Source organism: Nicotiana sylvestris, chromosome 12 (genome assembly GCF_000393655.2).
Source record: "Nicotiana sylvestris chromosome 12, ASM39365v2, whole genome shotgun sequence".
NCBI lineage: Eukaryota > Viridiplantae > Streptophyta > Magnoliopsida > Solanales > Solanaceae > Nicotiana > Nicotiana sylvestris.
Window position 1 is genome coordinate 143,326,057 of NC_091068.1, and position 72,089 is coordinate 143,398,145.

At 38.9% G+C, this 72,089-nt stretch overlaps 3 protein-coding genes and 1 long non-coding RNA gene across 4 annotated transcripts in view; 2 read left to right on the plus strand and 2 right to left on the minus strand.

Annotated features, from left to right (window-relative positions):
• Positions 1–14,545: 14,545 nt before the first annotated feature.
• Positions 14,546–18,914, plus strand: LOC104242625 (uncharacterized). Its single transcript, XM_009797724.2, has 4 exons — positions 14,546–15,075; positions 15,149–15,259; positions 17,765–17,833; positions 18,499–18,914. Exons 1-4 carry the CDS (start codon positions 14,917–14,919, stop codon positions 18,547–18,549), a joined length of 390 nt encoding a protein of 129 aa, XP_009796026.1. The 5' UTR covers positions 14,546–14,916; the 3' UTR covers positions 18,550–18,914.
• Positions 18,915–19,005: 91 nt separating this feature from the next.
• LOC138884271 (uncharacterized) lies at positions 19,006–23,438 on the plus strand. The gene is made up of 2 exons (XR_011404436.1): positions 19,006–19,068; positions 22,914–23,438. It is a non-coding gene; the product is annotated as an uncharacterized lncRNA (long non-coding RNA).
• A 28,354-nt stretch (positions 23,439–51,792) lies between these two features.
• LOC104245644 (ras-related protein RABC2a-like) lies at positions 51,793–59,475 on the minus strand. The gene is made up of 6 exons (XM_009801278.2): positions 58,751–59,475; positions 55,893–55,961; positions 54,703–54,768; positions 53,920–54,041; positions 53,323–53,451; positions 51,793–52,098 (listed from the first exon to the last, which is right to left on the minus strand). Exons 1-6 carry the CDS (start codon positions 58,893–58,895, stop codon positions 51,991–51,993), a joined length of 639 nt encoding a protein of 212 aa, XP_009799580.1. The 5' UTR covers positions 58,896–59,475; the 3' UTR covers positions 51,793–51,990.
• A 4,503-nt stretch (positions 59,476–63,978) lies between these two features.
• LOC138883870 (uncharacterized) overlaps positions 63,979–72,089 on the minus strand; it is a 13,882-nt gene continuing 5,771 nt past the window's right edge. The window contains exons 4-5 of the mRNA XM_070164588.1: positions 64,531–64,962; positions 63,979–64,062 (exon numbers count right to left, since the gene is read on the minus strand). Of these exons, the coding sequence (XP_070020689.1) occupies positions 63,979–64,062; positions 64,531–64,962 (516 nt within the window). The remainder of the gene's footprint in view (positions 64,063–64,530; positions 64,963–72,089) is intronic.

Here is a 72,089-nt window from a genome sequence, read left to right on the forward strand (position 1 = left end):
TCTCAGTCGTCCTAAGTATCTTGACCCAACAGCCCACGTCTTTTCCCCCAAATAAACATAAGCCATATTTTCCCCCAAGTTCCCTAACCCTAACAAATCAGATGTGGCGCTCCTTTCTACTGTTCATCTTCTTCTTCGAACAATTCAGCCATCAACTCGCCTTCAACTCGCCCGAGTTCACTCAAATGGGACCCCTCCCCTCCACGTCATTTTATTCCAACGGTTTTTGTTAGAGAGGAACGAATATTCTCTCCGAATTTTGCACGATTTCTGTACTGTTCAGCGATTTGCTGGATGAATGGGAGCCGTGGATGGATGGAAATCAATCCATGCCTTCCATTTGTCCCTGAAATCGTTCACAAACAAGGGAATTTTTCGGATCCGAGGCAGAAGCTTCGAGAATTTTTGAGGTTATATATAAGGTAAGTTTCTTTTCTTGGAAGGAGGGAGAGAAAAAAGTGAAGAGAAAAATCGATAAAAAAAAAATCTTCAATAGCTTAACCAAGATTTCGGTTTCTTTTGAGTCGTCATTTTTCCTTCGAGCTTTATCTTTTCCGTCTTTTGTTTTCTTTTTGGATAAAAAAACAAAAAAAAGAAGAGGTGTTCTGGTTTTGCTCAAAAAAAAAACTTGATTTAAAATCCAAAGATTGTGGTTGAGTTTGCGTTTTAGAATTCAAGTCTCGATACTGGCTCAATTCAAACTAGTTGATTTCTCGTGTTTCTTGCTGTTGCTCATTTCAAGTTGGAAGCTGTGGTTCGTTTGATTCAGTTTGGTCTGTTGTAATCACTGAAGCTTTGTTAATTAAAAAATTCTAATCCAGGTGCACTCTATTCTCTTTCTTTTATTGTTAGTAGATGATTCTGTGTAGTAGTTCTTTTAGCCTATGACTGATGAACTTCAAAAAAAAAAAAATGTGAAGTTTGTGCTTCGACGAAACGAGCAAGTCTGTTTATCCCTTTTTTTTTCTTGAGATTTTTTTTGTAAGCTGAACTTGTGACTTCTTGTAGATAGCTCTTTACTCTCCTAAACTCCTCATTCAAGGAATGTCATTCCCTTGTCAGTATACCCCTGAAGCAAGATTTTAAAACTTCATGCGCTAATCTGCATTCTGCCATCTGTTTAAGTGTAACATGTTAATTCCGAGTCAGCTGTGTCTGCTTGAAACGATGTCGGGTCATGTTCCTTTAACCAAAATTATGGCCCTAACGTTTGAATGTCATTAGAAGTCGTTTCTGTGTGGATTCTGTTTATTTTTGTGTGACTCGCGTATGGGTCTGTCGCTGCATATCCTAGGTTGCATTGCTGCCTTTGAGGAGTTGATTTCGCTCTGTTGTGGTGCTGCTGTTGAGGAGCTTTATTTGGTCGTTTGTTAGTTAGTGTACTGATATTAGGGATTCCATGGCTGCTTTAGAGGTATTTTAATGGAGATTTTGTGGTAGTATCATGGCAAAAAAGCTGTTACATTTTGGTTTATTCACTGCTGAAAATCTTTGCAAGGTCTGTTTGTGGTCAACTTTTTCGCAATTTCAATTCAAGTTGCATATTAATCAACGTGAGTGACTGGAGTTGTTCAGGTCCTAGTCTTTTGTGTTATCCCTTTACTTGTTATTTCTTTATTTTGATTCTTCTTTCCTATGTATAAACAAAACTTCAACTTCATGAATATACTTATACTTTGGACCAAAAAGAAGCAACCTGGGTTGAGATGAACAAGTTTATTAATACATAAAGCATACAAGTGGGATATCAAATTAGCTTTAAGAGTGGAATAGAAAATATGTTAGATTCAGTGATGTATTAACGTAAAAGCTAACCAACGATTCGTTCCTTAGACTGTCATGGAAATGTTTTAACCTAATGATGCCTAGTATTGTAGCTAGTTCCCCAGATGGATTATTCTGCTTTAGTTGTTCCTTCGTACATGCTGCTAGCTAATGTTTTGTGGCTACGCTCTGTTTCTTTCAGGATCTAATCTCTGTATATGCATTATTTATCCGTTGGTGTTACATGTTGAAAATATGTATTAGCTATTAAAGGAAAGAGATTTTTTTTAGCAATTAAAATTATTACAACTACGGGTACGGTTCCCGTGGCGTGATTGTGATAACTAGTTCAAAAATAGAAATACCTCTAGTTTGCCTTAAAATATATATAACCTTTTGTTTAAAAAGAATAACTTGAGGTGCGCTACGCTTTAAATCTATAACACTTGGCCCTCACAAATTTAGACCAAATAAATTGAGGCGTGCCATATAATTTTTAAATTTATGGCCCTCATATAAATAAAATCAAATGCCTTGAACTATCGTAGTTTGCTCTAGGCTCGATTTAGACTAGCATTGTGATTATGTATACGTTCGCGTAACATAATTGCAAATTTAATTCTAAAAATGACTTGAGGGATGCGTTCGCGCAACTTCAACCAAACTTTTCTTAATAAAATAAACAAAAGGTTATTAATTGTGGTCACGTTCGCGTGACATGATTTTTGACACGCTAAAGGAAAAGAGTATACGTACGCGTAACTCAATTCTTTAATTATGAATAATCAAGTGATTTGATTTAAAAGTGGTAAAAAGATAATTGCACAATAGGTCTTAAAAATGAGTAGTTAAACAATTAAGCCAAAGATGAGTTGCTAATCGATCGTGCTAGAACCACGGAATCCGGGGGTGCCTAACACCTTCCCTCGGGTTAACAGAATTCCTTATTCAGAATTTCTGGTTCGCAGACTTCAAAAGAAAAATCGAAATTTCCTCGATTTGGGATTTAAAATAAATCGGTGACTTGGGACACCAAATAAATTATCCCAAGTGGCGACTCTGAAAACGAATAAATAATCTCATTTCGAATAATGTCACTTAAATTGGAAAAACTCTCGTATACTCCTCTCGGGGTGTAAAAAAGGAGGTGTGACATCTGCGATACCGCTTTTGCGGTTGGGGAACCGCATCTGCGGTTCTCACTTAAAATCTCAATCTCGCACCTGCGACCTCTAATTCCGTATTTGCGGTCACGCAGATGCGGTTCTTTATGCCGCTTCTGCGGTTCCTGGCCCCCTTCCTCATTTCCGCTTCTGCGACCACTGAGCCGCTTCTGTGGCGCAACTTCTGCGGCGCCGCACCTACGGGACCCAAACTGCAGGTACGGTTATGACAGATAACAGCTGAAGCTGCAAACATCAAACTCCAAAAATCTTTTCGTCAACCATCCGAAATCACCCCGAGGCCCCCGGGACCTCAACCAAACATGCCAACCAATCCTAAAACATCTTTCAAACTTGTTCAACCCTTTGGAACGCGCAAAACAACATCAAAACACTTATTTTTCATTGGATTCAAGCCTAAGAATTCCAAAAACTCTAAAAATACGCTTTCGATCAAAAAGTCTATCAAACCTCATCTGAATGACCTGAAATTTTGTACACACGTCACATTCAACACTACGGAGCTACTTCAACTTCCGTAATTCCATTCCGACCCTCAGATCAAAATGTCACTATCGAACCGGAAACTTCAAAATTCGACCTTTCGGTATTTCAAGCCTAAATTAGATATGGACCTCCAAAATACAATCTGAACATGCCCCTAAGCCAGAAATCTTCCAATGGAGCTAACGGAACCATCAGATTTCCATTCCGAGGCCGTCTTCAAAATATTCCGACTACGACCAACTTTCCAACACTTAAGCTTTCATTTAGGGACTAAGTGTCCCAAAACTTTCCGAAACTCAAAACTGAACATCCCGGCAAATCAAAATAGCAGAAATAAACTTGGAAAAAGCAGTTAGTGGGGGATCGGGACGTAAATTCTTAAGACGACCGGTCGGGTCGTCACAAGGAATGACACCATTATATATTTTTAAATAATTTAACTTTAAACTTTTTATTTACCAACTTTACCCTTAATGAAAAGTTTTTGACCCCATAAAACTTTTGTCCTTTAAGCTTATAGGATCACATGTTTCAAAAGTCATTCTTTTTTTTAAATATTTTTTATGTCAAGTCAAACTATATCATAGAGGGAGTAGCTTTTATAATCGTCACTCTAGGCACATTTGTTGGCTGTGTAATTTCCTTAATTTTTGTTTGGAGAACTGTAACTTTCTATCAATGATATATACATGAAGTTCAGAGAGAAAGATCAGGCAGCAGTGACAAATGTGCAGCCAGAGTCTATTTTACCTGACTGAAATGTGATCAGCATCAAAACTTTGAGTATCCTCAAGCCTGTATTCCTTGTATTATATATAGTAAAAAAGTTTCAAAAGTATATGTTAATATTAAGTTTGAATGATCATTCTCACAAGATGTAGCGAGTGCACTACTATTTCTCATTTATTGATTTAAAATTCTGGATTTACTTCTACTAAAAAAACGCCTTGATCACTTATTTACTTGTTTAGGTTGGGTAATTAACTAAACATATATATTTTTGATAATAAAGTTTCTAATAGTTTATAAATATCTAAAAATCCCTATATAAAACCATTGTGCTTGTTAGAAAGTTTATCATAGTACAAGAAATTAGAGAGAATTTACCCTCGAGTAATGAGTTAGAAGATGAGACTGAAGGGACAATTATATTTACCTTATAATCCAAAATATGGGTATTTTGTAAGTTAATGTGTGTATTTTGGTAGCAAATCGATATTTCATTATTTTTTTTCTAAACAAGAAATACCATATCAAATTTTTTAAACACTTAGACCAAATACCAAAGACTAAGGACATGTGTGTCCATAGATTCTTTTTCCTTTTTTGGGGAATTCTTTTTTTTTTTAAAATGTGTTTGTCCATGAAATTTTGTAAATTTTTGGAGATTTTTTGAAAATAAATTTTTCAAAAATCAAAAAGTGGGTTTAACTAATTTTTCAATATTTTTGGAATTTTTTTTCCTCCCGCTTACAAAACTGCAACATTTTTCAAGTAAATTTCATGTCTAAATATAATTTCAAATTCCAAATACGAATTTTCAACTTAACACCAAATGGTTCTTGTTTTCAAAAATCATAATTTTTATGTCCAAACTCCTACTATATATTGAATACCCACTACAATATTTTCGGCCTTTAGTCACCCTTGAGAAGTGTGGCCTAAACTATCATAAAGTGTTGCATTTGAGCAAAGGCTACACTTTTCGACTTTAGGCAACGCTTTTAGGGGTGGCCTAAAGTAGCGTAATCTTTTCTCTAAGGCCACACTTTTCAAGTGTTGCTTTAGAAACCACGCTTCAAAAGCGTGGCCTATAAGGTACAACAACCACGCTTCTAGTACTCACGTGGCAATGTTTTTCATTTTCTGAAACTATACTTTAGAAATGTGGTCTTTATTACCTTATAAGCCACATTTGTGAAGCATAGCCATTGTTCTTGTACATGCCAAATAGGCCATCCATTTGTCAGCCCTATGGCAGCACTTCTAAAGTGTAATAATTTTTTTATAATATTTACGAGCTACAAATTTTTTTATGTAATTACATTTATTTCTAGCAACTATATTTTAATGATCTCAAGCACTAAATTAAATAATAAATAATAAAAAATAATAATTTTAATGCATATACTTGCAATAAACTTCAAAAAGAAACATATTTTGTATTCTACACATACTGATAAACAATATTTCAATATGTGCAGTAATAACAAACTCTAAAAACCGAATGTATTCATAAAGTATCATAACAATAAATATTACAGTTTCAAAAACTCTTTATCATTCACTTCAATAGATCAATTAACTTTTGGCCGCCATTTCCAATTGCATCAACCGTATTTTCCTACACATCAAAAATAAAATTTAAAATTAAAAAGAAACCGATAGATAGCATGCAATATCATACTTGATTGAGGTATTTGAGGTGGAAGCTGAAATTTAGAACAATTGATTTTAGAGAACAAACAAACATTCACATTAAAGCTTCAAAAAATTTCTATTGAACTTGAACTTTTTTGAGAAGATACATGAAAAATTCAAGTTCATATGGCATATAAGACATGTTCTTTCTTGACTTTTCTTCTTACTATCAGAGCATTATAAAAATGGGTAAGTAACTAAACATAGAAACACATATAAACAGATTAAAATGATGAAAGCTTTACTGGAATGCTAACACTTAATATCAAAATGGATGGTGGTGCAACTTCAATGATAACATTGAGGCAATCATTTTGACAGTATTCTTAGAGCTCCACCTGCACAGCTAAACTTCGCTAGTAGGCCTATCCCCCCAATAGCACAAATGCAAGAAAATATACTTATTTTAGCTCTCTAATTTGATATAACTGGTGAAATGAAACTCACCTGAATTTGACATGTTTGAGTTCTCTTTCGCCATCTGGGGAGTACTCTTATAGTGATGAAAACTCTAGGTTGAAAGTTTATCTACAATTGAATGCTCACTATCTATCATATGTAAAATAGAATGACGTTTCTTCAAATTAAATATTTAGTGCAACATCTTAAATAATAAAAATACTGAGAGAAAATAAATGGCTACAAATTCTTAATCTTCTCTCTAACACTTACAAGTAGGATTTATATATTTCAATTAGTTTTATTCAAGCTAAGCTACTAATAGAGCTCTACTAATATCAAATCTGTAAAAGGCAAAATAAAACAGCTCCATAAAATTCCAATCTCTATGAAGTCAAGATTAATAAGAACGCTTCTGCTGTAAGTTAAGATCTTTGCACGCTCTTAAATATTACATATAATTTGAGTATCAAATCCAAATAACGTTGCCTATGTCGTCTTTCTTACAGTCATAGAAAAAATGAACCACACGAACACATCCGACGCATAAATTTTTTAAAATGAAATAGAACGAAAGCAAACGTTTCATAAAAAAAAAAAAACTTATGAAAAAATAAAAGAAAGAAGAGGTATAAAGTACCTGTACTTTTAACATATGTATCTGGATTCTAGCTACTTCCCGGACACATGCTTCACTTTTCTGAGCACAATTAGATAAAGTTCAATAACTAGTCTTAGACAGTCCAGGAACCTTTCTGCCTTGGCTTCATATGAAGTCAATGAGATAACATTACAAATAATTTTGCAAAATACACAGATCTCCCTTTTTACTCTTTCCTTGTGAATGGGTTGGAAAGATTAATAGAATATGTTATTATCAAACTGAAACATCAGTAATGTCATCATCAGTAGCCTGATATCTTAGCATAAACATCACCATGTGAAGATAGATGCACCTTATAATTGCATTGCAAACATTAATGTTCAAGGCGAGAAACTATGGCAAAACACAAAGTGCATAAATACAAGAAAATATTTTATATTCAGCATGAATACCTATACGCTATGCATTTATTGTTCTTTGACAGTCCTTTGAGTTTTTAAAAGAATGAATCGTCTAGAATTAAGTTATTGTAAGTGTTTTTTAGCCTATGTCTGAAGTAAAGAGAAGCGTGAGAGTATAACAATTCAGGACGTAACCACAATTGCTATGTTTTCCAAGTTTCAGGGGTTGCAAGACAAGTTGAGAGGTTTATGCAAGAAAGAAACAAATCTCACATTACCCTATCCTCCCCAAATAACCCACAAAAATCAAGCCTACCACTAAGTCCGCACTCACAACAACAATCCTATCAAATTGTTATAAAACATTATCTAAACTTGTGATGAGACCAAAAGGTCATCACTTGTTTTAAAAGTGAATTCTGTGTTACGAAGCCTCAAAAACCACTTTCGGCATTACCTCGATTTGTGTGCGCAGTCTGGGCGCGTAGCAGGAAAGCCATTATGTGAAAATCTGCGAAAAATGATGAATTTTGACTTTAAAATAAATTAAGTTGACTTCGGTCAATATTTTGAGTAAACGGACCCAGACCCATGATTGGACGGTCCTGGAGGGTTCGTAGGAAAATATGGGACTTGGACGTATGCCCGGAATCAAATTGCGAGGTCCTAATCCTAAGAAATGAATTTTTTAAAGAAAATTATTTTCTGGAATTATTTGAGTTTTGAAAATGAAATGTGTTTAAAATTTGATGGTATCAGGCCCGTATTATGGTTTCGGAGCTCGGTACAGGTCTTATATGTGGTTTAAGTCGAGTATGTGAAATTTGGTAAGAAACGGACTTGAAATGATATGAATCGGACCTTATTTGAGGAAATTGGGAAAATTTGAAGTTCTTAAGAAATTTCATGATTTTGATGCTAAATTCATAGTTGTTAATGTTATTTTAGTGATTTGAATGCATGAGCGAGTTCGTATGATGTTTTTTAGATTGGTGTGCATATTTGGTTTGGAGCCCCGAGGGCTCGGGTGAGTTTTGGATAGGCCACGGGGTGGATTTTGAACTTGAAAAAATTGCAGATTTTCAGTTGGTGTGATCAGGTCTGCTTGCGAAGCCTGGCTCGCAAATGCGAAGAATGGACCTAGCAGCTTGAGTCGCAAATGCGACTATTTTCTCGCAAATGCGAACGGTCACTCGCAAATGCGATGATGACTGGAAAGCTGAGTGGATCGCAAATGTGAAAGTCCAATTTTTTGAGGGGTTCGCAATTGCGAACCCTGGTCACAATTGCGAAACCAGAGACTTGTAAGTTCATAACTTAGACGCATTTCTACCATTTTTCATACTCTTTCAAAACCAAAACACCCTAGGATGATTTTTCAAAGGCAACTTCTTCTCCAAATCAATTGTAAGCGATTTCTAACTAGTTTTCTTCAATCTTTAACATCTTTTCACATGATTTCAACTCAAAATCAATGATTTTTATGGGGGAAATTGGGTGTTTTGGATAGAACATAGGTTTTTCAAAAATTGGGGATTTGGACCTCAATTTGATGTCCGATTTCAAAACAAATTATATATTTGAGTTCGTGGGGGAATGGGTAATCGGATTTTGGTTCGAACCTCGGGTTTTGACCATATGGGTCCAAGGGCGATTTTTGACTTTTTGGGTAAAACTTTAAAAAACTTATTTTCATGCATTAGAATTGATTCATTTAGCGTTTATTGATGTAATTAAGTAACTTGTGGCTAGATACGAGCGAATTGGTGGTAGAATCAAGAAGTAAAGCGATAGTAGAGACTTGAATTGTCTTCGTGGCATCGAGGTAAGTGTTTGGTCTAACCTTAGCTGAGGGATTAAGAGTCGAGTCCTATTTACTCTGTGGTATTTGTCGAGTACGACGTATAGGCATGGTGACGAGTATGTATACGTTGGTGTCAAGCATGCTCGTGAGTCTTCTATTGTGATTATTATAACTTTGTTGTATTATTCATGCTTTGATGATGATTTCTATTGTTGGGCAAAGTTTGTGGAAGTAATTGTGACATTTGAACATTGAGGAGCGTTGGCTCAAGTTGTACAATGAAATGTGAAAGTACAAGCGATAATCGAATCTTTTAGAGCATTGGCTCAAGTTGTGAAGTAAAAGTGAAAAAAGGAAGAGAATCAGTATATTATCACCCTTGCCAGGATATTGTTGTTTTTGATGTTATCTCCCTTGCCGGGATGTTGATGTTTCTTTTGATGTTGTTCCCTTGCCGGGACTTGATTATTGAACTATTGTTCCCTTGCCGGGATTTTTATTGTAATTTCATTTATTCCCTTGCCCTATTGTTTGTGATTGTTGTTTGGGTGAGGAAGAGTGTTAAAGCACGAAGGGTGAAGCCGTGTATTGTTTTTGGTGAGAAAGTGTTAAAGTACGAAGGGTGATACCGTGTATGATTTGTGAGGGAAGAGTGTAAAGCACGAAGGGTGATGATGTGCCGCACGATGTACCATTCCGTGCCGATTATATTGATTATATGGTGAGGACGAGAGTAAAATCACGAAGGGTGATACCGTGAACATTTTCATTACTTGATTGCTTTGGTGAGGACGAGAGTAAAAACACGAAGGGTGATGTCGTGCACTTATTGATTCCTAATTCTTTGTTGATATTTGAGATATGTTGTTTCTTTTAATTACCCGTTGTCTTTCTATTCCAAATTGATAATTCCCCGCAACATGATACTCCTCCCGTACTTGACTGTATATTACTGTTCTTCTTTTCCACTATATTTAGTTAAATTGCACAGGTTTATTTGGTAGTCTGGTCCTAGCCTCGTCACTACTTCGCCGAGGTTAGGCTAGGCACTTACCAGCACATGAGGTCGGTTGTGCTGATACTACCCTCTGCACCATGTGCAGATCCCGGAGCAGTAGCTTTTGGATCGTAGATTGGGTGGCTGCCTTCAGTCCACGCGAAGATCCAAGGTAGTCCTGCAGGCATCCGCAGGCCCTGGCGTCTCCCTCTATCCCTTTACTCCTGTTTCATTTCTTTAGTTCAGAAATAATGTATTTTTTATCTTTCAGACTTTGTATGTATTCTTAGATCGTCTGTGAAACTGTGACACTAGTTCTGGGTGGTTAAGGCTCAAACAGTTGTATTAGATACATATTTCAGATAGTTTAGTGTATTTCTTTCGCTTATTGTAATTTCCGTTGTCTACACGTTATTGCTTTATAATTGTTAAGGAAAATTAAAATTGGTAAAAGGTTAATTTGTTCAAACAGTAGGCTTACCTAGCTCACATTAGTAGGCGCCGTCATGACTCCCGAGGGTAGAAAATCCGGGTCATGACAAAACTCCACGGAACAATTATGAATTGGAGGCTTCGCAAGAATTACATGTACCTAACAGTCGGGAACAAATTATAAAAAGTCTTAATTTGAAAAACCTTCAAATTTCACACCAATTCCTGAAAAGCTCCTTCAAATTGAATTAAGCAATGATTTTAAGCTACCTCTGCAACTCAAAACTCCAAAATTCCAGATCTAAATATCGAAATATATAGAGACTACTTCAACACCCGAGAGATCTACGAATGAACACTAAATGAATACATAAAACAATTATTGAAATATAGATCTGAGAACAAAATGAAAATTGGAAACAAAAACAAGCAAAGGTTTAGGGATTGAATTTTTGTGAGGTTAAGGATCCAAATCAGGAAAGGAGTAAGGAGATACGAAGTATCATAATCAAAATCGAAGACGGTAATGTGTCTTACGGTGAAAGAGGTCCAATTACTCAAGGTAAAGCCACTGCAAATCTGACATGAACTCCACCGAATACATTGAAACATGCCATAGCCGCAACAATAGTCAACGCCGATGACAACATGTCGTCGTGATAGTCCACATCTGAGTCATCGTCGGAATACATTCCACTCTCGTGTCTGAGAGAAAAGGGGGTAGTGGCATTAGTGAGAGCGAGTGGTGAGTCTTTTCTTAAGGTTTTAATTTTTAGTAGGAAAGTTGTGAAAATTTAGCGGGCAATTTTTAGTGGATAAATTATGAAAATTTTAGCGAAAATTTTTGGTGTAAATTTTTTGGGTACCCTTATAACGTGTTGCCTTAGAGTTATAAAAAGAGCACCATTCAAAAGCGTTCCATTACAGGTGTGTAAATGTTGCCAAATATCTTATAATATGGCAACAGTTAAAAAGTGTAGTATTTGTATCTAAAAAGAACGCTTTACAAGCGTTGCCTAAAATTGGTGGCCAAAAGCTCTTAGCAATGACCACTCTTTAAAAAGCGTTGCCGTAAATATTTTTGGCAACATTTTTCGAGCGTTGTCTAATAACTAGCCTTAGGCCACATTTGTTGCAGTGACCAAAATTTTCAATTTTGCAATTCAATATATAACAAATTATGCACACATCAAAAACTGTTTGAATTTGGAAGTTATTTTTGGAAACCCTACCAAATTGCCTCCAAATTCAACCCCTTTTCATCAATTATGCATTTTAACTTAAAATCTTCTTAACTTTTCCATTCAACCCCTTTGTCTCTCTAATTATTTTCAACTAGTACAATTATCCGCGCTTCGCGCGGTAAGTCAGTGAATTTAGAAAAGAAAATTTTAATAACACAAATTTAGATAGAAGAGATAAAATATTTATTTGCTTGGAGACAACTTTTTTCCTCTACTAACAAAAAGTATAAAGAAAGAAAAAAAACGAACTATCCAGTAAGTTGATCCATACAAATCGATCAAAAGGAAAAGAAAATTATTTTTCTTTTGGATTGAATGCTGCTCCCATCAAGGAATATATGTCAGATCCTATTTTGATATTATTTGCTTTCACTGAGTCATGTTATATATTTACTATTATTTAGCCAAGGTTTTAGGTAAGATGAACTGTGGCCTTCTTGATGCACTATGATATATGGTATAATCTCAAATATCTCGCTTCAAAGGTTACTAAGGTTATTTTAATCCTATTATCAAGAGAGAAAAGGAAATCATTTTGTTTAAAACAAGTGAAACAACAACAACAATAACAATTAAAAAGAAAAACAACACTTATAACTATGATATTATAAGTATTTAAATCAGAAAATCACCGGAGAATTGCTTATCATGAATACCATAATTAGAGGACTGACATAAATTAATACAATACTTCTAGTTCAATCACTTTAGTCGTCAAATTTTACGATAAGTTAGGAAATGTAATCAAGATTTTCTTTTAAATCTTGGATCAATGCTCCCATATTCATACGGATGAGTAAACATGAAGCATACCAAACAAACAAACAAACAACAATAACAACAAACCCAGTTTGATCCCAACATGTGGGGTCTGGGGAGGATAATATGTACGCAGACCTTACCCCTACCTAATGCAGGTAGAGAGGATGTTTCCAATAGACCCTCGGCAAGAAGGGCAAGAAGAGGAAGAGGGAAGCAAGGAAGGAAAAAGATGGAAGAGAAAAAGGGGAGATAAAGGATAAGTAGTATCAAATAATAGCAAGGGAATACAATACCTTAGGCGAACAAAATCACATATCGTAACAAAAATCTAAGAATATGAAGGGACATGCACGCTACTAAGCCTATCGGTAAACACTATAAACTACCTACTAACCTTCTACCTTAATCCTCGACCTCCACACCCTCCTATCAAGGGTCATGTCCTCAGTGAGCTGAAGCAGCGCCATGTCCTATCTAATCACTTCTCCCCAGTACTTCTTAGGCCTACCTCGACCCCTTCTCAAACTCTCCATGGCCAACCTCTCACACCTCCAGACAGGGGAATCAATACTTCTTCTCCTAACATGTCCGAACCTTCTCAGTCGCAACTCCGGCATCTTGTCCTCCACGGAGGCTACTCCCACTCTGTCCCGGATAGCTTCATTCTTAATCCTATCTCGCATGGTACACCCACATATCCATCTCAACATCCTCATTTCTACTACTATCATCTTCTGCACGTGGGAGTTCTTGACTGGCCAACACTCAGCCCCATACAGCATAGCAGGTCGAACCACCACTCGATAAAACTTACCCTTAAGTCTTAACGGCACAGTCCTATCACATAGGACACCAGAAGCGAGCCTCTACTTCATCCATTCCGCTCCGATGTGATGTGTGACATCTTCGTCACCCTGTATAATAGACCCGAGATACCAAACAAATACAAAAATAATATATTTCAATAAAAATTGTGACATGAACTAATGTTATTGGCATTACTACCAAAATGATAAGTTCTATAAAGATTTTTTTATAATGAAGTATGAGAATTGGTCTTTGAGAAGCACATCTAACATTCGTTTAAGTTGACCTCTTCCTGAATGCTCAACAATTGAAGTGCATAATTAACATACCATATGTTGTGCCGGGTAAGAGAAAAAGCATCACATTGAGTCCGAAACCTGAATAATGGTATTTTGGACTCAAAATTCCTTTATACAGTTAAAAAAAGTTACATTTCTAACTAAAATGCAGTATTATACTGTGTTTTAGTTTATCCAAAAGTTAGCCGTTAAAGGAAAACGTAGTATAATATCACATTTTAATTAATAATTCATTTTTTAATGTAAAACGCTGTATAATACTATGTTTTATTAAAACGTTGTACATAACGAAAAATTATTGCCAGGCGACTAAAAAAATAACTATCATATATTATTAAGAAAATTCTCCCATAAAAATATGTTAATAGATGATATGTTTGTCAATTTTTTTTAATTTTTACTAACTATATATATTTACTTATAAAAAATATAACAAAGTAAGAGTGAAATAATATCCATGTAAGAAAAAAATCTGACAAAACCGAATCAATCCAAACCGATATAATTGATTTAGTTTGGTTTTGATAAAAATCGAACTAACCCGGTCCATGTACACCGTACCCCTAGTTATTGTCACAAAACATTTTATGCCTACATTTTATGTCATTGTTCTGGTATCTATTGAATTCCCCTTATGTACACAGTGGAAGCTTTAGCATATTTGGAGAATGAAAGTTTTGTATTACAGACTTTACAGGGAATATTTCCAATGAAAAACACATTTTGCTCGCACCAAACCCTCTACAATTTATATTGATAAAAAGAGAAAAAAAAAGTAAAATACAGAAAGAGAGATGAAGCGTGAGTGCCATGAGAAAGAGAGCGTACTTAACTATGCCACGGTATGTAGTGAGTCTTCGATTTTAATTAATCTTTCAGACATAAATGAGAAGGTGGCTAGAAGACTTTATAGCCAATGAACATACACCTTCGTTCATTTTGTCAAAAGAAGATTAAAAAATGAACAGTCACTTTTCTTCATCAGTAGAGAAAATGAAACGGTGGATAACACGTTAAGCCCCTGTATTATATAAATATATAGATTTATTATCTCCAAATCCCAAATCTTTAGCCATAAAAAGAAAAACACAAACTCTATCCTTCTAAGAATTTGGCACCATATTTCGTACTAGAAAACAAGATAAACAAAAATACCTAACTTGCGCCTTCTCCTGTTGATAAACCCTTCCTCTGTTTATCCATTCACAGCAATTCCTCTGCTAATCTCCATAACCTCTGCATTTACAGCGCAATTCAAAGGCTTAAGTTTAATTACTTGCTAAGTAGCTCTATCTTTTTCTTTCTTTTTTCAATGTCGAGAAAAATGGGTGGAGGAGCTGCAGCTGCACTACCGAATGATGTACCATGGAGAGCTGCTTCTGGTTCAAAGCCAATCCCTAAAATTCACTACTCCCCTATTCTTCGTATCCCTCAAAACCCTTATTCCAATTATGCCCTCTCCGTTATGAAGGTTTGTGAGTTTTACACTTGTCTCTCTTGCAAATACTTATAAAGTCTTGACCTTTTAAATGTTTTTTGTGCAGGAGCCAGATCCAATTGGAAGTGGATTGGGGACGGAGGCTATTGTAGAAGCTGCAGGTCCAGATTGCATTGTGCCAGGACAGATTGCACCTATTAAATTACTGGGACTTAAGGTGCTTGTCTTTGTTTCCAAATTTAGTTAAATCATTATTTTTTTGTTATTAATTAGCTCCTATAAAAGGGCAGCCCGGTGCACAAAGCATCCTACGTTCACGCAGGATCCGGGGAAGAGCCGCACTACCCGGATGCAAGCATCAGTGGCTGATTTCACGGCTCGAACCCGTGACATATAGGTCACGCGGAGATAACTAGCTCCTAATAGATCGAAATGAAAAGTAGTGTAAGTTTGAATTTTGTTATTTTCAAAGACCTAAAAAAATTATGTTTCTTTCTGGAATTATGAGTTTGTTGGAGTATGTAGTAGAATTGATAGTTTAAAGAAGGTTTATGCCAATTGGCACTTATGTATTTGAGTTTTTTAATGGGAGTTTATGATTTTGTTTTTATTTTATTTGTAACTTGATTTCGTTGATTAAACAGGATTGTTCCACTATCGTTGAGTTTGATTTTGCATAGCATAGTTTGTAGAGTTGAAACAATAGAAGATTCGAATGAGAAACATAACATGTACATGAGGCGATGCTATTGAAAGGAATTGGACAACTATGTAGTTGTTGCTATTTTCAGCTTGTAGGAGTTTACTATGCTTATCGGAGAGCTTATAAGTATCTCTTTGATTTCGTCTATAAGTATAATGGAAAAGAATCTGCCGTTCAGCTTATTTAATCTAACTGTACCTCTGATCAAATGCTTTCTAGGATTAACTTATGGTGGTCCGTCTAACTACAAATAATTCTGTAGTAAATGATTGAGCTAAATGCAGAGGCGGACCCATGTGTATGGGTGAGGGGTCACCGGACCGCGTAAACTTCGGATGATATCCTGTATATATATACATGTATATACCTTGAAAATGGTTAATTTAAAGTAGTTGGCACCCTGAACACTAAAAGCCTTTAGGGGCCACTGGTTGAGCAGAATAATGTGCCCCGTCGCGTAAAAATTCTGGGTCCGCCTCTGGCTGTATGTATTAGACAATTTCTCTATTACGAATTAAGAGTAGAGGATACCTAACCTTCTTCGACTTATTAAATTCTACCAATAGGCATTGTCAGATAACAAAGATTGGATTGATGCTCTGCCCAGAATTATTGTACTTATAGGAAGGGAATGACGATGTTGCGTATCGGTGCATATGAAGAAGTTCTTTTTTTATACGTATTTATTTTCTTTCTCTTTCTATTAGTTGTTGGGAGGAGGGTTGGAGGAAGGGAAGTTCCCATGGCTAGGTACTTATCAAAAGTAGCTAATCTAATTGATTTCTATAAAGAATTTGCTATATGTGCTAGTTTTTTAGTAGAATAGGTTCTCTTGTAAAAATATGGAAACAGATGATTTAGTAGACATGCTACTTCAAAGAAGTGCAACAACTCCAGAAAGCTCATTGCTTTTGTAGCATACATACAAGATGCTATGAACCAATTACAGATGTTAAGAAACTTTGGCTTCCGTACTGTTGATTAATCACTCTTTTCTTCCAATTTGAATATGCCAGGTCCTCAAATCCCAAAACATGATAAAGGAGGATACATGTATGTACAGACGATTGGGATAACTTGATTGATAATTGTGGTTGAGTCACTCAGTGTGTGAACACTCTTGATACCATCTTGTGTATTATCATGAAATATTTTTTGAGAGAAATATTTGTACCTTTTTAAAATAACAGAAAATCATGCACTACCTCCAATAAACCTCCTCTAGAATTGCCATCTTAAAAGATCAATGCAAAGACAAATGATTAGGGATCTAACTACCTTATCTATAGAATATTTAAACTGGTTTTGTCTTATGCTTGTTCAATAAACCTTATTAAAAATGCTTTTTTTATTTAGTCATTTGTACAAAATATTGTTAAGGATCAAAGACCCTGTGAAAATCATAAGCTTGGATGGAATTTTTGCTATCAAGGGGGAGCTGAGAAGGAAATACAAAATATAATTTTACATGTGACATGTGAAAGGTCCAGAGATACTTAATTCCTATATCCTGAAGTGAAAAATGAAAGTTTGATGGATCAGTTAGTAACACTACCAATTTATTTGTCTCTGCTCCATTTAATCTGTGAACTACAAGGCCTAACCTCCTGGCATGGTAGGAATTAAAAATTAGGGCATATGAACAGTAGAGAATCTGTGCGTGATTATATCTTTTTCTTCCTCCGTTCCCTTTCAGTTGAAGCTAAAAGACATTTGATGCTTCTCACGATAGTTGCCACCTCATTGAAGGCTTTGTGAGTTTGGTTTGAGTGTTCATCGATTGGGTGGATCTATATGCTTCGGGGTGGTGAGACGATGTGTATATGTTTTTGGACTTTCAGTTTCAGGTGAAAGCGGCTATGCTATTTAATTTCTTAAATCTTATTCCCCCAAGCTATAACTGTCACTACCTTGTCAAACTATATTGTCTCAATTATTTCTGGTTTTGTCTTCAGCCTCTTCATTATGTTTTAGCTTTCAGTATTTTGCATTTCCAATCAACTTCCTTTATGCATGTAGGTGTGGCCCATTGAAGTCGACTTGAAGTTTATGGAACCTATTGGACGAGAACTTAAGTCGGTTGGGAAGGTAATACTGCTTTGTCTAGTTTAGTTCAATTGACTAAAGTTGACATGCTCTTTAAGGAGATAAATCTATTGATTGAGTTAGATTCTGTGGGAGCATACTAGTTTGGTTAGTAACTATATTACTTCCAGTAAAATAGTTTGTATATTCTACTTATGCAAAATGTGTTAACTGCACGATAAAGTTATTTTACATTTTTTAAACTGTGCTGTGTTAGCTTACAAATTGCAAATGAGTAGCTCCTAAAAACCGATAGGTCACCAACGTACCTGTGCACTTGTAACTCAATGAATTGTATTACTCAAACAAGAGGGAACATAGGCAGAATGGCTAGAACGCAAAGTGGTGCTTAGCTATATACACATTTTGCATACAAAAAACTGCAACTGCATCTGTACATACCTAAGCTTGATTATTACTTTTACTATAAGTTTGGCCAACTTATCTATGAAAGACATAAAACACTGCTCTTCCCTTTCTGTCTGATTGGTGAATACTACATAAAAAGTTGATTCAACATTTTACAGTAGGTTCAAGTATGCGCATACAGATGTTTAATTCTTTAAATACGCACATATGATGCTGGTTTCGTGCATACAACTGCTAGTGTTTGTACCAAAGTTCTGTTTTACCTTTTATCACATGGTTCTTGTTTTCATATTTTGCAGTTTATGGATTCAGCAGTTAATCTTATGAACAAATCTTTCATTGATCGCTAGTGTTTCCATTGGACTGGCTGGAGTTCACCACAGTCTACTATCTACACGAGGCATGTAAAAAAACTGGTGAAGTGGGTTATAGAGATCAATTTTTCCAATTAGTCCTGTTGATGTCCCTCCTTTGAGGCCCTCCAGTTGTATTTTAACTGGTAATTGGTTGTATATTACATAAAGTTGTGGCATTTGAGAAAAAAGTGAACTATATTTATAGTCATATGATATGGAAGTTTAGTGCCAAATTCATGACCTGAACAATGGATAATGGAACTGAAAGATGGAAATATGGTGAAAGTTTTGAAAATAGAATGTGTGTGAACTCCCTATATTAAGAGTCGTTTAATATATAAAATAGCTTTTTCGTGAGATATACTAAGAGGATTTGTGAGCTTGTATTGATGATTATTTGTCACGAGACACACCATTTGTGCAGAATTGACCAACAAATTATAATACATGACCAGGTAATGCTTCCTCCTTGAGCTGAGGTTCTATCGGAAACACCATCTCTACCTTCACAAGGTAAGTTAAGGTCTGCGTACACACTACCCTTTTCAGATCCCACATGTAACATTTCTCTTAAGCTGATTTTACTTGTGTTTCGTGAAAATGGCATTTGTGCATAAATTGAAATTTCCTTCCTACTTAATTAACAGAAAAGCTGAAGAAATAACTCGATCAGCAAAAATACGTGCTCTTTTCATTTCCCTTTAATTTATGCATTTTCAAAGGTAACTACCCAATTCTCTGGATTAGACAACACCATTTGTGCTAATATAAATACTATTGCTTTTGGCCGACGGCCTCTTGTGCTCGTCTCTAATATTCACATCCGTCCTTTATCACTCTCCGTTCCCTAAATAAAAACAGATGGCTAGCTCTACGAAGTTATTTGACACCGTTTTTTATCACGCCCAACTATACCTTATAAAAAAGATTAAGCGGTCGTTGCAAATATAATCAGGTTTACAAGTCCGAAGTCGAATCCCACAGAGAACTAAGACTTAGCTACAATTGTTCAATATTGCTAAGAAGACAAGTTCGAACAATTCCTAAGTTATAAATATTAAGATTCTTATATCTAATTAACTAACTAATTAAATTAGTAGATTAACAACTAAAGATACTACGGGTTAGAGACAAGATTAAGGAGGCCTAGAGTTATGATTTCCCCAGTTGTCGGAATCCTTCCTGCTATGTCTTCTATAATTTCGCCTAAGTATTCTCTACCGATCATGAGCGCTCTGCGTGTTGTAATTCTCTCCCGAGTAATTACGACAATTTACTAGACATACTCTCCCGAGTTACGCTAGCTGGCTATAATTACAGCTCACTTAGATCGCACCCAAGGTTTTGTTATCCCTAATCCCACCTTTAAACCCTTGGTTATTGATTCCTCACATACATCGGGAGTGATGTTGTTCAACAACTACCTAAATATACACTCTCTTCCGAGTAATACATATTAAATAGGCACAGCTAATTGAGAGCTCTTCAACCAACCACAATATAAACGTAGTTGAACAAATAGAGAAAAGCTACGGCTCAATTATATAAAAACATAACAAGATTATCCTACAAAAGGTTCTATCAAAATTCTAGATAACAAATTAGCTATTCATAATAGTATGTAAAATTACAATACTAAAAGTCATAATCAACAATGAAAAATAGGAAGAGGAAGGAAAAACTCGTAGAAGAATTCTCCGCCTTGCTCGTATTGTATCTCTGCCTCCTTAGGTCGAATCTGTGTCAAAAATTGGTCTATCCCCTCAAAATACCGTTTTTCCATGTATATATACCAAGTAGGGTTGGGCCCAAACAATTATACCTTCTCCAATGTGAAAAAGGACACTTTTCCCGGGTTTGACTAGCGCGGCCGCGCATATTGCCCAGTATTCTGCCTGATGAGCGCGGCCGCGCTCTTGACGCGCACTTTTCACCCTGTTCCGTTTGGAATTTGGAAAAACGTAAAACATTAAAGTTGTAGCCCTTATAGTTATCTTTCCATCCATATATTGTGGAGCCCAAATGGAGTTTTGAGCAAAACGTTATGTGCATTTTACTAGACAGTGCGCAATATGCCTACTCAAGTCTTCGTTTGTTCTTAACTATCAAAGTTGACCCCTGACACGATCCCGGCTTAATTCCTTGGACTTTTACTCAGACTTCAAAGCTCCAAATCACTTGAATTCATTCCATAACATCTATATAGCTCGGAATCACTCCTACAAGGCATAAAACACACAGTTAGCGCAAGACACTAGCGATTAAAGCTCAAACTCAATTAAAGTGCAGTAAATTAGAGTGTAATAAGCGACTAAAATACTTAATTACAGCCTATCATCAACACCCCACACTTAAATCATTGCTCGTCCTCGAGCAATCAAACTACACTTTTTATAGACACGACCTTTTTAAACAATTCTCCTAACTCATCACACCAAGAGTATTTAAAATAGACTAAGCACAAAAGTGTAACATCTTCACCTCAAGATTTGACTCACAAGTACCACGCATTATTCACAACTCACCCACTTACTCTAACATAAAGGTCACTGACATTACCTTCCTTCATGAATCAAGTGCCCTCATACAACTAAAGAGACTAGTTCCACACAATAAAATTTGAGAACGCTCATGAACTCAAGATAGAAAGAATTCACTCACTCTCAGAAATAACATTCATATGCCACAAAAGATGCACCATAAGCTTGCCCATAGTGTACTACTCCACTAATCGAACTCATTCAATCTAGGATCAATTAGGACTTTATTTGATTGTAATGTAGGCTATGGGACAGGTATGATACATTTAGATATAAGAGTGACTACACCTCCCTAAGCACTTTAATACATATACTTTAACATTCAAACCTCATACTTATGTCAAACCAAACTCTACCTTCACATCAATGTATATTACCTCATACTTCTTTAAGCACAATTGCAGCAAAAGTCACCCCTTATTAAAGAAATACTTTTTTTTTCACAGCAATACTGTCACACCTCCTTTTTGCGCGCCCGGCCCCGAAGGGTAAAAATGCGCGAGAGAGTTTTTCCAATTTAAGTGACAATATTCGAAATGAGATTATTTATTAATTCAGAGTCGCCACTTGGGAAAGGTTTGGCTTTTGGTGTCCCAAGTCACCGGTTTATCTTGAATCCCGAATCGAGGAAAATATTCGACTTTTCCAAATGAAGTCTGCGAACCAGAAATTCTAAGTAAGGAATTCTGTTGACCCGAGGGAAGGTGTTAGGCACCCTCGAATCCCGTGGTTCTAGCACGGTCGCTTAAATTGTTATAATGGCTAAATATCTGATTTAAATACATGTTGTGACTTATGTGCTTTTATTAAGTTTAAACCGCTTTTATTATTATCATTTATTTTATAGAATTGCAACGTCGTGAAAACGCATCTCGAACCACGTCACAATCAATGCACCCGTAATTGTTAACACATTTCGACTCCGTTGAGATTTGGATTTGGGTCACATAAATGCGCACCCGAATTTAAGAATGTAATTTAATTAATTCGCGCCTAAAGAGTCTAACGCGTTATTATCTTTGGGGGAAGACTGTGAAAGTTCACTAAACAGTCCCTCCCAAATTCTAAGTACTTATTGTGATCAATTATTGAGGGCCCCGCAATGTGCATCTTTATTTGACGAGGCTCGTCTCATTATTTTTAAAAGGGATATCCTAAAGTGACTACATTTCTATTATGTTTGTCTCTAAAAAATAAAAAAAATACGTGCTAATTCAATTGCATGCTTTTGGCCAACTCCGGATTCCTGTTAATCATCTGATTAGTTGTTTATGAGATGAAGAATGCTATACCTCGTGGAACATGCTTTTAATTTGATAAAAATTGCATACAAGCTGAGGAAACGCTACACTTAAACTCCAAACATTTCTTGAGTTGAATTTAACTAAACTTGTTTAGGCTAGATTAAGGGAATTAACTACTAGAAATTGTTACTAATGGGATTCGAACGTGATCCTACATACTGCCTAACGGGACCCGATAAAAGACCTAAAATATAAAACAGAATTGTGTTGTATTTAATAAAGTCGAAGCATTCTACCCTATGCATACCATTATAGCTGAAAAGGAATCTGGCTAGTCACTATGTCAACTATCCATGCATTCTGTGAATTGTACAATTACATCCCTCGTACCAACAAACGACTATAAACCATAACAAAAAAAGACTAAAACTCAGTTAAGTATCAATTAACTGTCCTTTCATGCTATTGAATTACAAACTAGTCAGTTATACGAGCCCATCAATATACCATGAGTATTACAACAAGTATTTAAACTTCTTCAACATCTTTCATTTCATGCTTTCAAATGTTACAGTTACACCAATATGAGACTCGAAATGTGTACCTGGGATGCTGAAAATGCAAAGGAGAAGAGGAAGAAGATAGGGAAAATCAGCAGCAGCAGGAACAAAATAGCAGCAACAACAAAGCGACACAGCAGCAATGACAAACAAGTAACAACAGAACAAGTTCCAGTGCAGAATGCAGTTATGGCCGATGGAAAAAGTAGCAAATGACAGCAATAACCAGTAACGTAGGATCAGAACTCAGACAGACCAAATCCAGGAATAAACTAAGGAAACACACAACCAGTAACCTCAATTAGGACTTGGAAGAATCAGTATTGATTAAACAGGTTGAAACAAGTGAAATCAGAACAACAATAGGAAGAACAGTTTCTGATTTTTATCTGTATGTTTTCTATCTCTTGCTTTCTATCTCTCTCCTGTATATATCCTCTCTCAATGTGTATCTGTATATGCCTGTCTCTCTTTTTTCTCTCTCTGTATATGTCTGTCCCCCCTAACTAATGGAAGTTCTCCTCTTTTATAGCCTAGCATCAGCCCTTTACAGCCTGTTGGACAAATCAGAACCCTCTCCTTTCCTGCTGTCTTTCCACTCAAAAAAATTAAAAAGTAGAAACCCTCCCATGAGATTCCCTGACAGCCTTTACTTAGATATGGTTTATTATTTCTTAAACAAATCAGGGTGTGGGCAGCCTGAATATGCCCTGACAGCACATGCTGTCAAATTATTTTTAATCTCTAAAAGGGCCTTAATGCACATGTTGTGCACAAGTGCACATGCCACCAATTCAGGCTGCAACTAACAAACCAAATCCTTAAATTTCTGATTCAAATACAACAACTATAAGTAGCTATACTCGATTCTTAATTTGATTCAAACAAAGTTCAGCAGGAAAACAAATCAAATTGTTATCGTTCAAACAGCTGAAAATAATCGACGACACGTATCGAATCGACTATACTAGTTATAACCTATACAACCAATAGCCAATGATCGGAATCGAACAGTATTTAACAAGGGATTCAGATTTGCACTGTCAAAACAGGAATGAACCTGAGAATTAATTAGTCGACCAATTTCAAATTCAGTCGATTATACAGTTTACATACACACACATTATCAGTGAATGAAAAAGGACTTGACCAAATGCAGAGGTCCGGGCAAGGTGGACAAGACAGTCGACCAAAATTCAAAAACAAAATCAACCAAACATTTGGGGCAATGAACAAACATTTAACTACAACAAACACACGAACTGATAAAGAAAAAAAAGGGAAAGCAAAAATACCTTAAAGTCTTGGAAAAATCAACAAACCCTGACTCGGATTTGAATCGACCTTTCTTGGGGTTGAACGGACTTTAATCGAAGTGTCTCTACTTAGAACACTTCGATTAAGGTCCATTAGACCCTAATCATTTAGTTCAAACGGACACAGATTGGGCTCAGGGTTTCTAGGGTTCCTAAGGGGCAGATTTGGGATTTGTGTTTTCTCTGGTTAGATTCGGACCAAACCAAGCCTGGTTTGGTCACGAGGGAGGTCAGGGGAGTGTCTGGTATGAATCTGGGGTAGATCGGTGTGGATCGAGTTTTGCTCGAATCTTCAAATGAAGATTCGAGAACCTAGGTTTTGATTCGAGGCAAAAGGACAACAGATCTATGTTCAGGGTGGTGAAGCGGTCCTATGGTGTTAAGGTGGGGGTCACCGGCGTCCATGCCGCCGGGATTAATGGTGAGGGGAAAGGGGCGGCTAGGGTTCTAAAGGGTTTGGGTCTGTGGTGAGGACGATGAAGGGGGGGTGTTTGGATGGGGCGTGGGGTAAGGTTTTAGGTTTATATAGTTAATGAGTGAATAGATCCTGGCCGTCGGATGAGGCGAGACGAAAGGCCAGGATCTTTCAACTGGTGGGGAATGGTGTCGTTTCAAACGCCAGGGGTTGGGTTGGTTTGGGGGTTGAATGAGTCGGGTTCATGGGCGTGACCTGAGGCCGTTAGATGGGATTGGATTTTAACGGTTGAGATGAGACGGCCTCATACGGCGTCGTTTGAGTAAAGGATTGGCCAAATCTGGGTCGTTCCTTTGAATCAATCAACGACTCAAAGAGATGATGCCTATACGGCGTCGTTTGGGCGTCTTGCAGAGGGCCTGGTTGGACTGGGTCGTTTTGGTTTGGGCTTGTTCTTATTTAAATTGGATTGGCCCAATCCGAAAACCCTTTTCTTCTTAAATCTCTTAATTAATTTGTCAAATAATACTATAAAAACAAAAATTAACACATAATTAACATTTAATTAAAATAGCATCACTTAATGACAAAAATGAAAGATGCATTTTTTGCGATTTTTCCTTTTAATAACCGGATTACGGTTCAACTACACACGACACATTTTTTTGTATTTTGTTTTAATAAAAATAAAAATGGGCAAAATCACAAATAATTAACAAAATGCCACGTAAAAATCCAAAAATTGTACAGCAAGACCATTTGCTATTATTTTTTATTTCTTTTGGAGTGATTGTCGCGTAAACAAAAATCACGTGCTCACAGCTGCCCCTCTTTATTCGGAAACACGAAGAGTTTTCGTGCAAAGATAAAGTGAGCGGATATGAGCGATTTTTGCCTATTGGAATACCCCGTGTGAAGCACATTTTTGAAAGATTTGACCGAATCTTCGCTTCAAAGATTTCCTACATATCCTGGGCTAAACAGGAATCAGGTCAATGTAGTTCGGGAAGCTTTGGTAGCTGGAACTACCATGGGATTGCAATGCTTGCCATTACTGCTGTTGCCGTTGCTGCTTACCGACTCCCTTATTACAACCAAAGGAAAATTGAAACTGAACTAACTACGTATGCGTGTCAACCGCTAGTTACAAGATTCCTATCTATGATTCTTTTGCAACTTGATCTTGGGTCTTAGCTGATTCTGCTTGTAGACTTCGATCCGAATCTTGATGCTTGCAAGTTGTAGGTGCCTGTTTATTTCTGGGATACTGAGTGAGACAGGATTGGCAGAGCTTGGGACTTTGATCAAATCTTGGAGCGATCCGCCTTTCATTTTCTCCAGTATCTCGGGACATCTTTTTTTTTTTTATTCTGGGTTGAGACTCATCTCGTGGGTCGTCTCGATCCATGCGCTTCGAAGTTAGACCTGCGGGGAAAAACAAACGAACGAAATTTTCTGCCCCAGTTTTACTAGAAAAATTTCGTGAGTTAAATGCCGGGAAGTTCATAGAATTGATGAATGGATTGGAAAATTTCAGTCTACCAAATGCGACTCCGGGATTGGATTCCTAATATTTCCATAAGGTAAAAATGCTCTGTTTAGGGTTGGAGCCCTAATGCTGGCTAAACGGAAAAGTGCTCAGTTCAGGGTTGGAGCCCTAATGCTGGCTAAATGGAAAGAGTTCAGTTCAGGGTTGGAGCCCTGATGTTGACTAAATGGAAAAGTTCAGTTCATGGTCGGAGCCCTAATGCTTACTAACTGGAAAAAGTTCAGTTCAGGGTTGGAGCCCTAATGCTGACTAAATGGAAAATGCTCAGTTCAGGGTTGGAGCCTTAATGCTGGCCAAATGGAAAAAGTTCAGTTCAGGGTTGGAGCCCTAATGTTGACTAAAGAAAAAAGTTCAGTTTAGGGTTGGAGCCCTAATGCTGACTAACACAGACAATGCTCAGTTCAGGGTTGGAGCCCTAATGCTGGCGGAATGGAAAAAGTTCAGTTCAGGGTTGGAGCCCTAATGCTGACTAACTGGGAAAGTTCAGTTTAGGGTTGGAGCCCTAATGCTGACTAAAGGGAAAAGTTCAGTTTAGGGTTGGAGCCCTAATGCTGACTAACAGACAATGCTCAGTTCAGGGTTGGAGCCCTAATGCTGGCGGAATGGAAAAAGTTCAGTTCAGGGTTGGAGCCCTAATGCTAACTAAATGGAAAAAGTTCAGTTTAGGGTTGGAGCCCTAATGCTGACTAACAGAACAATGCTCAGTTCAGGGTTGGAGCCCTAATGCTGGCGGGAATGAAAAAGTTCAGTTCAGGGTTGGAGCCCTAAAGCTGACTAAACGGAAAGTTCAGTTTAGGGTTGGAGCCCTAATGTTGACTAACTGGGAAAGTTCAGTTTAGGGTTGGAGCCCTAATTCTGACTAAAGGGAAAAGTTCAGTTTAGGGTTGGAGCCCTAATGCTGACTAACAGACAATGCTCAGTTCAGGGTTGGAGCCCTAATGCTGGCGGAATGGAAAAAGTTCAGTTCAGGGTTGGAGCCCTAATGCTGACTAAATGGAAAAAGTTCAGTTTAGGGTTGGAGCCCTAATGCTGACTAACAGAAGAATGCTCAGTTCAGGGTTGGAGCCCTAATGTTGGCGGGAATGAAAAAGTTCAGTTCAGGGTTGGAGCCCTAATGCTGACTAAACGGAAAGTTCAGTTTAGGGTTGGAGCCCTAATGCTGACTAACTGGGAAAGTTCAGTTTAGGATTGGAGCCCTAATGCTGACTAAAGGGAAAAGTTCAGTTTAGGGTTGGAGCCCTAATGCTGACTAACAGACAATGCTCAGTTCAGGGTTGGAGCCTTAATGCTGGCGGAATGGAAAAAGTTCAGTTCAGGGTTGGAGCCCTAATGCTGACTAAATGGAAAAAGTTCAGTTTAGGGTTGGAGCCCTAATGCTGACTAACAGAACAATGCTCAGTTCAGGGTTGGAGCCCTAATGCTGGCGGGAATGAAAAAGTTCAGTTTAGGGTTGGAGCCCTAATGCTGACTAAACGGAAAATTCAGTTTAGGGTTGGAGCCCTAATGTTGACTAACTGGGAAAGTTCAGTTTAGGGTTGGAGCCCTAATGCTGACTAAAGGGAAAAGTTCAGTTTAGGGTTGGAGCCCTAATGCTGACTAACAGACAATGCTCAGTTCAGGGTTGGAGCCCTAATGCTGGCGGAATGGAAAAAGTTCAGTTCAGGGTTGGAGCCCTAATGCTGACTAAATGGAAAAAGTTCAGTTTAGGGTTGGAGCCCTAATGCTGGCGGGAATGAAAAAGTTCAGTTCAGGGTTGGAGCCCTAATGTTGACTAAACGGAAAGTTCAGTTTAGGGTTGGAGCCCTAATGCTGACTAACTGGGAAAGTTCAGTTTAGGGTTGGAGCCCTAATGCTGACTAAAGGGAAAAGTTCAGTTTAGGGTTGGAGCCCTAATGCTGACTAACAGACAATGCTCAGTTCAGGGTTGGAGCCCTAATGCTGGCGGAATGGAAAAAGTTCAGTTCAGGGTTGGAGCCCTAATGCTGACTAAATGGAAAAAGTTCAGTTTAGGGTTGGAGCCCTAATGCTGACTAACAGAACAATGCTCAGTTCAGGGTTGGAGCCCTAATGTTGGCGGGAATGAAAAAGTTCAGTTCAGGGTTGGAGCCCTAATGTTGGCGGGAATGAAAAAGTTCAGTTCAGGGTTGGAGCCCTAATGCTGACTAAACGGAAAGTTCAGTTTAGGGTTGGAGCCCTAATGCTGACTAACTGGGAAAGTTCAGTTTAGGATTGGAGCCCTAATGCTGACTAAAGGGAAAAGTTCAGTTTAGGGTTGGAGCCCTAATGCTGACTAACAGACAATGCTCAGTTCAGGGTTGGAGCCTTAATGCTGGCGGAATGGAAAAAGTTCAGTTCAGGGTTGGAGCCCTAATGCTGACTAAATGGAAAAAGTTCAGTTTAGGGTTGGAGCCCTAATGCTGACTAACAGAACAATGCTCAGTTCAGGGTTGGAGCCCTAATGCTGGCGGGAATGAAAAAGTTCAGTTTAGGGTTGGAGCCCTAATGCTGACTAAACGGAAAATTCAGTTTAGGGTTGGAGCCCTAATGTTGACTAACTGGGAAAGTTCAGTTTAGGGTTGGAGCCCTAATGCTGACTAAAGGGAAAAGTTCAGTTTAGGGTTGGAGCCCTAATGCTGACTAACAGACAATGCTCAGTTCAGGGTTGGAGCCCTAATGCTGGCGGAATGGAAAAAGTTCAGTTCAGGGTTGGAGCCCTAATGCTGACTAAATGGAAAAAGTTCAGTTTAGGGTTGAATCCCTAATGCTGACTAACAGAACAATGCTCAGTTCAGGATTGGAGCCCTAATGCTGGCGGGAATGAAAAAGTTCAGTTCAGGGTTGGAGCCCTAATGTTGACTAAACGGAAAGTTCAGTTTAGGGTTGGAGCCCTAATGCTGACTAACTGGGAAAGTTCAGTTTAGGGTTGGAGCCCTAATGCTGACTAAAGGGAAAAGTTCAGTTTAGGGTTGGAGCCCTAATGCTGACTAACAGACAATGCTCAGTTCAGGGTTGGAGCCCTAATGCTGGCGGAATGGAAAAAGTTCAGTTCAGGGTTGGAGCCCTAATGCTGACTAAATGGAAAAAGTTCAGTTTAGGGTTGGAGCCCTAATGCTGACTAACAGAACAATGCTCAGTTCAGGGTTGGAGCCCTAATGTTGGCGGGAATGAAAAAGTTCAGTTCAGGGTTGGAGCCCTAATGTTGGCGGGAATGAAAAAGTTCAGTTCAGGGTTGGAGCCCTAATGCTGACTAAACGGAAAGTTCAGTTTAGGGTTGGAGCCCTAATGCTGACTAACTGGGAAAGTTCAGTTTAGGATTGGAGCCCTAATGCTGACTAAAGGGAAAAGTTCAGTTTAGGGTTGGAGCCCTAATGCTGACTAACAGACAATGCTCAGTTCAGGGTTGGAGCCTTAATGCTGGCGGAATGGAAAAAGTTCAGTTCAGGGTTAGAGCCCTAATGCTGACTAAATGGAAAAAGTTCAGTTTAGGGTTGGAGCCCTGATGCTGACTAACAGAACAATGCTCAGTTCAGGGTTGGAGCCCTAATGCTGGCGGGAATGAAAGAGTTCAGTTTAAGGTTGGAGCCCTAATGCTGACTAAATGGAAAGTTTAGTTTAGGGTTAGAGCCCTAATGCTGACTAACTGGGAAAGTTCAGTTTAGGGTCGGAGCCCTAATGCTTACTAAATGGAAAAAGTTCAGTTCAGGGTTGGAGCCCTAATGCTGACTAAATGAAAAAGTTCAGTTTAGGGTTGGAGCCCTAATGCTGACTAACAGAACAATGCTCAGTTCAGGGTTGGAGCCCTAATGCTGACTAAATGAAAAAAGTTCCGGGGATACTAACTGAACCGTTTTTTTTTTTTGAGTTTTCCTTGTTTTAGTAAAAATGTAAAAGAGAATTTTGTGGAAACTTCCCTTTCGAGTGGATTTCTTATTGCCAAACTGCTTCTTGCACTCATGTGTTTCTTTTCTTCTTTGGGTGACACCTGCTTCTTGCACGGTTGTCTTGAATCATACCTGTTTCAACTTTTCAAACAAAGAACAATCGTTAGCTCGGAAATGGCGGTTGGTTCGGTGACCTTGATTGTTCCAGTTGCTTTGCTGCGTCCTTATTTCTGTTGAGAAACTCTGCCATTGATTGGATTCAAATGGAAAAACCCTTTAGACTGCTCAGGCCTGCGTTTCCAGATTCTGTGATGATTTGCCTTGTAAGGCTTTGGTTTTTCCATCCGGTTTTGCTTGAGGATTTTTCAACGGGGATTTTATTGGGGATACTCTGTGGGGATTTGTACAAGAGGAAGCTCTGTGGGGATTTGTACAAGGCGGACTTGCTGGGGAAATTTCTTTTTTTTTTTTTTCACTTTACTTTAAACACCAGTCAAACATCATGATTCATCAGGTTTGGACAAACGTACCAACGAAACGAGGTGTTTTCCTTCGTGAAACGGAATTCCATGAAACCAAACCTGCCACCTGTCCTTTCCGGTATATCTGGAACTTAGGGTTAAAAAATGAAAGGGATTCGAAGAAAAACAAAGAAAGGAGAAAGCAAACTTCAGAAAAGAAGTGTCCCTTTCGGGACAAGAAAGACTTATTTGAGGAAGACAATGCTGACTTTAAATGGACATGACATGCTCTTTGGACTGGACGTCTGACCTTCAATGAACTTGCATTTCCTCCCGAACCAAAATGGATCTGTGTTTCCAAACCGGTGGAACTTTGCCGAGACCTCCTTGGGTGGAGTCGTTCTTTCGGCCAACAGCGCCCTTTGCGGGTTTTCGCTGGCTGACCTCTCTCATTTCCCTCCTTGCTGTCGCTCGATAGCACTCTTTGCGAGTTTTTACTACACAAGCTCTCTCATTTTGGTTTCTCTACTCCCGTCGCCTCGCGGTGCCCGAAGGTTTTCACCGACGAGACTCTCTCATTTTATTTCTCTCAATTTACAGTGTACCGGCCTCCATTCGGGACGCTTCTTGGCTTCCCGCTACCTTTGGTAATTGATCTGAAAGGCTTGTGCTTGGCAAAGAAAAGTAGATGATACTACGACTTTTAAGCCGCTTGACGTGCCCCGGTTTCAATTTCAGGGTAAATGGGATTTTATTGTTGGTGTGACTGAACCTCAGAGAGAGACTGCCTATGTATCCTTTCGGAATCAAGTCAGACGTAGTTCAGGCCTCGATCAATGTTTTGTTTTGTTTGTTTTGTCTTTTTTTTTTGTAACCAAAAAACTGTAACCGGCTCAAAGGCTTGTAGAGAGAGTTGATAGTGTTTGGGGTAGTGGGAATAAAACCTCCATCATTTCAAATGCGTGAGGATCGCTGGGGTGTCACTCAGACGTAGTATCTTTTGACTGCATCCGCATTCACTGCTGTTTCGGAATCATTTCCTTCAATATCACCCAGGTACAATGCTCCTCTCGGCAAAATCTTCCTGATGATGTATGGGCCTTTCCAGTTTGGAGCAAATTTCCCTTTTGCTTCTTGGTGATGTGGCAGAATGCACCTCAGTACCAGTTGACCCACTTCGAAATTCCTGGGTCGGACTTTCTTGTTGTAAGCACGAGCCATTCTTCGTTGGTACAACTGCCCGTGACAAACTGTAGCCATTCGTTTCTCGTCAATCAAAGTCAACTACTCCAATCGAGTCTTAACCCACTCGCTGTCTTCGATCTCTGCTTCGACAATGGTTCGAAGCGAAGGAATTTCTACCTCTGCTGGTATCACAACTTCGGTCCCATAAACCAAGAGATAAGGGGTTGCCCCTACTGACGTGCGTACCGTAGTGCGATATCCCAATAATGCAAAGGGTAGCTGTTCGTGCCACTGCCGGGAACCCTGGATCGTCTTCCTCAAAATCTTCTTGATGTTCTTGTTTGTTGCTTCTACAACGCCATTGGCCTTGGGCCGATAAGGAGTGGAATTCCTATGCGTTATCTTGAACTGCTCGCATACATCTCCCATCAAGTGACTATTCAGGTTTGCTGCGTTATCTGTGATGATAGTTGCAGGAATACCGAAACGACAAATAAGATTTGAATGTACAAAATCCACTACAGCTTTTTTGGTGACCGACTTGAGAGTGACAGCCTCTACCCATTTGGTGAAGTAGTCGATGGCAACCAGTATAAATCTATGTCCATTTGAAGCCTTTGGCTCGATCAGACCGATGACGTCCATGCCCCAGACAACAAATGGCCAAGGTGCGGACTTGGGATGCAATTCCGTGGGAGGTGCATGAATCAAATCACCGTGCACCTGACACTGATGACACTTCCGAACGAAGCTAAAGCAGTCCTTTTCCATGGTCATCCAGTAATAACCTGCTCGAAGGATTTTCTTCGCTAAGACATACCCGTTCATGTGAGGTCCGCACACACCTGCGTGTACTTCGTGCATGATCTTTCTCGCTTCCTCGATATCGACACATCTTAGGAGATTGAGGTCCGGGGTCCTCTTATATAACAATTCACCGCTCAGAAAGAAACCACTTGCATGTCGCCTAATGGTCCTCTTTTGATCTCCAGTAGCGTGCTCGGGGTATTCTTGTGTCTTCAGGAACCTCTTGATGTCATGGTACCAAGGCTGCGTATTTGATCCCGCCTCGATTACATTGCAGTAACCGTGTCTTTCCTTGATTTGGATTTCCAAAGGATCGACGTGGGCGTTGCCCGGGTAGGGTAGCATTGAAGCCAAAGTAGCAAGTGCATCTGCCAGTTCATTGTGACACCGCGGGATATACCTGAACTCTATTGATTTAAAACGCTTGCCGAGATCCTCCACGTGCTGTCGGTAAAGGATAAGCTTGACATCCCGAGTTTCCCATTCACCTTGGGCTTGCCGGATAATCAGGTCAGAATCTCCCATAATCAGCAAGTCTTCGACATCCTGATCGATCGCCATATGCATGCCCATGATGCAGGCTTCATACTCAGCTGTATTGTTCGTGCAAAAGAAACGCAGTCTAGCTGTGGCGGGATAATGTTGACCAGAGGGCGAGATCAAAATTGCCCCAATCCCTACACCTTTGGCGTTTACGGCTCCATCAAAGAACATCTTCCAAACATGAGCGTTCTCCGAGACCACTTCTACGGTGTTTATTTCTTCATCTGGAAAGTAGGTACTCAATGGCTGGTATTCCTCATCGACTGGATTTTCGGCCAAATGATCTGCTAGCGCCTGGGCTTTCATTGCCGTGCGAGTGACATAGACTATGTCGAATTTGGTAAACAAGATTTGCCACTTGGCCAGTCTTCCAGTAGGCATTGGTTTCTGAAATATATACTTCAAAGGATCTAGCCTGCTTATGAGGAAAGTAGTGTGAGCTTGGAGATAATGTCTCAGCTTTTGAGCAACCCACGTCAGAGCGCAACATGTTCTTTCCAGCAGAGTATACTTGGCCTCGTAACCGGTGAATTTCTTGCTCAAGTAGTAGATTGCTTGTTCTTTCTTTCCGGTTATGTCATGTTTCCCGAGGATGCAACCGAAAGAATTTTCCAAGACTGTCAGATACAAGAACAGTGGTCTTTCTGGCTCTGGTGGGACCAAGACTGGGGGATTTGAAAGATATTCTTTAATTTTGTCAAAAGCTTCTTGACACTCAGCCGTCCATTTGATCGTCGCATCTTTCCTCAATAGCTTAAATATGGGCTCACACATGCTAGTTAGCTGGGCAATGAATCAACTGATATAGTTCAACCTGCCCAACAAACGCATCACGTCTTTCTTCGTTCTTGGGGGAGGTAGATCCCTGATAGATTTTATCTTTGTTGGATCTAATTCGATACCTCTCCTGCTCACTATGAAGCCCAAAAGCTTTCCCGATGGGACTCCGAAAGCACATTTGGCTGGGTTCAGCTTCAAGTCGTACTTCCTCAGTCTCTCGAAGAACTTCCTCAAGTCTTGAATGTGATTATCCTGCGTCCTGGATTTGATTATCACATCGTCCACGTACACCTATATTTCTTGATTCATCATGTCATGAAAAATGGCAGTCATGGCTCTCATGTAAGTTGCCCCAGCATTCTTCAGACCAAATGGCATAACCCGATAACAGTAAGTGCCCCAAGGCGTGGTGAAGGCAGTCTTCTCGGCGTCTTCTTCATCCATCAATACCTGATGATACCCAGCGTAACAATCTACGAAAGACTGGATCTCATGTTTGGCGCAATTATCAACAAGGATGTGGATGTTGGGCAATGGGAAATTATCTTTGGGACTCGCTCTATTTAGGTCTCGATAGTCCACGCACACCCGAGTTTTCCCATCTTTTTTCGTCACTGGAACCACATTTGCCAACCATGTTGTATACTGGACTACCCGAATCACTCCCGTTTTCAGCTGCTTGGTGATCTTCTCTTTAATCTTGTCACTGACCTCAGTTTTGAACTTTCGTTGCTTTTGTTGAACTGGAGGACAATCAGGATGAATCGGCAATTTATGAACCACTAGATCAACACCTAGACCCGGCATGTCATCATATGACCAAGCAAACACGTCTTTAAATTCAAAAAGAAGTTGAATTATCGCCTCTCGCGTTTTCTTGTCCGTGTGAATGCTTATTTTGGTCTCCCGGATTTCTTCAGGAGTTCCTAAATTAACCGGTTCGGTGTCATTCAGATTTGGCTTAGGTTTATTCTCAAAATGTTCCAACTCTCGGTTTATTTCCCTAAAAGCCTCTTCTTCATCATATTCTGGTTCTGGGTTCATTATTTCACAATTAAATAGCTCGTTGTGATCTGGGCGTGAAGTCCGCAAGCATGTCATATTTAAAGCCGCATTATTATAACTGAAAGAAAAGATAAAGGAAAAAATAACAAAAATCAGAACGAAGGAAAAAATGAGAAAACAATGATGATTTTTTTTTATTTTTCTTGGAATTTGGAAGACAACAATGTTTACAACTCAGGAATTCAAAACAACAATTGAAGGGAAGAAAATATCCAAGTTATATCCTGGGGATGACTCGTGATGTAGGAAAGGTGGCAGGACAGGTCTACCCGGACTTCTGCCTAGTCGGGAATGGCGTGGCCTCCCAGTTTCGAAGTTTGGCGTTTGGCCCCATATATATCATCTCGACGGTGCTGGTGTCTTCTCCTGGTTGAACCATGTGAGCCTCATATAGCATTTCTCTCATTGCCCCACATATTTCCTCGATTTCCTCAGCCGTGAAAACCTCATCATCTTCTTCTTCAGTGTATCTTGGTCCGACGAAGGTTTCATATAAATCCGGCAGTGGCCGAGGCAGTTTCCAACCCCCATTCTTCCTCTTCTTTGCCCATTCTTCATCTTCTGGAGTGGGTTGAAAACCTATCCCAAAACGTTTCTTGGCGGAAGGCAAGGTGATGGGTTCCGTTATTCCTTGCAATGTTCGTCCGAGCCCTTTCCCTGGCCTGAATCCGTGCCGGATCATCTCTTTAGCCACCATAACCGAGGTGTTAGACAAGAAAGGTTGGGGGCAAGGTCTTCCCTCTTCATGCTGCTCTGCTAACACAATCTCGAAAGCTTGATAGACCGTGTGTTCGCTCCCTTCTCTTGGTTCAAGATATGGGATGGATGGGTCCCGATAAATAGCATGCTCGTCTTCTCCATGGACCACAATCTCTCAGTCTTCGTACTCAAACTTCACCATCTGATGAAGAGTGGAAGGCACAGCTCCTGCCGCATGAATCCAAGGTCTGCCAAGGAGGAAATTGTAGGACGTATCCATGTCAAGCACTTGGAAAGTTACCTCAAACTCTACTGGCCCTATGGTCAAAGCCAAGTCTATTTCTCCAAGGGTGTCTCTCTTGATGCCGTCAAAAGCCCTTACGCAGACATTATTGGGGCGGATTCTTCCGGTCCCAATTTCCATTCTCTGTAGCGTGGAGAGCGGACAAATGTCAACACCTGAACCCCCATCCAACATTACCCGCTTGACGTAGTAGTCTTCGCATTTAACTGTTAGATGCAAGGCTTTGTTGTGTGTCGCTCCCTCTGGGGGTAAATCGTTCTTGCTGAAAGAGACCTGGTTAACGACGAAGAACCTTTCTGTCATTCGTTCCAGTTGTTCGACTGAGGTTTCAACTGGCACGTATGCTTCGTTCAGGGTCTTGAGTAAGATCTTTTGATACTCGGCCGACCTCATCAGCAATGATAGCATGGACACTTGCTCGGGGCACTTGCGCAGTTGATCTACCACTTCGTAGTCCGGCATTTTCATCTGTTGGAAGAAAACTTCCGCTTCTTCAATGCTTACAAGCTTTTTTGGTGGGAAGCGTCTCCGTGTGGCGTTGTTTAGCTCTTGGGTGTTCGAATACCTTCCAATGAAAGTATTTTCCGGAAGTTCTCCCGTGACTTCTTTACCTTTGTACGTTACCAACGTCCTCTGATAGTTCCACGGTACTGTGAACGGGTTTGTCATCGGCTTTTGTGGCACGCGTCCGATAACCACTGGCTCATTCAGCCGAGGTGGTTGAATCGTCCCCCGGACCACATAGGCCCCCTTTGGCACGTACATAGGTTTTGCCCTTTTGACCTCGAAGCTCTGCGGTTTCTCTGCTCGAACTCGTGGGATGTAAAGAACTTCATTCTTCACAGGCACCGCCTTCTTCTCCACCTTCTTTTCGGGCTCGCACTTTACAGTACTGGCCTTTTCCCTTTTTCTGGTTTCTGGGCTATTTCAGGCTTTTTCCCTGCGTCGACAATGGCGATTATAGCTTTCAAAGCAGGGTCAAATTCTTTGTCTTCGCAAATTATTCCGATCAGCGGCCCATTATTGTGAGCAGGTAATGGATTGTTAGTCACATTTGGGACCTCCTCGTCCCTTAGCACTATTTTCCCTTGCTCTATTAAATTCTCGACTACCCTTCTCAAAGCCCAGCAGTCATTTGTATCGTGCCCTTCCGCTCCTGAATGATAGGCGCATCTAACACCGGCTTTGTAAGAAGGTGATGCCGGATTGTGCCTTGTCTGAGGGACCGGCTGCAGGAAACCCAACCGGACTAGCTTCGGGAACAAAGTAGAGTATAGTTCACCGATAGGCGTGAAAGTCCGCCTTCTAGGTGGTTCCGGAGGGCGGAAGTTATTTTGAGGAGGCTGTGGGTTATAGTGGTTGCGGTATGGAGGCTGATTTCTGGGAGGTGGAGCTTGGCCTCGGTTGGCTTGTTGTGGCGGATGGACATAAGGCTGGGTGTTCATAACCATGTATGGTTGAGGAGCATATGCCATGTTTTGGTGGGGGTAGTAGTGTTGTGGAGTCCTTTCTGAAAAACGGGGCCTGGGATTACGATATTCCCTTGCTTCTGATGCTGCCATGACCGTTTCCTCCTATTTCTTTCCTCTTGCCATTCCTCCGGACCCGCTTTGGACGGCTTGGGAGGTTGCCCTTATGGCTGCTTGACTCAAAATCCTACCTGTTTTCAAACCATTCTCCACCATCTCTCCAATCTTAATCGCTTCTGCGAACGGCTTTCCCATGGCTGACATCATGTTTTGGAAATAGTCGGACTCTTGAGCCTGGAGAAAAGTAGTGACCATTTCTACCTCATCCATGGGAGGCTTCACCCTCGACGCCTGCTCGCGCCACTTAATAGCATATTCTCTGAAGCTTTCTGAAGGTTTCTTCTTCAAGTTCGACAGAGAATTTCGGTCTGGTGCAATGTCGATGTTATACTGGAATTGTCTCACAAAATCTCTAGCGAGATCATCCCATATATGTCATCGGGACATTTCCTTGTCCATATACCATTCTGAGGCTATCCCTACCAGACTTTCCCCAAAATATGCCATTAGTAGTTCCTCTTTTCCGCTGGCTCCCCGCAATTGGTTGCAATATTTCTTGAGATGAGCAATGGGGTCACCGTGTCCATCGTACTTCTCAAACTTTGGGGTCTTGAAACCCACTGGTAGGTGCACGTGAGGGAACATGCATAGATCGGTGTAGGAGACGCTTTTCTGTCCGCTCAAACCTTGCATGTTCTTCAAACTCTGTTCAAGGCTTCTCATTCTTTTGGCCATCTCATTTTGTTCAGCAATTCTGGGGTTCTGATCCTGCCCAGGTGCAAGCTCGCATTGAGGCTGTGGAGGATGAGTGTTGGTGGCGAACCTAGTTGGTTCCATTGAGAAAGATGGTGCTTGGAATGTAAACGAGGACGAGTCAAAATTCGGCTTGTATGCAGCAGGTTGTGCCGTGATCGGGCAGGGTGGTGCAGTAAAGATGTTTGTGTTTACATCCGTTGTTGACACTCGGGGATAAGAATTAGAGGGCGATCCAGCAGAGAAGGCCGAAATGGCTGGGTACCCGAATGGGGTGGAAGGATAGCTTATGGGGACATTAGAAGTCCCGCTTGTCCTGGAGAATAACTCAGGGAATCCAGGGACGACGCTTGGTGGCTCTTTTCCGTTATTCCAGTCGTCCAGTATTTCCAACATGCGGAGCCGCAGGATTCTATTTTCCTCCGCAGTTGCGGACTCGGGCGTGAGGACAACCGAGATCGAACTCTCCTCGGAAACAAGAACTGTTGGTAAAGGAATTTTTGCAGACATTTCTATGCTTCCTTTGGACCTTGTGAAATAAGTGTGAGCACCGCCTCCTGACTTAATAATAGGTAATTGAACACTCCCTTTCGACCTCGTGAATTATGAGTGCGAGGCCAGACTTTCACCAACCGCCTTTTCCAAAAACCTGGAGGAACTCAACGACAAACGAACGGTTAATTCGAAACAAATAACAGATAGGCAATCTCACGTTGGGGCATGATGCACCTATACAGTTAAGTGGATTCCTACATGTTTGCGACGAAAGCATGCGTCATTCCAGCTTCCTTTTTAGGATTTATTATTATTTTTTATTATTTTTTTTATTATGTTTTTATTTTTCTTCCTTTCTCCTTTTGTTACTGTTTTCAATTTTTGTGGTTAAAATGCGACCGGATCCGATGAGGATTGCCTACGTATCACGATGCCACGTGAATCAGATCATTACGTAGTTCAAAACACAAATGAGCGTAAAAAGAAACACACCTTTTATTGCTGAAACGGTCTATTACAAACTACATTTTGCAAAAAGGAAGAGCAAACTTTGAAAATAAACCTAGACTTAAACAGACTAAAACACCTAGATGCGAAAGACAGACAGAAGATGCTAAGATACAGACTCGACTTATAAGTACAGTATGTTTTTGAAAAATGGTGCCCGCGGGACATCGTTCGGCCTCGCCGCGGTCCTAGGTGTGAGATCCCTTTCAAGTTGTTCCAACTCGTGCATGGTCTGCTTGACATAACCCATTACTGCCGAAAGAACGGTAACACTAGTCATGTTCTCACACCATAGACACCGCCTGATGATGGCATGGGCAATGGTCCTGATCTTATCTCTCGTTTGCTTCTTCTCTATAAGCAGGCGTTTTATCTGATCACTGCACATCTTTAATACCTGAGAATCCTGTATATGCTGATTCTTTAGTTGCCGAACTTCTAACTTCATCTGGGCTAACAAGTCGTAACAGTATCTGCTCTCAATTTGGAAATCCTCGGCCTGATTAACTGCTTTAAACTCAAGTGTAGCCATCTCTCTCTTCATTTTGGCAACAGTTTTCTCGTGGTCGCCTTTCAATTGATTCAAGTATCGGCGATGTTTATCTGCTCTTGTATCCCACTGTGCCCTGAGCTCCGCCGTGATGTTTTCAGACTTCTCTAAACCATCTCGCCATTCCCTGACTTCACTTTTCAGCCTTTTTATCAACTGCTCGTCTGATCGACTCCTTGGCTGTTTATCAGCGTCCATCCTCATCTGTTTGATCTGGACTCTGAGCATTTCGTTTTCCTGAGTCAACCCGTTTCGCTCTCCCAGATCGGTAGCAACTTGCACGTTGTGCTCATATTTCAGGCTTTCCACTTGTTGCTTTAACCTGCTGATTTCGGCACAATAGCCTCTTTCTTTCGCCAACCAATCCCACTGCTTTTGCGACGACTCGACGAAATTCAGGATGTGGGGTCTTTTAGCCGGCCTTTCATGTTCGAGTTCCCTTCTGTACCATGCAAGGTAGCCTGGTGCCATCTCTTTTGGCCCGATCCCGCACGCAAATATCTGCTTTCAAATATTGACATTCATTCCAGATCTGGCGGATTTTTGCTTCAGGAAATTGTCCGTCAGGACTTATCTCAATTGTTTGAGCACTAAAATCCTCCTCGTGTGGTACTATCTGGTATCTTCCCAGCTGTCTCAAGACTCGGCAGGGCGCGTAAGGTTGAATGCTTCTAAGTCCCATTAGTAGGAAATGAGTTTTAGTTGCTGGCATATATATGACCTCATCAACAGGCAACCATCCCAGTGTCCACTGTATTTGGCTGGCAGTAAGAGCTTGAAAGAATGAGGTCCATGCCATAACTCCTTTGGGCAGACTGATCTCTTGGGTTCTCATGTAAAATTCTTCTATGCAGGTTTTCTCCGAGGAACCATGGCCCAATAGCTCGGAACGATGGCAGAGATGTTCAGTCATCCACATTTGTAGCAGCAAGTTACAACCTTCGAAGAAATTCCCCCAGGCTTTGCAAGCTGTGAGAGCTCGAAAGATATCAGATACCACCATAGGCGCGAGAGTGCTATCGTTTTGAGTGAGCAAAGTACTGACTATCCCAGATATTTTCAGATCAATATTCCCATCTTTCCTTGGAAATATTAAAAGGCCCAAAAATGTTATCATGAAAGCCACCCGTCTGTGCTTATCCCACTTCTGACGACTACCTTTGCTGCATAGCTTGTTAATCGGATTGTTGAATCCTCCTACATGACCATACCTGTCGTATATGAAGCATGGATTACAAAAACCGGCGGCCAAATCTGGGTTGCGGACCGTCCTGGGTATTTTTAGTGAGTCCAGGAATCGATGTACCGTGACATCTCTTGGGGCGACCAGGTATTTTTGCCTTAACGGAAGTTCAGCATTTCCGATGTACCCAGCCATTTCTTCCAGAGTCGGGGTGAGTTCAAAATCAGAGAAGTGGAAAACATTGTGCGTCGGGTCCCAGTAGGTAACCAAAGCTCTTATGATATCTCCCCGAGGCTGGATTTCCAATAAACCCACGAGACCTTTCAGATATTTCTTGACCTCATCTTGTCCTTCAGCACCTAGATCATTTCACCATAGCCGTAACTTGACAGGGATTTTAGTCATTATCGAAAAGTGTTCATTTTGCATCGTGCTCATCCTGCACATTTATTAAGGTGACCCTTTTTTTTTAAAAAATAAAACAATAATAATATTTTGACTACTTTTCAAAAAAAAGATCAGATTTTCGAACACGGCCTTTCAGCACTTCGGGGATGAAGATTTTAAGGCTGTGTGGGTCAATCGGACAAGAATCCTAAACATGACCCAAAGGTGGTTGTTTATGCAAAGTCAGCCTTCCGGCATCCCTTTTGGGAACATTCGACTATTTATGATAAAACAGCATCACCTGACTTATTTTGAGACACATATTTTTTTTGTTTATTGGTTTTGGCTATCTTAGCAAAAAGGTGGGGTTGAACCCGATGGGGGTTGCCTACGTATCTCACATCCGGTGAGAATCAAACCGGCGTAGTTCGGTACATCGCGAATAGAGTAAATCAATTAGACCCCCCTTTTTTTTTTGGAATACAATTTTTAAAGAAAAAGCAAGAATATGTTTTTTTTTTGGATTTTTATATATTATTATTATTTTTTATTTTTCTTTCAAAAAGAGATAAAGAAAATATTCTTAAGGACTGCTAAATAGCATGTTTTTTTTGGATTTTTTATAAATCAAACTAAAAGACAATTTTTTTTTTTTAGAAAATACCAGTGAGGTTTTGACATTACTTGGACATTGGTTTTATTTTTCCAAAATAAGTAATTATCTCCCTACACTGCTATTTTTCCTTTTTTTTAAGTTTTTATTTAGGAACCGGTCAACATGCAGATCCGAAGCAAATAAATGCGCAAATAGTAGCAAGTAAGATGCATCAGGATGTTCATTTTCATTTTTTGGTACACCTGTCCTAGACAGACCCAACCCCTGTGTTGAGCCTCCAAAGTCAAATGCATGTGATGCAAACAAACGTTCCTACTAGGGATCCGGCATGAAGCTGAGTTATTCTAGGTTCATAACCTAGGTATTTGTTCTAGACTGTGTACCCGAGCGGACAACTCGAGTCGAGGAGGGGGCTACGTACCGGGGACCCGCGGGGTCGTCCGGCTTTGTAACTTGTCCGGCCTCTTTCTTATTTCAGGTATTGACACTAACAGAATAGGGAGTCTCGACCAGCGAGCTTCTCCCCGGAGGTAAGAAGAGAAGGGTTTCGGCACAGTTTATATGTACAGTTCAAATAATATCAAAGCGGTAAAAGCAACATTTAGCACATTAGGCTCAAACATGTAAAAATCAGATAAAACCAAATATAACAATTTATCTGAGCTCGAATTTCTAACCCTGAACCAGTGGTTCTGGGTCATATTTATCCCCAGCAGAGTCGCCAGAACTGTCACACCTCCTTTTTGCGCGCCCGCCCCGAAGGGTTAAATGCGCGAGGGAGTTTTTCCAATTTAAGTGACAATATTCGAAATGGGATTATTTATTTAATTCAGAGTCGCCACTTGGGAAAGGTTTGGCTTTTGGTGTCCCAAGTCACCGGTTTATCTTGAATCCCAAATCGAGGAAAATATTCGACTTTTCCAAATGAAGTCTGCGAACCAGAAATTCTAAGTAAGGAATTCTGTTGACCCGAGGGAAGGTGTTAGGCACCCTCGAATCCCGTGGTTCTAGCACGGTCGCTTAAATTGTTATAATGGCTAAATATCTGATTTAAATACATGTTGTGACTTATGTGCTTTTATTAAGTTTAAACCGCTTTTATTATTATCATTTATTTTTTTATAGAATTGCAACGTCGTGAAAACGCATCTCGAACCACGTCACAATCAATGCACTCGTAGTTATTAACACATTTCGACTCCGTTGAGATTTGGATTTGGGTCACATAAATGCGCACCCGAATTTAAGAATGTAATTTAATTAATTCGCGCCTAAAGAGTCTAACGCGTTATTAACTTTGGGGGAAGACTGTGAAAGTTCACTAAACAGTCCCTCCCAAATTCTAAATACTTATTGTGATCAATTATTGAGGGCCCCGCAATGTGCATCTTTATTTGACGAGACTCGTCTCATTATTTTTAAAAGGGATATCCTAAAGTGACTACATTTCTATTATGTTTGTCTCTAAAAAATAAAAAAAATATGTGCTAATTCAATTGCATGCTTTTGGCCAACTCCGGATTCCTGTTAATCATCTGATTAGTTGTTTACGAGATGAAGAATGCTATACCTCGTGGAACATGCTTTTAATTTGATAAAAATTGCATACAAGCTGATGAAACGCTACACTTACTCCAAACATTTCTTGAGTTGAATTTAACTAAACTTGTTTAGACTAGATTAAGGGAATTAACTACTAGAAATTGTTACTAATGGGATTCGAACGTGATCCTACATACTGCCTAACGGGACCCGATAAAAGACCTAAAAAATAAAACAGAATTGCGTTGTATTTAATAAAGTCGAAGCATTCTACCCTATACATACCATTATAGCTTAAAGGAATCTGGCTAGTCACTATGTCAACTATCCATGCATTCTGTGAATTGTACAATTACATCCCTCGTACCAACAAACGACTATAAACCATAACAAAAAAAATAGACTAAAACTCAGTTAAGTATCAATTAACTGTCCTTTCATGCTATTGAATTACAAACTAGCCAGTTATACGAACCCATCAATATACCATGAGTATTACAACAAGTATTTAAACTTCTTCAACATCTTTCATTTCATGCTTTCAAATGTTACAGTTACACCAATATGAGACTCGAAATGTGTACCTGGGATGCTGAAAATGCAAAGGAGAAGAGGAAGAAGATAGGGAAAATCAGCAGCAGCAGGAACAAAATAGCAGCAACAACAAAGCGACACAGCAGCAATGACAAACAAGTAACAGCAGAACAAGTTCCAGTGCAGAATGCAGTTATGGCCGATGGAAAAAGTAGCAAATGACAGCAATAACCAGTAACGTAGGATCAGAACTCAGACAGACCAAATCCAGGAATAAACTAAGGCAACACATAACCAGTAACCTCAATTAGGACTTGGAAGAATCAGTATTGATTAAACAGGTTGAAACAAGTGAAATCAGAACAACAATAGGAAGAACAGTTTCTGATTTTTATCTGTATGTTTTCTATCTCTTGCTTTCTATCTCTCTCCTGTATATATCCTCTCTCAATGTGTATCTGTATATGCCTGTCTTTTTTTTTCTCTCCCCTAACTAATGGAAGTTCTCCTCTTTTATAGCCTAACATCAGCCCTTTACAGCCTGTTGGACAAATCAGAACCCTCTCCTTTCCTGCTGTCTTTCCGCTCAAAAAAATTAAAAAGTAGAAACCCTCCCATGAGATTCCCTGACAGCCTTTACTTAGATATGGTTTATTATTTCTTAAACAAATCAGGGTGTGGGCAGCCTGAATATGCCCTGACAGCACATGCTGTCAAATTATTTTTAATCTCTAAAAGGGCCTTAATGCACATGTTGTGCACAAGTGCACATGCCACCAATTCAGACTGCAGCTAACAAACCAAATCCTTAAATTTCTGATTCAAATACAACAACTATAAGTAGTTATACTCGATTCTTAATTTGATTCAAACAAAGTTCAGCAGGAAAACAAATCAAATTGTTATCGTTCAAACAGCTGAAAACAATCGACGACACGTATCGAATCGACTATACTAGTTATAACCTATACAACCAATAGCCAATGATCGGAATCGAACAGTATTTAACAAGGGATTCATATTTGCACTGTCAAAACAGGAATGAACCTGAGAACTAATTAGTTGACCAATTTCAAATTCAGTAAATTATACAGTTTACATACACACACATTATCAGTGAATGAAAAAGGACTTGACCAAATGCAGAGGTCCGGGCAAGGTGGACAAGACAGTCGACCAAAATTCAAAAACAAAATCAACCAAACATTTGGGGCAATGAACAAACATTTAACTACAACAAACACACGAACTGATAAAGAAAAAAAAAGGAAAGCAAAAATACCTTAAAGTCTTGGAAAAATCAACAAACCCTGACTCGGATTTGAATCGACCTTTCTTGGGGTCGAACAGACTTTAATTGAAGTGTTCTCTACTGAGAACACTTCGATTAAGGTCCATTAGACCCTAATCATTTAGTTCAAACGGACACAGATTGGGCTCAGGGTTTCTAGGGTTCCTAAGGGGCAGATTTGGGATTTGTGTTTTCTCTGGTTAGATTCGGACCAAACCAAGTCTGGTTTGGTCACGAGGGAGGTCAGGGGAGTGTCTGGTATGAATCTGGGGTAGATCTGTGTGGATCGAGTTTTGCTCGAATCTTCAAATGAAGATTCGAGAACCTAGGGTTTGATTCGAGGCAAAAGGACAACAGATCTATGTTCAGGGTGGTGAAGCGGTCCTATGGTGTTAAGGTGGGGGTCACCGGCATTCATGCCGCCGGGATTAATGGTGAGGGGAAAGGGGGCGGCTAGGGTTCTAAAGGGTTTGGGTCTGTGGTGAGGACGATGAAGGGGGGGGGTGTTTGGATGGGGCGTGGGGTAAGGTTTTAGGTTTATATAGTTAATGAGTGAATAGATCCTGGCCGTCGGATGAGGCGAGATGAAATGCCAGGATCTTTCAATGGGTGGGGAACGGTGTCGTTTCAAACGCCAGGGGTTGGGTTGGTTTGGGGGTTGAATGAGTCGGGTTCATGGGCGTGACCTGAGGCCGTTGGATGGGATTGGATTTTAACGGTTGAGATGAGACGGCCTCATACGGCGTCGTTTGAGTAAAGGATTGGCCAGATCTGGGCCGTTCCTTTGAATCAATCAACGGCTCAAAGAGATGATGCCTATACGGTGTCGTTTGGGCGTCTTGCAGAGGGCCTGGTTGGACTGGGTCGTTTTGGTTTGGGCTTGTTCCTATTTAAATTGGATTGGCCCAATCCGAAAACCCTTTTCTTCTTAAATCTCTTAATTAATTTGTCAAATAATACTATAAAAACAAAAATTAACACATAATTAACATTTAATTAAAATAACATCACTTAATGACAAAAATGAAAGATGCATTTTTTGCGATTTTTCCTTTTAATAACCGGATTACGGTTCAACTACACACGACACATTTTTTTTTTATTTTGTTTTAATAAAAATAAAAGTGGGCAAAATCACAAATAATTAACAAAATGCCACGTAAAAATCCAAAAATTGTACAGCAAGACCATTTGCTATTATTTTTTATTTCTTTTGGAGTGATTATCGCGTAAACAAAAATCACGTGCTCACAAATACAACTATATTTTTTTTAAATTCAAGTGGCTCTTATTTATTCAAAACAGTGCACCTTTCTCCTGATTTAATTAGTTCCACTCAAAAGCCAAACCAACCACCCCACACTTTAACTTTTGCATAAATCATCACAATTCAAGTGCTCATGAGAGGTTAGAAGGTTCAAATAGATGATTAATTCAAACAAATGGGTAAGGCTTGTAATGTGGTTACCAAAGAAACAAGATTACAGGCTCAAAGGGGTTAACTACGATACATAACAATTAGGTGGATAAAATATACATATCTGGCTCAACAAGGAAACGCCTATATCACTTCCAAGACTGAACAACACTACTATTTCGCTTTGCAAACACACAAATCAAGTTCTAGGCATCAAATACAATGTACTGAATAACGCAAAACCTTACACACACATGGCACATAACTCACTCAGGATTGGATTCATAGACACTCTAGTCAAAGCAGTTAAGCAAAGTTAAGCTAATACAATTTAAGGTACTTCTACAAGAGTCAAAAACTGAGCCTAAACGTCACAACCAAAGTACTCACTATTCTCAAGGCATAACCAAGTCAAGAGATATTGCTTCAATTCAAAGCACAACACAATGGCTCCTACTCCCAAAAAAAACTAACTACACCCGGTTCAAATAAAACCCTTGGAATAGAACCGTGCTTTAAAGAAAAACCAAGGGGTAATTGCTATATCTAACAAAAGAAAATCTTTTTTTTTTAACTTAAATCCCTCAAGAAAATTGTCTACGATATCCATCGTCGGGAAAAGTCCAATCTTTTTTTTCGTTTTTCTAAAAAAATAAAAAATAAAAATTCAATTAAACTAACACAACTAAAATAGCATAGAAAGTCACCCAGATAATCTCCTCACCCCACACTTAAAATTGTGCATTGTCCCCAATGCACACCATACTAATAAAAGGGTAAAAGAAACTTTCTGGTAGGCTAAAGGCCGAAGCACTAGCAACTCATGAGGTACTCAGACTTCTCTCAAGCTTGGTCTTTCATGCGGGTACCTCACACTTAGTTCCAACCAGTTGGTTTGCTGTTGCATCCTTCCAATACCTTTGTTTTCCATGCTCCTAGAAAATAAAAAATTAACACTACAAAAATAATACAATTAAAAAAAAAAAAATAAATAAAAGAAAGTAATAAAGCTGGGTTGCCTCCCAACAAGCGCTTGATTTAACGTCGCGGTATGACGTGAATCACTTTCTGCCTCCACTTTGAACTTATGAATCGGAGCCCAAGTTTTGATTTTGCTCTATGATCATGCTCCTGGGATGGTAGAACGAATCTGACTGGCCCAATAAAATAATGTAGTATTCTGCACTTCTTGGCCTTTAGATTAGGTGTGTAATCCCGACTTTCTGGCAAGAAGAATTCCAGAATGTAAGCACTTTATACCTCATTCCTTGACTCCTCAAATGGCTCAGACGACTCTATTTCCATATCATCATCTAAACACAATGTGGAAAAATGCTTGGAGTGAGGACCAATGCGCTCAACTACATGAACATTGGGACTGTCTACATTCTCAACACTAATGACAATAGAGTCAAGTAAATATGTATCCTCAATATCCTTGGTTGACTCTAGTATCTCTTCTACAACATCGACATCCTCAAAATCTAGTGCGATTGATTGTTGGTGTTCTACTCTAGCCTCCTCCTCTAGCTTATCCTCGTATTTTTTTAAATCCTACAGTATAATGACAATTTCTACAGCCAATTCATGCTCATATTGGCTACTATCCACAATGTCAACTTGTTGCGCTTTACAAGGTTCAATTAATTTATTCGCTTGAGCCTCCAAGTTGTGAATAGTTGCCCCTTGCCTTTGTACCCGCAGTTGTATCTCATCATATTGTTCCGTAAGGCACTTTAGCATATCCTCGATCTCTTTCAGGTCCTCAGACCTGGGCTCTTTGTTACTATTAACTTCACAAGAAAAAGAAGAACCATCAAAGTAAGGGGTTGGGGGAAGATAAGAACTATAAGCACAACTATGAAAGTGACCATCTTGACCACCACATATATCGCACACATTTCACACATAAGATTGAGTTAGTGCACATAACTCGCTCTCGGGAATATTTTGATAATTTTGCTCTGGGTGGTTTCCTCCACTAAACGCATAAGAAGGATGAAAAGTAGAATTACCAATATCAAAACTCTCATAATTCCAAGATGCCATGTTTTTCAAATTAATAAGTAAAACAAAAATAAAAAAACAAAAATAAAAATCAAATACAAAAAAATAAAAGTTCAAACTTGAAACGTAGCAATATGTACACCTACAACTACACCGTTAGTTCCCCAGCAACGGCGCCAAAATTTGATCACGTCCAACTATGCCTTATAAAAAGGACTAAGCGGTCGTTGCAAATATAATCCGTTTTACAAGTCCGGAGTCGAATCCCACAGAGAACTAAGGCTTAGCTACAACTGTTCAATATTGCTAAGAAGACAAGTTCGAACAATTCCTAAGTTATAAATATTAAGATTCTTATATCTAATTAACTAACTAATTAAATTAGTAGATTAACAACTAAAGATGCTACGGGTTAGAGACAAGATTAAGGAGGTCTAGAGTTATGATTTCCCCAATTGTCGAATCCTTTCCGTTATGTCTTCTATAATTTCGCCTAAGTATTCTCTACCGATCATGAGTGCTCTGCGTGTTGTAATTCTCTCCCGAGTAATTACGACAATTTACTAGACATACTCTCCCAAGTTACGCTAGCTGGCTATAATTACAGCTCACTTAGTCGCACCCAAGGTTTCGTTATCCCTAATCCCACCTTTAAACCCTTGGTTATTGATTCCTCATATACGTCGGGAGTGATGTTGTTCAACAATTACCTAAATATGCACTCTCTCCCGAGTAATACATACTAAATAGGCACAGCTAATTGAGAGCTCTTCAACCAACCACAATATAAACGTAGTTGAACAAATAGAGAAAAGCTATGGCTCAATTATATAAAAACATAACAAGAATTTATCCTACAAAAGGTTCTATCAAAACTCTAGATAACAAATTAACTATTCATAATAGTATGTAAAACTACAATACTAAAAGTCATAACCAACAATGAAAAATAGGAAGAGGAAGGAAAAACTCGTAGAAGAATTCTCCGCCTTGCTCCTATTGTGTCTCTGCCTCCTTAGGTCGAATCTGTGTCAAAAATTGGTCTCCCCCCTCAAAATACCGTTTTTCCATGTATATATATCAAGTAGGGTTGGGCCCAAATAATTATACCTTCTCCAATGTGTAAAAGGACACTTTCCCGGGTTTGACTAGCGCGGCCGCGCTCGTGACTGCGCTAGCGGCTGCGCATATTGCCTAGTATTCTGCCACACGAGCGCGGCCACGCTCTTGACGCACACTTTTCACCCTGTTCCTTTTGGAATTTGGAAAAACGTAAAACATGTAAGTTGTAACCCTTATAGTTAGCTTTCCAACCATATATTGTGGAGCCCAAATGTAGTTTTGAGCAAAAAATTATGTGCATTTTACTAGACAGTGCGCAATATGCCTACTCAAGTCTTCGTTTGTTCTTAACTATCAAAGTTGACCCCTGATACGATCCCGACTTAATTCCTTGGACTTTTGCTCAAACTTCAAAGCTCCAAATCACTTGAATTCATTCCATTACATCTATATAGCTCGGAATCACTCCTACAAGGCATAAAACACACAGTTAGCGCAAGACACTAGCGATTAAAGTTCAAACTCAATTAAAGTGCAGTAAATTAGAGTGTAATAAGCGACTAAAATACGTAATTATAGCCTATCATCAGTTTTCCTCATGCTGGTTCTTATTTTGGGCAGTGGTAATTAATTTCTTGCGTCTCCCTTTAGTCTAGATTTGACATTTAGCTAACAACAACAATAACGTATCTAAGGTGATCTACATTACCCCTATTTTGTGCAGATAGAAAGGCTGTACCTGATAGACCCTAGGCTGAAACTTAGCTAGTACATTCATCTGGTATTCCAGGAGAGGGAGGGGGGTTTGGGGGGGACGACACTTCAAAGCTAGATGTCTGCATTTTCATTTTCCAAGAATTTATTAACCAAGTCTTTTCCTTTTTCGGAATTAACTGTTGAGGTAGAAACTCCCAGGTACGTGCAAGGACACAATTAATTAAGCTCTATCCCAAGAGCATCCACATCCTAATTGACGTACATATATAGTTTGTTTTGATCCTACAAATTAAACATTTTATTAAGAGTATACATTTCCTTAAGGAACGTTCATAGGATCATGAATAAACTTAGCTCTCTTCTTTCCATCACATAAAAGTTTGAATTACAATGATATAACTCCATATTTTAACTACAAGTATAATCAACACTTTAATTTCTATATTATAATGCGATATATTGGTTTCTTGGATGTGTGCAGCTATGAGACCAGAATTGGTGGAGGCAAAAAGATGCAAGAAGCGGAGCCAAAACTTCCATGGGCGGTGCCGCAGCCGGAAAAAATGTGCTGATATTTGCCACACTGAAGGCTTTGAAAGTGGCCACTGTAAAGGCTTCTTGAGTCGCCGCTGCATCTGCACCAATCCTTGCTAAATCGTTATAACCTCATGAAAATAATGAATGTGTTGCTCAGAATTGGAAACTTCAAAAAAAAAAAAAAAATGTTCACCTTTGCTTGTGGGAGTTAGGTGGACTCTTATATATGTTAATAATATGCAGAAATTCTTAAGTTGCTGTATACTCGAAGCTATCCAGCTTGTTATCATGAAGTGAATAAACCATCACATTGACAGTAAAAATCACTTCCATTATGTCTCTCTTCATAAGATTTGGTACGTCGGCGCTGCATCCTCAACTCCTCAATAGTCTCTAAAGTTTCTTCGGGGAGAATGATTATCTTATGACATTGTTTGGTCAATTCACTTGTAACACCTACCTACCTCCCCCTACCAACCAACCAAGTAGTGAAAGTGTATATAAAAAGTAATATTTGACCTATTATACACAATATTTTGGCAAAGGGTGTTCAATTAGTCACCCTTCGTCGACTATAACTCCGCCGTACGCCCAACACACCCTTCGATCTCATATTAAGGAGATTTATGAACATAATAAAAGAAAAAGATACGGCAGAGTGCAAAAGAATGATTATCTCCTAGGCAATTAGAGAGAACGCACATTTGGTTATGGAAAAACACGCACAAAATCAGCAATTTGGCCAATATGAACAAAGAAAATGGAGAAAGACAAATGACCATTTATACACTGAATTTGTATTACCTTTTAAATAGCAGCACTAAAATAAAAGAGGGGAGAAATATTTACATTTTGGATCAACTGATAATGCGGAAAACGAAAATGTGACATTTACTGTCCGCATCTAGTGCATGCCTTTGATACATTTGTCAATTGTTGGCCCTAGTTTTGGAGAGTTTTCATGAGCAACAACTACTCTGTGTTGTTTGGTGTTCTTGTTTCTGTTTCAAGATATTTTTCTTCCCTGGAGCAGATCCTTCTTCTAGAAGACTAGGTACCTCCATTATCTGGGTACAGTAGAAGATTAACAAAAAGGTGAATCTTGAATATCTCGTCAACAATAACAAAAACAATATACCTAGTGTATTCCTACAATGTGAGGTTCGGGGAGGGTAATATGTACGTAGACCTTACCCTACCTTGTGGAGGTAGAGACACTGTTTACGATAGACCATCATCTTGAATATCTTGTCAACATCTAGAAATGCCCGGAAAACATGTTCTTTTGTGATTTTCAAGTAATATTTTATAGTTTCTTAAGTGTAAAAAGATGTCATGGGTTTTTGAATACTTGCGCCAACAGATTCTTAAAAAGTCAAGGTATTACCCTTGTGTCATGAAACAAAATGGGTGAATGTAAAATTAGGACAGGACACAGCAGCAACTCAAAGTTAGGGAGACAAAGGGAACAAAAGGGAAAGCAAAAGGAAGTGACTACAAGTTTACAAAGTGTCTAGACCAATCATCAGTTTGGACTTTGGTTGGGGTAATCAGGATTTTCCAAGCAGTATGAATAAACTTGCTTGTCATAATCTTCTGTCAAAGTCTATATAATGAAACCATCACCAAATATCTCATTAAGGTAACATTTTTGTAAAGGTTTTCCATCAAAGGTCAGTTAGAGCACCTATAAACTGATCTAATACCAATTACCAAACATCAAAATTTTTAGATCTGTATCCACCATGATATTAATTTGAATTTGATTCACATATGATGAATATAAAGAGATGGTAGCTACATTTGCTCATTCACAAAAGCGACTGATTTAACCTAAATCATAAAATAGGAGAAGATTCACAATCCAATTTTATATGCCTAAGTGACACTCGTATTCAAATCACGAGAATCAGTATCTGTTCATGAATATGTCTAGAATTAATTCTTGTATATCTACTTCTATTCATGTGGGAGAGGAGTACTAGAATTCTATTTGTTTTATGGGTTGGAAAGGTGAAGATTTTCAAGAAAGAGAATCATAAGTCCTCGGACTGTATTTGCAATTTATTTACATATTCGACCAAATTTATGAGGTGCAAATTCTGCAGATTTATATGTCAGCAACAGAAGTTCAAGCTTATGGAATCCTTTTTCCTTTTCTTTTTCTATTTTTCTCTATTGATATCTCTGGGTTGATAAACCATTTTTCCCTTCAATGTGAGGAAAAGAGTATTGGGGCCATGACAACATCTCTTCTGACTCCTACGGAAAGAGTGAAGGAGTATTATTACCTTTAAGGTAAGCTCTTCAAAGCATTGCTCTACATTTGCTCGGGTTTTAGCACTGCACTCAAGAAATAAACTTCCAAGCTCTTTTGCTAGAGCAGCACCTTCCTCCCTGCTCACAACTCTCTCAGATTCCTGAAATTCCATACCAAAAAGAATCAGCTAAATAGGTCCTATAATTCATCTAGATTTATACAAGCATCAAATAATCTTATAGTGAATGGAATGAACGTAATTTCTAATGTTAATGTTAAAGATTCTAATTAACACATGGATAATGAGAGCAAGATACACCAAGGGTAGAATAATAGTTACGTTCACAAAGTGAGACAAGAGATGTAATTTATAGTTCATATTTGGTTTGCATATATAGGCAGAGAGTAGCCTACAACTCAGCTCCTAAACGGAAGAAATCCTGTATATTCATGTTTAAAAGGTAGTCTCATTATTAGTTTTTGCTAGAGCAGTATATCAATTGTCTATCAAGAGTGATGGTTTCCTATTCTAAGAACCTTCTAAAGCAAACCAGATGCTGCAGCAGGATAAAGTGCACTCCAAGCATTCAAGAGCATACACAAGCATATTCACTCTAGCAGGACTTACTCTGTCAACTTTGTTTCCAACCAGCATTTTGATACAATCCTCGTTAGTACAGCAAAGCTCCACCTCTTTTGCCCACACATCAGATAGGTTTGTGAATGTGTCTCGCCTTGTCACATCATAAACTGTGATTTACAGTAACAGCAATCAGATATTATGAACACAGAAAAGAAATGCAATGACAAATTTAGACAAGACATAGTATTGCACAACAAATAAGGCAGGAAAATGCTTCTTTTGCTGATGCAACTAGGAAAGCTTAATTTCGTTGACAAGTATTTGAAGATTATCCAGATGAAAAATGAAAATCCATCATTTGCATGTCTTCATATGTTACCGTTATGTGCTCGTAAGAGCCCATCAACATGGATACATGATGCTCTGATAAGGGGACTTAGGAAGACAACAGTCAGTTCACTTTTCTGTTGCAAAAAGCTTCTAAATGTTTGTGATGAAGAAAACTTTTTCAGTGTACTTTGCTGGACAGAATTCCAACAGGGGAATATAGAGAAAGACGAAGAGTTCTAAAATCATCCACTCTTAACAATGAAAGCATGCTCGATGTAGGTTCCTTAAGCACTAACATTTCATTAGAAGCATAAATAGAATTCTAAAGACAATAACATCCGTTTTCACCAGTATTATAACAAAAAAGAAAAATTCTCTATTCACAACATGCACATAAACTGAACACGAACAGAAATTTGGATGGCTCTCAACTCAAAGAACAAAATGGCATGTAGTCCCTCTAGAATGGTATGTAATATTTCTTCATCTATGACATACCAAGAATGATTCCCTGAGCACCTCTGAAGTAGGAGCTTGTCAATGTCCTGAACTTCTCCTGTCCAGCTGTAGAAAAATGCTAATAAAAGTTACAACCTGGCCATGGCATCTAGGTAAGCCTAAAAAGTACATGCCTTTATGATGTTGCTGAGGAAAAGATGATGCAAAAATTTGGGTTATTATGTTGGAGTAGAACAATGACAGAAGTTATGTCCATGATAAACTACTATCATCAATTCTGTTAGAATTTAAACTCTACCACTCTGATCAAAGCAGAGCATTATAGGTTTCATTCACTGGCAGTGTGATCACAGTGTTGCGTATTAACTCAATAACTTTATTTCAGAATCCAAAACTGTAGCAGCCTTTGGCGCGCCGAGTATAGGTAGAAGATCAATTCAGCAGGTCATTTTTGACAAACAATCTTGCTATGGTGTATATTACTGGAAGACATGTGACCAAAATAAGCACATGAATTCACCATTGCATTGAAGTGGACAAGGTGATGATTCATTAACTTGGTTTCACTGTCTCTCAACACACAAGCAGCAGTGAATTCTTAGTTGCTACTATTAATTTGATCATATGTAATCGAGATATCATGATGGGTGATATCAAACTTAAATGTCTAGAAACAATTTAAAACTTCTATAGCCGGAAGTACTATGCTTTTGGCTTAGTCATCAAAAGTAACTTGAATTCAAAAAATACTGAAGACAACGAAGCGCCTTCCTATTGAATCACAGGACAATATTAGGAACATGGATACTTCACTAGGCAGACTTAACAAGCTCCCCTTATGTTTGCATTATTAAGCTTGATAGGTAAGATTTTGAGGCTATTAAGTGGAGAAGAGTGGTTTCTAGTCCACCTTAAATAGGAGAAAAGTTAGCTTTGTGTTCCGGATCATCATGTAGTAGAATGGCTTTGATCTCTCTGCCAACAAAAGATTCATAGGATCTGTTTACGATCTTCCCATTGCTTTGTTTGCTGGTTTTGTTTTGAGAAAGTATTTCAATCACTCTTATGATTTTATAATAAAGTTTCTCATTGCATGGCCACATGTTAACATATTTGGACATGGACAAAACTTCATTTTCTGTTGGATAATAATTTCACTGTGGGCGCAGATAGATTATGATGAACACAGGTAAAGCCTCAGCTATTAGAGAATACAGGAAAACCATTACCTGTGTCCCAAATGGTAAGCTTCAATCTATTCCCACCAACAGTGAGCGTCTTGATTTTAAAATCAACACCTAGCCATTAGGTCAAAGAAACAGAAAATCATTGGAAAGTCGATAATAAGAAATAGTATCATATGAGACCAATATCATAAAAATTCTTGAAAGTATTAGTATACCAGCAATCAGCAATACAGAGACAGACAGGAAGAATAATTAAGATTGGTTAGTTTAATTTCTAACTTGCTTCTCCTTCTTCATCTTCTTCTTTTTAAATTTACTCTTACATTCTTTTGCCGATCAGAGGTTCTTTCCTGAAGATTTTGATACTAAAGTATCCTACTCCAAAATTGTATCATAAACAACTCAAACATGGCATATTCTAGGAGTAGGAGTCAATTCAACCCAAAGAAAGCTAAAAAATCTTTTTGGATGAAGTAAAAGTTTCATTGCTAGCATCAAGTAGATGCAAAAAGATAGTGCAAGGATATTACAATTGAGCTCACAGAAAATGAAAATTAGCTCCTTAAAGAGGTGGCTATTCTAAAACCAGGGAGCTAATAAACTGGATGAACAAGGAATCATTGGACTAAAATTATGAACGAAAACGGTGTAGTATAAATTCAGCATGAAGCAATGCAACAAGCAACCATTACAAACCACGGAGAAGGTTGATTTCTGCCTGAAGAATAGGATGAAAATTCGAGGCAATAAGAGTCCAAGATAGGGTGGCAAATGGGCGGGTTAGACTGAATTTGGGCGACAGGTTAGGTCAATAAATGGGTCATTGCCCAACCCAGTTCAAAGTGTACTTGGGCTAAAATGGGCTGGGTCAAGATGGGCTAAACAATGGGTCATAGCCCAACCCGCCCAACTTGACTCATGTTTTAGAACCATGCTCATCTTGCATGAAAAAGCATTTTACCTTAAAATGTATAAGTTGAAAAATATTTTGCGGGTAAGGGTGGATGAGTGGTGCAGAAAAAACGAAAAAACAGAAAACAGAAAATTAAAAATACAAAAAAAAAGTAAAATAAAGTAAAATTTTTGAGGGGGTTTGCGCAGGGAGAGGGGGTGGTTGGTTGGTGAAGAAAAACAGAAATTAAAAAAACAGAAAAAGGTAAAAATAAATAAATTGAGGGGGTTAAAACGGGGGGTGGGGGTAAGGGGTTGGGGTGGATGAGTGGTGCAGAAAAACAAAAAAAAATTAAAAATTAATTTGTGGGGGTTAGCACGAGGGGGACGGAGTAGGGTGGGATGGGCGGTGCAGAAGAACAAAAAAAATAGAAAATTGAAAATATAAAAAAAAAAAAAATTTTTGAGGGAGGTTGGAGGTGAGTGGGTAGGGGTAGGTGGGTGGTGCAGAAAATTAAAAATACAAAAAAAAATGGAGCAACTAAGTAAATTTCTAGATAAGTTGGGTTGAGATCCCTTTATTTTGGGTGAGTTTCATGAGTTGTATTTAGGCTGCTCAATTGGTCGGAATGAGTTCTAAAAAATAATGAGTTAACTTGGGCTAAACTCAAATAGACCCATGAGCTAAAATGTGTAAATATAGCACGGTATAACCAGTTTTCGGACTGGTCATTCAAAAATAGTCAGCGTTTACCAAGTCAATAAAAAATAGCCACTATTTTGCTGCAACAGAGACTGGTCCAGCATAATATACTGGAGTTCGGTGCACCTGTGTATGAACTCCATCATATTATGTTGGACCGGTATACTTTGTTGGCTCCAGTATAATATACTGGAGACTAGAGCACCGGTGCTCCAAACTCTAGTATATTATGCTGGACCGGTATACTTGCTGGAACTCCAGTATATTGTGTTGGAGTTCTAGTGTCCCCAGAGTTCCAGCATACTTATCTTGGAACTCCAGTATAATATGTTGGAGTTCAAGTATACTTATGCTGTAACTCCAGCATAATATACTGGCGTATTTTTCGGGTTTTGAACACTGTTTTTGCTCAGATTTATCTTTACATGAAAAGTGACTAAATTTCGATTACTTTTGAAACTGGGCTATTTTTGAACGACCAATTGTAAATCTAGTTATTTTTGAATTTCTCCCCTAAAATGTTTGTAGTTCAACCCATTAATCTCTGGATGGGTTGGGCGAGTTGGATGGGTTTGGGCTCAAATTATCAGTCCAACGGTAACTACAAGAAAGAACCAGTATATGTAAAACCACTATAAATCACTCAAACAAATTACCAAAACCTATAATGAAATTAATCACAAGCATTCTTCTTCTTTTTTTTCCGAAGTTCAATTTAGATGCTTAAAAATAACAGCTAAAAATCCAGCAAAATCCATAATAATGCAAGCACAGGATGGAGAGGAATTAGTTTCTATATAAGAACTAGTAACTTTTTAAGCACAAAAGTCAAACTTTGATGCCTCTGATTCCCCAAAAGAAACGCAGTATTTACTAAATTTAGATTAATCTGAAGATTAATGATAGTGCACACAAACTCAATTCCCTCTTAATTCAAACGCCGAGATTTAATGCACAGTTGATAATTGAAGATCGTATAATCCAAATCTAAGCGAAGCTCAAATCATGAAGTTAGACAAAATAAAATTTTCACAAGTTTAGACACCTAATTGAAACTATATGTTTATATAGATATAATAAATTGATACGGCAAAACATATGGTAACTCACCTATCACAACATGTCAAATACTACAGATACAGTGTTTGGAAACTTAAATCATTGAACATTAGATTGAGACAAGTTTAATCTGAGCGAGCGATGCTCATTTGAAAAGATTCATTCAGGCAAGCCCTAACTAGCTTGGATTGAGACGTAGTAGTAATAGTAATTGTGTAATGTTTCACAAATTGATGAAGAAGAATACCAATGGTAGGGGTAATATCGTCAATAGCATTAGAAATGAAACTGAGGAGCAAGCTGCTCTTGCCAACTCCTGAATCACCGATCAATAAGATCTTAAAAGACAAATCATAACTGCTGCTGCTCTGCGCCGCCGTTGATGATCTCATTCCCTGACACTATCTTTCTCTCTCAATAATGAAAAACTTTCTCTCTCTAGCTAGCTCCAAGTACGGTAAAAGCCTATGGCATGATTCACCCTTTCTGTAGCTATATGTATACTTCATAGAGAGAGAAAGGAATATAGATATCTATATGTATGTATAGGTTTTGGAGAGAGAAATTAAGAAAACGGCAAGCTGAAGAATGAGGACAATGTCATCATTGTCATGCAAGTTATGCTTTTATTCTTTCCTTTTCTTATTTCTATTCTGTTATTTTGCTGAGTAGCAAATGTAGAGATTCATTACAGAACATGATTCGGTTTCTGAGTGACACGCATTGCACCTGAGAGGTTGAGTGGCATTGAGATAAATAAAGAACGAACCAGGGGTGAAGAATTAGTGCGATTGGGCTCCAGCGTCGTCTTCTACTTTGGTGGTGGGTCAAATCAAAATATCTGTGGGCTTTTTCTACTGTGCTTAGGGATGGCAATATGGGGGCGGATGTGCGGCGGGGCGGCGCAAATGTACGCGGGTGCGGTGCGGGTTTGAGTTTTGCGGGTGCGGTGCGAGTTAAAATATTGTTATTTAAAATTCAGGCGGATATGAAGCATTGCGGGTTGAAGTCATGAATTGACTTCATACTGCAGCGGAACATAGCAAACTTGTCCTAAACCCATTTATTTTGTTGTTTTGTCCTGCATTATAAAAAAACTCTAAATTGATGTACTTTTATTGAAGTTTTTTAATCCAATCTTTTAAGTATTACTGTAGTTTCTAAACATTTCATTTCTTTTTCTTGTTATACCCAAATCAAGCAATGAAAAGTAAACGATTTTCCTCCATCTTGGTAGATATTCTTCCTTCCTCTTCCTTTTTAGATTTCTAGTTTTCAAATAAAATAAAAGAAACTTAAACATGGAGGTTGCTTGAACTTTTGATTTCATAAGAATTTTTCCATGCCCTATGGAGATGTATGGAGGCTGGCGGTGTTCCGGTGGCGTACATTAGGGCGATTAAGGACATGTACGAGGGAGCAAAGGCTCGGGTGAGGAGTGAGGGAGGACACTCGGATCATTTCCCATTGGAGATGGGGTTACATCAAGGATCGGCTCTTAGCCCGTTTTTATTTGCCTTAGCGTTAGATGTGTTGACGCGACACATACAAGGGGAGGTGCCACAGTGTATGCTATTTGCGGATGACATAGTCCTGATAGACGAGACGCGAGGTGGAATTAATGCTGAGTTGAAAGTTTGGAGACAAACGCTAGAGTCTAAAGGTTTCAAGTTGAGTAGGTCAAAAACTGAGTACTTGGAGTGCAAGTTCAGTGATAGGATGCATGAAGAAGAAGTAGAAGTGAGGATTGGTACTTGGGTCATCCCTAAAAGAGATAGTTTCAAGTATCTTGGGTCTATTATTCAACGTAACGGGATGATTGACGATGATGTTACTCATCATATTGGAGTAGGGTGGATGAGATGGAGGCTCGCCTCGGGTTTTATGTAATAAAAATGTGCCCCCTGGACTTAGGGCAAGTTCTATAAAATGGTGGTTAGACCGACTATATTGTATGGAGCTGAGTGTTGGCCCATCAAGAAGTCCCGTGTCCAAAAGATGAAAGTAGCTGAAATGAGGATGTTGAGATGGATGTGTGGGCGTACTAGAAAAGACAGGATTAAGAATTAAGTTATTAGGGACAAGGTAGGAGTGACATCTGTGGAGGACAAGTTGCGGGAATTGAGGTTGAGATGGTTCGGGCATGTGAAGAGGAGAAACATAGATGATCCGATCATGAGGTGTGAGAGGTTATCCATGGCGGGTTTAAGGAAGGGAAGGGGTAGGCCTAAGAAGTTTTGGGAAGAGGTAATTAGGCAGGTCATGTCATTGCTTCAGCTTACAGAGGATATGACCCACGATAGGAAAGTATAGGGTTGTAAGTTGACAGATAGTAGTGTATTCCTCCTAGGCCGACCATTAGTACCAGGACTATTTTTGTAATTTTCTATTTATGGTTTTTTATTATGCATGTTGTGGCATTCACGCTCGTTACCATGTTACATTGTTGTTAATATTCTATGCTACTTGGTTGCTTTATCTTCACTGTTACTTGAGCCGAGGGTCTATCGGAAACAACATCTCTATCTCTATGAGGTAAGGGTAAGGTCTGCGTACACACTACCCTCCCTAGATTCCATTTATGGGATCAAACTTGGTTTGTTGTTGTTGTTGCAGTACATATGGAAGTCCATACTTCAATATAGTATTAATACTACAAATTTATGTTAATGGAATTAAAATTTGTTCTGTCCTTCCAATTCAATTATCCAAAATGTTTGAATTTTTTATTGATTTATTAGTAGTTAGATCATCTTATCATCTCTCCTATAGTTTAATGCATAAGAGTCCAAAATCCTGGGTATTTTGCACTTAATTTCATTTCCAACTGTATCAGAACTCAAAAGAATATTGTTTTGTGTCAATCGTATTTCTTGGGGAAGAGACTTGGTCCAAAATCTAACAAAATTCAATTAAAAAAAACTTAAGTTGGGCGGGTGGATGGGGCGTAGGTATGGGGTGGATGAACGCGAGTGCAAATGCTATGCGGGGTAGGGCGGGGTGGGTTAAAATTTTGCGGGTTAAGACAGAACACGCATCGCACCTGCACCGCTTGTCATCCCTAACTGTGGTATTGGGTTGGACCCAAGACGTTTAGTTGTGATGAAAATTATGTCGGATGGATTTTTTTTTCTAGAACAAGTTTATATTTTGGCCCCATTAAGAAAACTTCAGTAAAATAGCCTTGTTATCAGAATTTTGAAGCCACTGTCAGAATATTTTCATATAAATAATTTTGATGATTGCCATATTTGTGTCGAATCCGTGTGATCACTATATGAAAATTTCTAGCAATTGCTTTTGCAAATCCTGGTGATGACCATATGAAAATTTCTGACAATTATCATGTTTTGTTGTAAATCTTGATGACCACTATATGAAAATAGTTTGCGATTGCAATGTTTTTGTAGCAAATCCTGATGATCGCCATATAAAAAAATTCTAGCGATAGCTAAGAACACTTTCCAAAATTCTGGTGAAGGCTATTTTCTAAGACTTATTAGGATCAAAAAATTAAGAGTGACAACGAAATATCTTATTTTTTTCATTCACCTTACTTGTTACTGAAGGATTGTGTATAGGTGTTCGTAACACGCAACGGAAGACAATAACAATCCTAGGCAGATCTTTTCGTGTTTAAAATTTATTTACATGTCAATAGATCAGATCTAAGACGTACCTGGTGAAAAAAGTCTTATTTCAAATTCTTCGATAGTGCGAAGACTCTATGCGTGTCCACACCGAGACTGATCCTTGCTATCAACTCTTTGATCAATGAAACCCGCGAACAAATTGAACGAAAAACTTGTGCTGAAATTTTTCTCAAAACTCCAGCAAATAATGCTTTCTTGTCAAGAATATATTTCCTAGTTTTTAGTTTCTTCAAAGAACTCCTTTTAATCACACTTTCACAAAGTGTATTTTTCCTAGACCACCTACGGCACTTTTCCACTACCTCTTTTATAACATCACCTAAACCTTTTCCTTTTGGTTAAGGTAGTCAATTACCTTAGGCTATAAATCTAGTTCCAAAAATAGACTTCATAAAAGGTTTTCATTGGAAATTCTTTATCCCATTCCTAATGGGATCACATGCACATCGGCGGCAGCTATTCCTTTATGAACTTTAATACGTGAATCCAATTTCACATTGGATTTCACAAATAAGTTTCCATCAACTTTTTATTAACAATTTATTCATATTTCATATACATTCTGATATGAAATATTAATTATATATCATATATATATTTCAACTAAGAGATATAATTTATTTTTCTATTCCAAATAGAAAACTTCAATTTGCTCACAACATTAATTATATCCTCTGTGCTAGCAAAGAATATAATAATATTTGATTTGGACTAATAATTTATTTATTTGACTAATTAAATTCTTTAATTTAATTATCAAAGACTAAAGCAATTAATCCTTTAGCAAAGATCAGAACACTTGTTAGTGTGCGATCCTATAGGTTCAATATTAAGTTGGTAGTAAATTGATCACATCAATATACTAATCAAGGGTGGCGTCTAGCAACACTCCTTAACGACCGGATAGCATGAAGTATACAATTTACTCTCAAGAACCAGTAGAAGAATAATGTAGTAATTTCTTTTGTCCTTATAGCCCTGGATCACCCTAGGATATGGTTCAACTGTCAAATCCTAATAGGCGACCAACTATGTGTTCATGTCTAATATAATCGACCATTGAATGACCTAAGAAACTCTTTTCTTCTTTCATTCAATTGCCCTGGCCAAGGTCTTAATTTGGTCATTTATAATTCATAACAATATGGAGCTTAAACTCATTACCAAGAGTTGACAGATTCCATCTTGATCAATCACTAATTCTACAAGTATTCAATCGTACCCACTATCCTTTCAATCGCCCTAGGGCCGTAGGTGTCTAGTATTAAAGCACAACAAATAACTTGTCAATTACTGTGACAATCTTAGGTCAAAGGAAATTCTTGCATCACATTCTTCAAGAGAATATCTTATTGACAGTTTATGGTAATTCTAACCATTAGGAAGTATGCAATGAGTCGGTTCAATGATCATATCTCTATATGCATCATCTATCTATGTGATTTAGTTAATGAGATCAACTAATCTTTATTCCATAAAGATGATCAGATAAATATTAATCTAACCGGATTACTAATGTCCAAATTAATAATCCTACAATCAAGAACAAATTTAGATTAAGTTGTAAGAGACTTTGCTCTCATTATCATGATCTCTATCACAATGACAAGTCTCAAAATTTAATCAAGGACCTTATCAAATTAATCAAACAATTAATAATAACTATGATAAAAGAATTCCATATATTTTTATATCGAATAACGTTCACAAAAATATGTTCAAATCATCAAATATGAGATTGGATCTAGGGCATATCTACTATATCCCTAACAATCTCCCACTTGCACTAGAGCCAATCGCTCTTGTACTTCATTCCCAATTTTCACTTGCGCTTGTCAAACTCCTTTGCACCAAGAGCTTTAGTGAATGGGTATGGAGCATTTTCCTTTCCATCAACCTTTTGAATCTAGACATCTCCACGTCCAATGATTTCTCTTATCAAGTGATCCCTTGGCAGAACGTGTTTGGATTTTTGGTGTGATTTTGGTTCTTTTGCTTGAGCAATGGCTCCAGTGTTGTCACACAACAATGGAATTGCACCTTCTATCGAAGGAACCACACCAAGTTCAGTTAAGAAATTTTTCATCCATACAGCTTCCTTAGCAGTTTCACTAGCTGCTATATATTCTGCTTCAGTCACTGAATCAACTACTGTAGCTTGTTTGGAACTTTTCCAACTCACTACACCACCATTTAAGGTGAATACATAACCAGAAATAGATTTACTATCATCTCTATCTGAAGAGAAACTTGCATCAGTATAACCTTCAAGTTTCAACTCAGAATTTCCATAGATGAGGAATTGGTCTTTAGTCCTTCTTAAGTACTTAAGAATGGTCTTCACCACCTTCCAATGGTCCTCACCAGGATTTGCCGGATATCGGCTAGTCACTCCAAGTGCATAAGCCACATCAGGACGTGTACATGTCATGGTATACATGATATCTCCCACTGCACTAGCGTACGGGATCCTACTAATGCGTTCTTTCTCTTCAGATGTTTTAGGACAATCCTCCCTACTGAGAGTAATTCCAGTGCCTATCGGTAGATAGCCTCTTTTGGAATTATCCATATTATACCTCTTTAAGATGGTATCAATGTACAAAGACTGGGAAAGTCTAAGCAGCTTCATCGATCTATCTCTATAGATCTTTATTCTTAATATATAAGCTGCTTCTCCCAAGTCTTTCATGGAGAACTGTTCAGATAGCCAAATCTTGGTATTTTGCAATGCCGGTATGTCATTCTCTATGAGCAATATATCATCAGCATACAACACTAAGAATATAATTGTGCTCCCACTAACCTTTTTGTACACACAAGGTTCTTCTTCGCATCTAACAAAATTGAACTTTCAATTGTCTTGTTAAAGCAAATATTCCAACTTCGAGAAGCTTGCTTTAGTCCATAAATAGATCTTTGTAGCTGTAACAACCCGACCGGTCGTTTTGAACTTTTGCACTTTGATCCCCAGTTCCCAGGTATGACTTGCCCCGTGTAATGTATTATGACTGATGTAGATCGTTGGTTTTGGTTTTCAGGAAAAATCAGAATGAATTTGAAAGAACAGTCTCAGTTGAAAGCTTTGAATTTGAAAGGTTTGACTAAGAGTTAAATTATTTGTATATGAGCTCGGATCAGAAATTTTATGATTTGGATAGCTTTGATGGGTGATTTATGACTTAGAAGCGCGATTGGAATGCATTTTGGAAGTCCGTGGAAGGATTTGGCTTGAATTGGCAAAGTTAATATTTTGGCAAATTCCGGTTGATAGGTGAGATTTTGATCCGAGGGTCGGAATGGAATTCCGAGAGTTGTTGTAGCTTTGTTATGTCATTTGTGATATGTGTACAAAATTTCAGGTCATTTGGACGTCGTTTGGTCTTTTGATAAAATTCGAATTTCGGAAGTTTTAGAATTCTTAGGCTTGAATCCGAGGGTGATTTGATGTTTTGAGCGTTCCAAAGGTTGGAACAAGTTTGAATTATGTTATGGGGTGTGTTGGCATGTTTGTTCGGGGTCCCATAAGGCTCGGATATGTTTTGGAAGAGTTTTTGGAAGATTTTGCCGTTTTGAGCATAAGAATGTAATGATCCAAAGGTCCATTTTTAGTTCTAGAGATAGAAATTTGATTTCGAGACTTCCTAAATTTTGATAATGAATTATAGGACTGATCTGGAAAGTTTGGTCTAATTTCATCAAGTCGCAATTGGTTTTTTGACACAAAACTTGAGTTAATTGTTTAACGAGGGAAATGGGTATTAAACTGAGCAAATGAGCTCCGAATTGAGTTTTGACTGAAGGGATATGTTCGTATTATTATTTTTGACTCATAGGAACAAGAATCATCGAATTCCGAGTTCGTATGATGGAGTTATAGCCTTTTTAGTGAAAAGAAAAACTGCTACAATTTTCTGGGCAGTTTCTGCATTTTTTGCACGTGTGAACAGAAACCGCACCTGCGTGAACAATATCCGTGTACAGTACCATATACAGTAAACATGAACAGTATCCGTGAACAGTACCCCTGTATACAGTACCCATGAACAGTATCCATGAATAGTAAAATGTGTGAACAATATTTTCCATTTTTACCAAATTGGAGCTCGGGGAGAGGCAATTTTCGAGAGATTTTCAGAGAAAACCACGGGGTAAGTGTTCTTAATTTAATTTTGGTTAGATTAGCCGAATCTATTACTAGTTTTGGCAGTTAATTGGTGATTTTAGTTGGGAAAATCTTGAAAACCCTCTTGGTTTAATTTGAAGATTTGAGGGTCGAGTTGATGTCGGATTTTAGTAAAATTGGTATGGTTGGACTCGTGGTTGGATGAGGTTTCATATTCCGTAATTTTGTCGGGTTCCGAGACATTGGCCCCACGGGCGAATTTTGAGTGCAATTTCGGATTTTTAATGGAAAATATAGAATTTCATATGGAATTAATTCCTATAATTTTTTATTAATTGAATTGAATTATTATGGCTAGATTCGAGGCATTCTGAGGTTGATTTGAGAGACAAAGGCATCGCGAACTAGAGGATTAGCCGGTTCGAGGTGAGTAATGATTGTAAATAATGTCCTGAGGATTTGAAACCCCGGATTTGCACATCGTAGTGCTATATTGAGGTGAGGCACGCGCTGGATGATGAACGCATGGTCTTTTACTACCGGGGATTGTGACTTGGTCCATCCTTATTGATGATTTTACCGCATATTTGATTGAAACTTATATCATCATGATTTGGGCTGATTGCCATACTTGGGTTTCGTGCCAATTATTTGAATCCTTTGGAAATTTTTATACTATTTCCTCACTGTTTTGACCTATATTTAAACTCAGTCCTGTTGATAATTATTGTTTTACAAACTCAGCCGCTTTTATGCAGATTTGAAAACTCAAATGATATTTCTAAATGGTATTTTGGGCTGAGAACTACTATTTTACAAATGCTCGAGGGGCTTATGATGATTTCGAGACTGAGTGAGGCCGAGGGCCATATGTGAGGATATGCTGAGTGATATGAGGTCGAGGGCCTGAGATACTATTTATGCCACGAGGTGGCTTGAGTGATGTGAGGCCGAGTGATATGAGGCCGAGGGCCTGAGATACTTTATATGCCACGCGGTGGCTTGAGTGATGCGAGGATATGCGGAGTGATGATGCCACGAGGTGGCTTGATATAGCGCTTGGGCCGTAAGGGGCCCATTCGGAGTCTGCACACCCACAGTGAACGCGAGTACCCATTGTTCTGAGTGATTGATACAATACCCGAGGGGCTGATATGAGTGATTGTGAGGTAGCCCGAGGGGCTAATACTATTCTGAGAGTGAGCCCGAGGGGCCGTTACTGATCTGATATTGAGCCTGAGGGGCTGTTACTGTTCTGATATTGAGCCCGAGGGGCTGTTATTGTTCTGATATTGAGCCCGAGGGTCTGGCACTGTTCTGATATTGAGCCCGAGGGGCTGGTTCTGTTGATATTATGCCCGAGGGGCGGTTTGTTGTACATGTTTTGCCCGAGGGCTGTTTATATTTCTATCATTTTTGTTACTCACTTGTAAACTACTTGCTTTACTTGTTGGAAAAAAAAGGGATTTTCACTTGATTTCTCACTGCTTTACTGTTTAAAGTTATTTTACTGCTTCAGTATGGAATACCTTGGGTTTTTGCGTGATTTCTTGCCTTCAGTCTTTATTTATTATTATTACTCACTAAGTCAGAGTACTCACATTACTCCGTGCACCTTGTGTGAAGATTCAGGTATGTTTGGCTGATTGGAGGCAGAGTCATTAGGGTTTAGCAAGGTAACTGCCGGCATTCACAGCACTATTTTTCTCTCTCCTCATTTCATTAGTCTGTATTTGTACACTCCAGGCTTTCAGTTGTATTTATGCCCTAGTAGATGCTCGTGACTTGTGACACCCCAGTTAGGGCTGTGTCGGGTTGTGCTTCCGTTAATTATATCATTAAATCATATTTAAATTGTTTATTAATGTTTAACTATTTTTGAAAAGGCGATATGGGTTTGTTGGCTGGCCTTGTCTTCACGAGAGGCGCCATCACGAATGGAGTGGGGTTTGGGTCGTGACAAGTTGGTATGAGAGCCTAGGTTACTTAGGTCTCACGAGTCATGAGCAGGTTTAGTAGAGTCTCGCGGATCGGTACAGAGACATCTATATTTATCCTCGAGAGGCTACAGAACCTTTAGGAAAACTTCACATTCTTGAATTCTTATCGTGCGTCCTTTGATTCAGCTTGAAATGTAACTCTTTGAATTCCTTCCACGCGTTCGTATGCGTGCATGAGCGCTCAGTATCTGATGTGCCTTGATGGTTTGTGATTTCCCGATCGAGGGGCGATGTGTGATCTCTGTAAGTTGATTTTGGGCCAGTCTAAAGGACTTGATGCCGGATATTTGCCTATGGCTTGAGCACCGAGGTGCTGATTATGTAAGCAAGTGTTTTGAACTTATATGTTCGATATTGTCCCTATTAGTGGAAGTGACGGTTGAGTAACTATGTTATGAGTATGTTAGTACAACGAGATGTATTCATATGATTTGGAAATGACAAGAAGGGTTTGCTGGAGGATAGAAGAACTATTAGGTGCTTGAATTCCATCTTGATTCGAGGTATAGCCCCGAGTTATAAGCGTGTGAAGAATCTTTTCATGTTTTCCAGTTGTGAGTGAAGTAAAAAAAAAATCATGTTGCGGTATGAGTTCAGACTTAGGAAGGCTAAGTGACTGCGTTCAGTTTATGATGGTGGAAGGTATACATAAATGTTAGTTAAGGCGAAGCAAGTGGGTTTTCTCCTGCAAAGTGTTCTGGAGTTGTGTGATCTTTATGTTGTCTGTTAGAAGATCCCATTTACAAGTGAAATATATATGTGAATTTAATTTGGGTCGCTTAAGAGAGTGGGTTTAATTGTTATGAGAGTAAATACGAGATTTGTAGAAGATATGAAGTACCAGATGGTCTGTGTTCCACGAGCTTATGAAAGATTAAGTTAATCTCACTATGGTATTATGGCAACAATAAAACGTATGCGTTATGAGTTATGGTGCGTGTTTGACCTATGGCTTTGAGCAAGTGGGGGAGTCCGCTATTGAATAGTTGATTGCACGGTTATGTGCTCTAATGGTCCCAGTTCGAGGCGCATTTGTGAATCAGTTATGGCTCGAGTAAAGGAAATTTCAATAAAGGCTATGTTATGCTTTATGGGTGTACGAGAATCGGGGAATGACTTGAGTTATGGTTGGTAAGGAATGCTCGGTGCATAGGGCAAGAAGTTGCTTGGTTATATTGGAATGAGGTCACATTCTGCAGTGTCGGAGTGCTAATGAAGCACATGTTGTTCGGTTCATTTAATCAATCTAACTACGGTTTGAGTAGTGTGGATGACTCTAGAGAATGGTCCTATTGTGTTCAAAACTCTACATGTAATAATTGGAGGCTTCTAAGTTGTACTTATGGATAGAAACTGAGTTTTCAGTGGAAGATGGCAAGACTTGTGGTATTTTCTATGGGATTCTATATATCAGTATCGGGAAGGTGAAGGTAATGGCTTTGGGGAAAACTTAAAGAGTATTCAGCGGCTTAGGAGCCCTAGACGGCGTAGCTTTATGCTTGGGTTTCATGTGATAAGCCTAGGTTGAGGAAATTGTGGTGCTACAACAAGAAGGAATATTAAGTTGAAGATGAATTAGAAGGAATTTAGATAGATGGGGTATCTTGATAGTAGACCAAATCGGTATGGTAAGGATATGATTAATTTCTTATGTGTGTTCGAGGTAATGAGTTCCTACAGCTATTTTGCAACAATGCTCTTGGGTTTTGATGGCTTGTTTAGCTTGGTCTAGTTAGAAGGATTCAGTCCTGGCAGTTGAATTTGTGCAAATGGAATTGGGAGAGTTCTTATTGATTTCTACCGTGGTTAGAGAGGTGCAATTTCTCCGAGTGTGAGAAGCATAGGATATGTAATGATTTTTCTTCTAGATAGGATCAATGGAAGTTCTTGGCTAGATGAGTTACAGTTCAGTTCTGAAAGGAAGTTCATAAAACTCTTAGGCAGCGGGTAGCCTCAGATGATTAAGGAAATGGTACTGCTAATTTGAAATGATTTGACGAGAGTCTATGTTTTAGTAAAAAGGCAATGTTATTAAGTTGATAGCACTTCGGTAGTATTGCGGCACCTTCTTTTTAGATCGACTGGTGATATTCAGGTTTGCTTGGTGGCACAGGAAAATTTTAGAGTATCTATAGTAGAATGATTGGGTATTGTAGGTGTGGCATATATTCGGACGGTGAAATTGGGATAGGATTTGGTGATTCATGTGTCGTATGGACGTGGAGATGGAAGTTCTCTTATATAGGCTATGTTGTGATTGTAGATCGTGTGTATCAGCACTGTTTAGTGACTACCGAGATTTGGAGGCCCGAGTGGATATTTCTTTGCTTGGTATGTTAGATTTGGATGTGATGTTGGGGATTTAGACTGATCGTCTCAGTGTTGGGTTATTCTAGACTATTGCATTATGGGCTAGGTTGGAAATGCCAAAGGTTGAGTGGCAATGTGTGTCGGGTTATGTTCTAGTGGAGTGGTTTATATTTCATAGACCCAGTGGACGACTGGGAAGGATTTCTTTTCTTAATTGGGCCTTCGTGATGGATGTCAGTGCAGAGGTTTCTACCATTGATTCAGTTCTGGTGTTGAGGGACTTTCCAAAAGCGTTTCTTGTGGTCGGGCATGTCGTCGGGCGAGGTTGTGGATTTTGGTATTTATGTGATGTCGGGCACCGTATCGTATGGCTCCAGCATGAGTTATGGTATTTGAAGGAGCAACTTTAGGCTTCCTTGGTAAGGAGTTTGTTGGCAGGCCAATGTGGATGCGTGTTCTAGCTCGAGTCGGATTGGTTGGCCTCGAATTGTATTGTTGAGGGATATGTTGATTCGAATGTTATTGAGCTTATTAGTGATCTGGGGAGATCTATGAGTTGCCTTTCTATGTTGCGAGACATTATGATTTATTGGTTATGGGCACATATGGTGCGGTTCTAATGGGGTTCATAGTGGAAGTTGAGCGGGAAGAGTAATCGGGTGTTGCTCGGTGAATGGTGTAACGGTTACGTCCTATCGGGTTTGCGTGGTATATGTTACTTGTTTCACCATTGGGGTAATGATTTGCTTTGGTTCCAGATGTCAAATTGTGCGTGGTTGTCAATTTCGAGCATAGTGACTTGAGGTGTCCCATGCGGAGCAGTGTTTGGATAGGATCGCGCATTGTAGCGAAGCAATGTGGAGATATGACCTTGCGGGTTAGATTCGTGTGTCCTATTCTATGATGTGATACGGGTTCTCAGCCCTGCGTTGTGGTGGTACTGGTGAGCTTGAGGTACAACTCTTTCATTTGACTCATTTTCATGATTTGAGTATGTTCGGACCGTTGCTTATTGGTGCGCGTATTATGCTAGATGTGGCTTATGCCTCTATTGGTGTGACATGTCACCAGGGTAGTGTGTTGGGTCAGAGGAGATCGTTGGGATCATTAATGAAAATAAACGGATTTGATTTCAGCATGTTTGATGGGTAAACATCGAGGTTCGGTTCAAAAAAAAAATTGATATGGTAATTGCCAGAGGAGAAATAGCTTCATGAATGGTTGATCTGAGAAATTGTTATGGTTTATTGCGTGTTTCATTTATCGTTGGCAGTATATGAAAGTGTTAGAATGAGACTTTAGCTAATAAGAGGTTTTCTATCGGTATTTGGTTGTTATGGGCAGCTGTTGTGAATAGAAGTTATTGCTGCGAGCGTTAGAGTTATATGGTATATCATGGGATTGCTCCCGAGGTTGCAGGCATGGGTTACTACAGCTAGTTCGGGTCTATTCAAAGTATAGGTGTGATGTTTTGATCGTATTGATGGTTTCAGAAGT

What these genes read in the sequence shown, in the direction of transcription:
- LOC104242625 (XM_009797724.2), top strand. Translation starts at nt 14,917, where the DNA reads ATGTCGAGAAAAATGGGTGGAGGAGCTGCAGCTGCACTACCGAATGAT. An exon ending in ATGCCCTCTCCGTTATGAAG is followed by an intron (nt 15,076 to 15,148) that starts GTTTGTGAGTTT and finishes TTTTTTGTGCAG; the next exon opens with GAGCCAGATCCAATTGGAAG. An exon ending in AACTTAAGTCGGTTGGGAAG is followed by an intron (nt 17,834 to 18,498) that starts GTAATACTGCTT and finishes CATATTTTGCAG; the next exon opens with TTTATGGATTCAGCAGTTAA.
- LOC104245644 (XM_009801278.2), bottom strand. Translation starts at nt 58,895, where the DNA reads ATGAGATCATCAACGGCGGCGCAGAGCAGCAGCAGTTATGATTTGTCT. An exon ending in CGATATTACCCCTACCATTG is followed by an intron (nt 55,962 to 58,750) that starts GTATTCTTCTTC and finishes CCTAATGGCTAG; the next exon opens with GTGTTGATTTTAAAATCAAG. An exon ending in TTGAAGAGCTTACCTTAAAG is followed by an intron (nt 52,099 to 53,322) that starts GTAATAATACTC and finishes TACTGTACCCAG; the next exon opens with ATAATGGAGGTACCTAGTCT.